This window comes from Galeopterus variegatus, unplaced genomic scaffold, assembly GCF_000696425.1.
Source record: "Galeopterus variegatus unplaced genomic scaffold, G_variegatus-3.0.2 Scaffold665, whole genome shotgun sequence".
In the NCBI taxonomy this organism is placed as follows: domain Eukaryota; kingdom Metazoa; phylum Chordata; class Mammalia; order Dermoptera; family Cynocephalidae; genus Galeopterus; species Galeopterus variegatus.
This window is the reverse complement of record NW_007726776.1, coordinates 381,039-453,127: the sequence shown is the minus strand read 5'-3', so window position 1 is coordinate 453,127 and position 72,089 is coordinate 381,039. Positions and strand designations below refer to the sequence as shown.

At 38.1% G+C, this 72,089-nt stretch overlaps 2 protein-coding genes across 2 annotated transcripts in view; one reads left to right on the top strand and one right to left on the bottom strand.

Annotated features, from left to right (window-relative positions):
• The first annotated feature begins 28,481 nt into the window (after positions 1-28,481).
• CCDC104 (coiled-coil domain containing 104) lies at positions 28,482-67,778 on the top strand. The gene is made up of 10 exons (XM_008571196.1): positions 28,482-28,792; positions 32,962-33,026; positions 33,912-34,013; positions 47,393-47,507; positions 57,992-58,079; positions 60,001-60,052; positions 61,765-61,867; positions 66,664-66,803; positions 66,988-67,137; positions 67,606-67,778. The coding sequence occupies exons 1-10, from the start codon at positions 28,678-28,680 to the stop codon at positions 67,705-67,707; spliced, it is 1,032 nt and encodes a 343-aa protein (XP_008569418.1). The 5' UTR covers positions 28,482-28,677; the 3' UTR covers positions 67,708-67,778.
• Positions 67,779-69,902: 2,124 nt separating this feature from the next.
• Positions 69,903-72,089, bottom strand: part of SMEK2 (SMEK homolog 2, suppressor of mek1 (Dictyostelium)) — a 59,399-nt gene continuing 57,212 nt past the window's right edge. The window contains exon 16 of the mRNA XM_008571195.1: positions 69,903-71,553. Coding sequence (XP_008569417.1) covers positions 71,458-71,553 — 96 coding nt within the window. The 3' untranslated portion in view covers positions 69,903-71,457. The remainder of the gene's footprint in view (positions 71,554-72,089) is intronic.

Genomic DNA, 72,089 nt, shown 5'->3' with positions numbered 1-72,089 from the left:
TTCTGGCCATTGTCCCACTGGTTAGCTTCCCTTATGGCAAAACTTCTCATCTCTGGCCTCTGAATTTTGGAGTGCATTAGGAGGCTTACTTCTCAGACCTCTTCTTTTTTTTTTTTTTATATCTACTACTTTTATTTTCTAAATGTTCTCATCCTGTCTCATGGCTTTAAATGTCACGTATACCTTGATGGCTCACAGATGTTTATCTCTTCCTGCACTCCAGACTGGTATATCCAAATGCTTACTCAACGTCTCTACTTGCATATCTACACATATCTAAAACTTAACATGTTCGAACCGAACCCATTATTTTCTCCCACTCCCATCCCCTGCAAAACTGCCTGCTCCTGCAGTCTTCAAAAATCTCTGCAAATAACAGCCCTACTCACCCAATTGCTCAAGCCAAAAATATTGGACTCAATCTTGAATAATTTAAAGAAAACTTCAGATAATATGTTAATTCATTCAGAGATACTTCATTATTCAGCTCTAACTGATAAGGACTTTAACTTTTTTCATATAAACACCATGTCTAACAAAATTAACATAATTCTTTAATATCATCTAATACCTGGTCTTTATTAAATATCCCTAATTATCCCAAAGAAGCCATAGGTAGAGCTAAGGCTAGGGTCTGGAGCTCACAGACCCCTCCAGCACATACACAAACCCTTCACATGCAGGTCTATGAGCTAGGTAACCGGCAAAAAGCATAGACACGTCTGAGAGCTAGGCAGTACAAAGAGAAACTCAGAAACTCAACTGCCACTGGCAAAGTCCCCTGAAAAACCGAGCAGCTGCCAGCAGAGTAAACATGCTCTATTTTTAGACTCAAGTTCTGCGGGCTAGCACGGCTTCACAAACTGCAGAACACACAAAGGCAATTACTAGAAAGATATATGGGTGCACCTGTGCACTAACTCCACCCACACAACTTGTTTACAAGAAATGTCCAGGGAGCCTGACTAAATTATCCTATTTTCTCCACACCATATTACAGTTGTTTTTTTTCAAGTTAAGATTGAAATAAAGGAGAAAGTCAGTAAACAAATAAATATAAAATTCATCAAGTGGTAATCAATACCGTAGAGTAGGAGGGTAGACAGTGCAAAGTAGAAGGGACTACTAGGTTGTCTATCCAACCCAGAATATTTAGGAAAGCCCTATCTGATAACGACACATTTGAGCAGAGATTGTAATAAAGTGTTTTAAGAAGAACATGTACAACTATGTCAAATGCTGCAAATGGGTTACATGTAACGTGAGGACTAAGAATTGATCTTTGGATATGGCAACATGGAGGTCACTGGGTACCATAATGAAAGCTGCTTTTGTGGAGTGGTGGAGGTAAATCCCAATTTGGAATGGGTTGAGGAGTGAATAGGAGGAAATGAAATGCAAACAGTAAATGGGAATGAATACTAATAGGAATGATTCAGTAGGGAGAAAACACTGATGATGAGAGAGAGAGAGAGAACAAGCTCTGGAGAGAGAGCCTTGAGTATGTAAGTGGGGATGGAATCCAGTGCACAACTGAAGGGAATGGCTTTAGACAGGAGGATGGACAGTGTATCCATAGTAACAGGAGAGAAGGCAGATTATGTGGGCACTGACACTTGTAGGACAGTGAATGTGGTGGTAGCTGTGGAAGTTCTCCTCTCAGTGAAGTAGGAGGCAAAGCCATCAGCAGAGAGATCAGAAGATACTGGAGAGCTGAAGAGAAGAAAAGGATGAAAGTAGCCTTCTAGGAAAGTCAGAGAGTAAATGGGCTAGGGAATGTACTGGGACTCTGTTAAAGGCCCATCTGAGGTTGGGGCCATGAATGTAGAATGAGTATCCTCTGCATGATCGTTTGTTTCTCTCCAGTCCTGTTTAACTGCTGAGTGTGACACAGGAAGAGAGTTAGATTTAACTGGGCCTGAAGTTTGGCCATAAAGTACAGTGAAGAGCGAGAGAGGTAAGGGATTTGAGAGTATATGCAACAGAGTAAGTGTAATGATGGGCCATGGAATATAAGCTGGAGAAGTAGAAAAGAAAGACCATGAGGGGGAGTGATGAACAGTGAAAAGATGATAATGGCCTGTAGATTTCAGAGGGAGTGGAAGAATTGTGGGAGTTAAAGAATAGTAAGAATGAGCTGGAAAAACAGAAGGTGGTGGTAGATTTAAAGCAAATACATAGTCTAAAAATAAAGGAATTGGGAAAATATGCAGTCTAATGCACTGACAGCAGGAATCTAAATCATTATCACCTGGTGGGGGGTGGAGAGCAAAATGGAAATATCAATCAAAACGTTAAATGCCTTTGACCTAGCAATTCTTTTTCCTGGGATTCGTCTGATAGTTATAATTGCACATTTTCATAAAAGATACCAGGGTGTTCTTTGCAGCATTCTTGTAACAGCAATGACTATAAACAACCTAAATATTCATTAGTAGAAGATTTTATTTATTTATTAATAAGTTATGATACAACTCTACACTAGTATACTATGCAGCCATTACAAAAGAATGATTTAGAAAATCACCATTGTAAAAATCCATTGTAATTAATTCAGGCAAAGGTCATCAATGAATGCTAAAACCATTGAGTGAAGGGGTTGGGGGAACAGGATATTCACACTGTCTCAGTCACTCCACAGAGTATTAATTACAAAGAAGGTACCTTTGCAGTGGAGAAATCTAGCAGACATCATCTGAATCAAATGATCATTTGCATCATCAGCAATGGAACAAACTGGCATTGTGCATCTTCTGATGTGATGCACTGGGAAGCACACACTTCTCCTATGATATTCTTGCAGAAAATGTTTAACCTGGATCTAACCATGATGAGACAATTAGATAAATCCAGAATATGGGATGTTCTACAAGACAATTGCCTGGACTCTTAAAAAATGTCAGTGTCATGAAAGACAAAAAAAAAAGCAAAGACAATAAAAGAGACTAAAGAGACATTTCTAATATATGTAATGAGTGAGACTTGATTGAATTCTGGATAGAAAAAAAGCTATAAAGGACATTTGGGGGGATAATTGGGGAAATTTGGATATGGATTATGTAATCAATATTATAGAATCAATATTAAATTTCTTGGGTCTGATAATGGGACTGTGGTTTTGTAAGAAAATGTCCTTGTTCTAGGAGAAACATACAAGTGGTAAATTATTATGTTCTCTGCAATGTGTTTTCAAATGACTCAGCAAAAACAAAAGAGAAATAAAACAAATATGGAAAAAATTTTAACCATTTGTGAATCGAGATAAAAGATATACAGGTGTTTATTATACTATCCTTTAAACTTTTTCTGCAGGTTTGACATTTTAAAAAATAAAACTTCAGGATGAAAAATTAGTAACCTAGACCTATGAGCACTGATCATTATGTTAATGTTACTGGAACCAAGATCTTCAGCAAAATGAAAAGAGATAGAAATATAAAATCGAACCAGCCAAATAAAACTCTGTTATCTTAAATTTGACAGTCTTTTATAGGCCCTGTAGAGTCCCTGTGGAGAGGAAAATAAAATCCTAGTACCTAATTTTCCTGTCAACAATATTTACATAATTATACTATATCAATGATTGTTATTGGTTTTCAATTTTTAGCAGCAGCCTATGAACAAAACAGGGAAAAACTTAAATATGGTTACTACAGAAAATATAAATGCCGACATTTATAGTATAAAAGTATAAGCACAAAAAGCAGGAGGAAGAGGGTGGAGAAGGGAGGGAAGAAGAGGGGAACTAATCTCATCTAATACAGTGATTTGTCAGTAAATCAACAGATAGTAGTCAAGGTCCACTGTTTAGAATTAGGGAAGTAACCATCAAAAAGCCTTGAAACAGAAACAGTTAAAAGTGGTTTTCTCTGGGAAGTCCAATTAAATGTGGGAGAGGGTGGAACAGTAGGCTATGTTTTTTCATTATAAGCTCATATTATTGTTTTTTTCCAATGTGTGTAATTACTTTGATAAAATGTTCTAAAATAAGGATACTGTAATAAAGAAAAGGGAATGACTTACAATTCATAATGCCTGCACAAGCACAATAAAACCCTGGTGTTTACATTATAGCAGTTTTCACAGAGTTTCCAGGGTGGGATTGGTTATTAGAGGATCTATCAGCATGAACAACAGAAGAGAGGGAGAGGGAGAGGGAGAGGGAGAGGAAGAGGGAGAGAGACAGTGAGAGAGAGAGAGAGAGAGAGAGAGAGAGAGAGAGAGAGAGAGAGAGAGAGAGAGATAGATACAAACGTATTCAAATACAAGGTTTGGCTGTCAGGTAATTTTGAGTATGGCACAGTGTATTAATTATATTATTCTCTATCCAACTGTGTTTCAGCAACTAGGGATTTGTGCCAAAGCTGTGAGGAAAGATGGCTATCAATTTAGAAAAGGCTGAAATCCCTGAGTCTCTGAAGGTATGAGATGCACAAAGCAACACTACCTGTAGACGTCTGGAGGTGACAGAGATCATTGCTATCCTCTCAGCAGACTAGTGACCCAGGCTGGATATGTACCAAGAAGAATCCTCCTGGGCTCCAGGGCACTCCTTGAAGAAGTGCATGCAGCACTGGAGAATTTCGAGGAAGAGATGAAGCTTTGAATTGCTGTGGGAGTAGGAAAAACTAGAAAATACTGTTTTCTTAATGTTATAGTCCATAGTAGCTACAGCCTGGTGTGGTCTATAAAAACAGGATCAGCACAGCTGATTTTATAGCAAAAAGCATTAAGAGAGACAAACAGCATTATACCATAATTAAAGATACATTTAAAAATGAAAACATAAATGCTGTAATGGTAAATCTCAAATATAATCCAACAATAAAATAGAATTTTGAATTGACAGATATGCAAGGAAAAACCTTTCTGGTTGCAGTATTATGGGGGATAACGTGGGGTTCAGACCCAAGGCTGGTGTGTCCTACATAGAGGTTGATCCTTCAGCCTATATCCTGGAACAGTGCTGTAACCAACATGTAGGGAATGAGTAATAAACTTTTGTTGTTGTCAAGCCACTGTATTTTAGGTTTTGTTTTTTGTTTTTTTTCACAGCATAACCTAGTAAAAGCCAACTATCAAATAGCATAATCTTAAAAGTTTTGCTACCAACATCTAGAAAAGCTACTTAAATTATAACAAACATAATTTTAAATGCATAAACTACTGTGAAAGTAAGGGAAATCACTCAGGCCTCTAAACAAAGGGGATACTGTGGTGTAATCCTACCGACGACACCAATTGTAGACCTAGAGCTAGGGTCTGGAGTTCACAGACCCCTGGAGCCCGTTCACAAACCCTTCGCATGCAGGTCCATGAGCTAGGTAACCAGCAAAAAGGTCCTTGGAGCCTTGGTTGAAGTAGGAACAGTCTTTACTCAGCACACACAACACTAGGAGCTAAGCAGCCCTCAGAGAAACTCAGAAACTCCAAAACTCAACTGCTACCGGCAAAGTCCAAAGAAAAACTGAAAACTGAGCAGCTGCCAGCAGAGTAAACATGTTCTATTTTTAGACTTGAGCTCTGCTGGCCAGCTTCTGCTTCACAAACTGAAGAACACACAAAAGGAATTAAGTAAAAAGACACATTGGTGCACAAGTACACTAACTCCACCTACACACAACTCGTTTACAAGAAATGTGAGGGAGCCTCACTAAATTATCCTATTTTCCCCACAATCCACCCCTTCAGGGTTCCCTGCCGTACAATCTACACATTAAAAAATCCTCCACGATGTTCCCTTAGCAAAGATAAATGACCCTTTTATTAATACAACCTCTTGTCTGTTCGAGATGGCTTAAGGCTTGTTCTTTTGTGTGTGTGTGTGTGTGTGTGTGTGTGTGTGACCAGTAAGGGGATTGCAACCCTTGGTGTGGTGTCCTCTGCACCGCGCTCAGCCAGTGAGCGCACCGGCCATCCCTATATAGGATCCGAACCTGCGGCCTCGGGGCTCCCCGCTGCGCTCCCAGTGCTGCACTCTCCGGAGTGAGCCACAGGGTCAGCCCTTAAGGCTTGTTCTTAAGGCTTGTCCTATAGTTCTGTCTTTTAGTCACACATGTCCGGTTAGTAGTCATCATTGGTGTGATCCTCCATGCACATCCTGCAGTCACACTGATGGGAAGTTCAGTGCATATTCAGCAGGTTGACACATTGATCGCGTGACTCTGGTGCAGTGCCTGCAGCCAGCACACTATGGGTGAAAAGACAGAAGAGTTATTGGTATCAATAGGGGAAGTTCTCACTCCTCTGGTAAGATACATGCCAGTTTGCCATCCTGAGAAAGGATGGTTGCAGGGGTGGGTATTTTACCCGGTTTGGGGCCCCACAAGTCCATACAAACAAAAGACCAGTAACTCTCTGACTTTGGCAGTGGTCCCACAAGAACCACCTGCCACCATGTTAGGAGCGTGCTCACATGAGTTATCTGCCCATCAGGGGCATCCATCTGCTCATCAGGAGCACATCTGCCCATTAGGGGCATTTTTTTCTCTTGGGTTTATATGGCACCCAGCAAGCCACTGGCCACCTGGCCTTGCAGCCAGCATGCTGCATTCTCCAGTGTAGCCACCCAGCTACATCAGCTGCTGGAGCTGTCTCCAGCCATCTTACTTTAGCCAGTGCATCATCTTCATCATTGCCAATTCAACATGAGGCTTCTGGTCCTCACCTGCCCCCCAAAGATGAGTACCTTGGCCTGCTCCCTATGTGAAATTGAACATTTCATCTGCCTCCTCAGGATCAATCAAAAAATCCTTTAAGTCCACCAAGGGTGCTTTGCTACCTGTTTCCAGACATTTAGTGAAATGCTGTTCAGGGTGCAATTGCTGCCACAAGGCAAATGGAATTGCATTTGGCTGCCGGTCAATTTTCTTCCTATCAATCCTTGCTGCAAGCAAGTCAAGCCACATCTTCTTACGGCTAGTCTTGCTTGGTCTCCTCAGGATAAGATCCTCATCATTTCTTAAGGGTTGGGTCTTAGCCACCTTTAGGACCCCTTTTGCTTTTCTGCTATCCTCTCCTTCACCCAAGCTGGCTATCATGGTCATTACTTCATGTATAGGATGACCAATGTATGGGGCCAGTATGGCCATCAGTGACCCAAAGGACGTTGACAGGGCATTTTGCACCACTTTGTCTCTCATGCTGCCTGTAAAATTTTCATCCTCTGGGCTACAAGTGTTCACATTAAACATGGACTGCTGCATCCCCAGCTCTCGAATTATTTGAACTAACGCAGCATACATTTGCCATTTACTAACAATCTTGGGGAGTTCTTCAGCATTTGCCCACACNGGCCAGCTTCTGCTTCACAAACTGAAGAACACACAAAAGGAATTAACTAAAAAGACACATTGGTGCACAAGTACACTAACTCCACCTACACACAACTCGTTTACAAGAAATGTGAGGGAGCCTCACTAAATTATCCTATTTTCCCCACAATCCACCCCTTCAGGGTTCCCTGCCGTACAATCTACACATTAAAAAATCCTCCACGATGTTCCCTTAGCAAAGATAAATGACCCTTTTATTAATACAACCTCTTGTCTGTTCGAGATGGCTTAAGGCTTGTTCTTTTGTGTGTGTGTGTGTGTGTGTGTGTGTGTGTGACCAGTAAGGGGATTGCAACCCTTGGTGTGGTGTCCTCTGCACCGCGCTCAGCCAGTGAGCGCACCGGCCATCCCTATATAGGATCCGAACCTGCGGCCTCGGGGCTCCCCGCTGCGCTCCCAGTGCTGCACTCTCCGGAGTGAGCCACAGGGTCAGCCCTTAAGGCTTGTTCTTAAGGCTTGTCCTATAGTTCTGTCTTTTAGTCACACATGTCCGGTTAGTAGTCATCATTGGTGTGATCCTCCATGCACATCCTGCAGTCATACTGATGGGAAGTTCAGTGCATATTCAGCAGGTTGACACATTGATCGCGTGACTCTGGTGCAGTGCCTGCAGCCAGCACACTATGGGTGAAAAGACAGAAGAGTTATTGGTATCAATAGGGGAAGTTCTCACTCCTCTGGTAAGATACATGCCAGTTTGCCATCCTGAGAAAGGATGGTTGCAGGGGTGGGTATTTTACCCGGTTTGGGGCCCCACAAGTCCATACAAACAAAAGACCAGTAACTCTCTGACTTTGGCAGTGGTCCCACAAGAACCACCTGCCACCATGTTAGGAGCGTGCTCACATGAGTTATCTGCCCATCAGGGGCATCCATCTGCTCATCAGGAGCACATCTGCCCATTAGGGGCATTTTTTTCTCTTGGGTTTATATGGCACCCAGCAAGCCACTGGCCACCTGGCCTTGCAGCCAGCATGCTGCATTCTCCAGTGTAGCCACCCAGCTACATCAGCTGCTGGAGCTGTCTCCAGCCATCTTACTTTAGCCAGTGCATCATCTTCATCATTGCCAATTCAACATGAGGCTTCTGGTCCTCACCTGCCCCCCAAAGATGAGTACCTTGGCCTGCTCCCTATGTGAAATTGAACATTTCATCTGCCTCCTCAGGATCAATCAAAAAATCCTTTAAGTCCACCAAGGGTGCTTTGCTACCTGTTTCCAGACATTTAGTGAAATGCTGTTCAGGGTGCAATTGCTGCCACAAGGCAAATGGAATTGCATTTGGCTGCCGGTCAATTTTCTTCCTATCAATCCTTGCTGCAAGCAAGTCAAGCCACATCTTCTTACGGCTAGTCTTGCTTGGTCTCCTCAGGATAAGATCCTCATCATTTCTTAAGGGTTGGGTCTTAGCCACCTTTAGGACCCCTTTTGCTTTTCTGCTATCCTCTCCTTCACCCAAGCTGGCTATCATGGTCATTACTTCATGTATAGGATGACCAATGTAAACCTTTTGGACCCCTTTTGCTTGTCTTCTCTCCTCTCCTTCACCCAAGCTGGCTATCATGGTCATTACTTCATGTATAGGATGACCAATGTATGGGGCCAGTATGGCCATCAGTGACCCAAAGGACGTTGACAGGGCATTTTGCACCACTTTGTCTCTCATGCTGCCTGTAAAATTTTCATCCTCTGGGCTACAAGTGTTCACATTAAACATGGACTGCTGCATCCCCAGCTCTCGAATTATTTGAACTAACGCAGCATACATTTGCCATTTACTAACAATCTTGGGGAGTTCTTCAGCATTTGCCCACACGGTTTGGGTAGCTGCATTCACCCATTCCATTTAGGAGTGATTACTTGGCCCTTGTGTATATCTACAGCTATTCTGCAGCTGCTGCCTCAGGGACGGGTGCATGGTGATGGAGGCCAATTTTTCCATCTCCTCCCCAGAGCATATCACACTATCCATCCCTAGTCCCATAACCACAACAGCCAAGCAGCCAGGGGCTCCCCCTGTTTCTGCTGAAACTGTCTCCCCAAGTCAACTAACTCAACCTGGGTATATGGGACATAGGTGGTAAATTGGGTCACCTGTGGATTGCCCACTGGTTGTCCGCCTGGTCCCATAGGCTGCTCATGCTTCACTTTCTGGTACACTACAGGTCATGCCTGGGGATGCACGGTCTCCCCCAACTCACCACTAGGTTCGTTGTCCTCCCTGGTGTGAGAAGCTGGAGTGGCCAGTTACTGCATGTCATCCTCCAGGACATCTATCCATGCTTCCAACAACTCCGCTTTCTGCTTCAAATCTTGATCAGTTTGCAACACAGTGAGCAAAAGCCAGGTTCCAGTCAGCAGAAAAGTGGCCACTGGGCACCACCTGCTCAAGGATAGCCACATTTCCTCCCCTTCCCAAGGGGTTTTGTGTTGTAGTACCTGGTCTATGTTGCCTTGCAGTACAGTGTGCTGCAATCAGATCCTGGTCAACAGGAAGGTGGCCATAGGGCACACCATATTCACAAGTAGCCACATTTCCTCCTTCTTCCAAGGGCTTTTGGCTCCTGTGCCTGCTCAGAATCCTGCACCGACTACACCAATTGTGGTGTAATCTTGCCAATGATGCCAACTGTAGAGCTAGGGCTGGGTCTGGAGCTCACAGACCCCTCAAGCCCATTCACAAACCCTTCATATGCAGGTCCATGAGCTAGGTAAACAGCAAAAAGGTCCTTGGAGCCTTGGTTGAAGTAGGAACAGTCTTTACTCAGCACACACAACACTAGGAGCTAAGCAGTCCACAGAGAAACTCAGAAACTCCAAAACTCAACTGCTACCGGCAAAGTTCAAAGAAAAACTGAAAACTGAGCAGCTGCCAGCAGAGTAAACATGTTCTATTTTTAGACTTGAGCTCTGCTGGCCAGCTTCTGCTTCACAAACTGAAGAACACACAAAAGGAATTAAGTAAAAAGACACATTTGTGCACAAGTACACTAACTCCACCCACACACAACTTGTTTACAAGAAATGTGAGGGAGCCTCACTAAATTATCCTATTTTCCCGACAGATACTGAAACAAAGTGTAAGTTCTTGAAATGATGCTGCAGCTATAAATAGTAAGAACAACAAAAAAGAAATGCAATAAATGAACCTAAAAATCTAGAAAAGAAAATGGGTAATCTCTTAGAGGCAAGTGAGAAAAGGGGAAATATTAAAAATAAAAGCAGAAATGAACAAATTGAGTAATAAAAAAGCAGAACATGAAACACATGTAGCCAATGCCTGTATCTAGTTGTTTAAAATTTGTTTCTAGAGTGTACACTCTCCCTGCTGTGGCTTCTCTTTCTTACTATTAGGTGTAATTTCCAATCTGTCATGGGTTTTATGTTCACTTTGAAAAAATGAGTACATTTTTAGTGCATTAATAAAAAATATTTAAAACCAATGAATTAAGGTTACATATAGAAATTACTTAAATTCTGAACAAATGTTTATGCTTCCTTAAAAAATGAAACAGAAAATATTCTCTATCAGACACTTTACATCTTGACCATATAGGGGGTCATGGTCTAGGTCAGTGTTTTTCAATTGAGTGTTATAACCTACCAGTAATTTACAAAATTAGTTTAGTGGGTTACAACTACGTTAAAAAATAGAAGAGAATAGAATGGAAAATATCAGAGTGCAATGCATGTAGTAAAGATAAGTACTGTTTCATGAAACGTTAGTTTTAGTTCTATAATGTATGTATGTATCCTAGGTTGAGATTAAAATGTATATTTTACTGTAGGTGGGTTGGAGTCAAGAAAGTTTCAAAGTTACTGATTTAGGGCCCTTGAAGAGAAGGTAATTTCAAAATATTTCACAACTTGTAAAGCTTGGGCATGGCTCAGTCAGAACTTAAGCTGGCTGCAGTGTCAGAACCCTTCCATGCCAGTGGTTACCCCTTTTGTTCTGGATTGAGAGTCATAAGGGAAGGGTCAGGAGTGGGCTTGGGGAAGTGGCTTTATGGGTGTATTTCTATTGTTGCAGTATCAAATTACCAAAAACTTAGTGGCTTAAAATAACACAAATTTATTATCATACAGTTCTTTAAGTCACAAGTCAGACATAGATAAGAGGTGTTCAGTGTCCCTGGGTTGAGGTTTCAGGACACACCTCTGGGTTTCAAGCCACTCTCCAAGGTCTCAGGGCCCTCCTCTAGATCCTCCCCTAGAGCAGAGTTACTGTTACTGATTAAACCTATTTTGGGCACCAACACAGGGAAATTGAGACCCCAGGGGACAGACTTATGTAAATCCAGTGGCTGGGCATGCTCAGTAGAAAATGATAATATAACCCTAATAGCTAAGCATGATCAGTAAAGTGGAACTTATATTCATTAGATAGCATCAATATGTATTAGATAGTGAAACTACAGAAGCTGAATCCCTGAGAAGGAGGGTTGTTGCTCACTTTCCTGGGGCCAACCTGCACTTTGCTGGCTGAGGTGTGTATGCTTTCTTTTGTATCGAACTTACTTTCGGCAAGTGGCAGCTGACTCTCTTGAGCCTGCCTGTGTTCTATACTAAACTGTTACACTTCTCTCTGTGTAACCAACACACCATGCGAAAAAGGATTACTGAAAGCAACATGAATGCAATGAGAAGCCCAAAGGGACTGCACCTCAGCAACTCTCCTGTTAGAAGGAGAAAACTAGGAACAGCCCTGCTTCAAAGTTAGCTTCTGGTTTTTTTTTTTGTCCTTTTTGTGACCGGTAAGGGGATTGCAACCCTTGGCTTGGTGTCGCCCGCACCGCGCTCAGCCAGTGAGCGCACCGGCCATCCCCATATAGGATCCGAACCCACGGCAGGAGCGCCGCTGTGCTCCCAGCACCGCACTCTCCCAAGTGCGCGACAAGGTCAGCCCTTAGCTTCTGTTTTTTATTGTAAAGACAAGAAAGTTTCACAAGAAAAATCAGTTGATTCAATCATTTCAAATGGACACAAAGACATGGGCAGTGTGACAAAAGTTATCTATGGCGAAGTACAGCTTAAACAATGGAAACTAGTAACATCATTAAAATTAACAATGTGGCATTCCGAAGTACAATTTGTGAAAAGCTAAGTTGGTCATACTGCGATCATTACCTAAAATATAAGCTCTCCTTAAATGATTTAAGTAAAAGTGATATTCTTAGATTAAATCTAAATAAAATTGTCTCTAAAGTTTCCACCAACAAACAGCTTGCCCCAAGCAAACATTTTTTCACATTTTTCCATATAGGAATTTTTTTGAAATCGCTTAGCAGGATCAGTATATCAACAACTTGTTAGCTCTAAAATCATAAAATATACAATCCTATACCTAAACAGTGATTAGAATTGATTAGATGGGCTTTTTCCAGCTGACTGTAGACTATTGTCTCTTAATCAAGCGCTTTTGTTCCATACATGCATTACCTAAAAACCCTATTCTAAAAATCAAATGAGAATCAAGATTTCTAACCCTCTACACTAAACTTTAAGTGTGTATTTCTTACTTTTACATCAAACCTGGTGCGGGCTGTAGGGAAAATATGGGAAAATGGTCAGGGCCCCTCAGATGTTCAGAATCTTGCCAAGCATTTGATATAAATATGCATGTGTGCCCAGGTGCTCCTTGGCTATTGACTAATGTAATTGCATATGTGTGCCCAGGTGTCCTGGGTTATGGACTTGAGTATAAAGGAGGAGTGGCTCTGATCCATGGTTCCCCCAACCCCCAGGATGCCCCTGGGGGGGGGCATGGGGAGGTCACTCCTGCTGCTGGAGGCTGTTGCTGTAAGCTGTTGCTGCCAGTGCTCCTGGGATGCCCCGAGAGGGCACTGCCACTGCTGCTTCTGCTGCTACTGCTGCTTCTGCTGCTACTGCTGCTTCTGCTGAGGGCTGAGCTCATGTCATCTGACAATGGCTGCCAGGATTTTTCCCTATTACCTAGCTCGTGGGCCTGCATGTGAGGGGTTTGTGGTCCAGTCAGTACAACGGGCTTGAAGAGTTTGTGAACCCTAAGCCCTAGCTTGACACCATCTCTCGCAGCTATTGCCCTAATTCGGCAATTGGCGTAGTCTGTAGCTTTACATGGGCCCTGCTCGGTCTCTAGAACTAGGCTGCACTCTGTGAAATCTGTATTTCTTATTTGTTACATTAAACCTGTTCTCACTTTCTACTGTGACTCTGCCCTTGAATTCTTTCCTGTGGCAGAGTCAAGAACCTGGTAAGAGGGTGGGGCGGGTTGACGCCGGGCTCTCGGGCCTCCCAGACCCCTTCTTTTCCAGCATCAATAGGTCTCACTGAGCTAACATCAAAGTGTTGACACCTTGTATTTCTTTCTTGAGTCTCTGAGGAAGAATCTGTTTCCCTGCCTGTTCAGGTTCTAGAGGCTACCCATATCCTTAACTCACAGCCTACGTTCTTTGTCATGACCCCTATTCTCTATCTCCTTCTGGCCCTTCTTCCCATTTTTAAGGAGCCATGTAATTAGATTGAGCTCACCAAAATAATGTGGAGTAATCTCCCCATTTCAAGATCCTTAACCTTAATCACATCTGCAAAGTCCCTTTTGCCACAGGTTCCATAATGTTAGGGAATGGACATCTTTGGAGGCCATTACTCTGTGTACCACAATGAGTATGGAAATACTTCACGATTTGAACAACCAGCACAGCCACACCTGTGCATACTGCCTGAATGGAACTGAAGACAGGTCATCTTTGAAATGACCCCTTTGGAATCTCTATACAGTATTCCATGAATGTGTCTTGAATGTTCACCCTATCACCTTCAAGAGGCGAGAGGGAAAGTTTAAGCTACACAAGCTAATGTAACTCAACCTATTGCTTTCACCTCTCCAGTATTCTCTTAGGAGGCTGAACTATGAAATGAGTTGACTACCTTAGACCCAAGAAAATGGAAAGAATTGTGCACAAACTTAACAAAAGTATCCAACAGAAAATCTTTCTTTTATCACAGGTGAAAATTTAAAATGGATATATATGAGCTTATTTTATTATCTTTATTAATTTTCATTGATTATATAGTTTACATTTCATTATGACAGCAAGTGGCAGCTTCTAAAAAGTAAAGTTCCAGAAAGCCATTTCAACTTTTATAATTCTAAACCATTTCATAAATTCTGGAAAAAAGTCTCTGAAACAGCATTTCAGAGTGGTCTCCCACAAAATAGAATCATAAATGTAAGGTGTTTATGTACATATACTTGTACATATACACTGGCAAGAAGCAAAGTTCATTTTAAAAATTAATGTTCTAAGGACATAAGATCTTTTTAAATTTAATGTGCTTTACTATACAGTAGAATATTCAGAATGATCTTCAAAATAATCTATGCATGTTTATCATTAGAGCATTCACCCTGCTCAACATTGCTCATTGAATATTTTTATGCCAACTAACAAAATAGGAATTAACTCATTTTTTGAGTCATATAATTCCAGCCACGAAATCCCAGTGAACACTAACAAAGCACTTTATGAATCAGAGTGAGGGTGGAGGAAAGAGACAGAAGTTAAAAAAAATTCCAAACCAGATATCAAATGATGGTAATGTGAGCCTTTTACAAATGCCTGTGGATATGCCTGGGTGGTATATGAAAGGAAGTAAATTTTGGGACATAACTCTTTCATGCTGTTTCACTCAGTTGCGTAAAGACACTGAAGGATGCTAATTTATGTGGCTTTTGTATCTTTGGTGACTCATTCTTTCATTATAAAGGAGATTTTACATACAATTAGGAAGCTAGATTTTTTTTTCTTATGAATTTCATTGGCTCTTGCTACTTAGACAAAAGGAAAGGTTTTTACTGTTGTTCTCCAACCCTCCACCCCAATTTGGAAGACAAAATGTTTTGTAATTGGACAGATAGAGTCTTTTTCAAAATCCTTGCTGGCCTTTAATCAAGTTAATTTCCTGCACTGTTCATTCTTGCCTTTCTCAACCATCCTTGACTCCTTATCTTGGTTTTGTGCTACTGCCATCTTAAAAAACCTCAACAGCAAGATTTCCAAAAAAATGACTGGAAAGAAAGTTCCTTGAAAATTCATTGTGAATATTTAGTAATTTGCAAGTGAAGAAGAAAGTTGGTCGGGCAATAGAAGGTTTCGGCACTTAACTGAAGGAGGAATGGTGGTTTAGGTGCTGTTCTATCTAGGTCTTCATCTGTTTGACCAACATGCCCAGTAGGACTATTTCTAGCTTTTGTTTCACAGGCCAGGGACTTGTATGGGAAACCCCAAAGGAAATGGTGTTAATTAGGGTTTGATTTTCTGTGAGCAGTTAGGGCCACTTTGGAGAGGTGCCTGTGGCTGTCACAATTTCTGGCCTCCTCAAATCCTCCACTGTAGGTCTGGCTGGTTAGCTCAGTTGGTTAGAGTGAGGCCTGTAACCCTGAGGTCAAGGGTTTGGTTCCCTGTACTGGCCAGCTGCCAAAAAAAAAAAATCTCCATTCTAGCATCACATAATGCGTTTATCTGGGTGAGTCTTAACGTCTGTCTCCCCCTTGAGGTCTGTTTTAGCTCATCATCATACCCTCAGGGCATAGCAAAGTTCATTCAGTTCTTGAGCCATTTAATTAATTTTAAATACCTATTTTATTTCCACAGCATCAACACAACAACAACTTCTTCAAAAATTTCATTTAGAATGACTTCCACCAGCAGACTCAGCATCTTCATAGGCAATTTTCTCCATGATAGAAAAACATATATTTAAAAATTTGAGTTTAAAAGTATCTGGACAATTATTTGAAACACTGAAATATTTCAATGTTTTCAATATCTGGATTTTAGCACAGATAATTTCATTTAAAACTTGTTATATATATATGTGTGTGTGTGTGTGTGTGTGTGTGTGTATACATACATACATATATATATAGCAGCTACCATTATTCTTAACTACTGAAAATTATTACTGAAATGTTGAATTAATTTATTAAATGATGAAGCTTTAGCTTCAAATGAATTGTTGCTCCAAGCTCTCTAAAAATAGTACTTTGAGATCTGTTAGTCAAAAGATAATTTATTGAAATAATTCCTTGATCCTATTAGGTCATTTGAAACCATAATGCTTTTTATTTTTTTTATTTTTATTTTTATTTATTTTTGTCTTTTTCCGTGTCCAGCAACGGATCGCAACCCTCAGTGTCGCCCCCGTACCGGACCGGGACCGGCAACGGGATCGCAACCCTCAGTGTTGCCCCCGCGCCTCGCTCAGCCAATGAGCGGGAACCGGTCTGTACGTGGGATCCGAACCCTCGGCGCCCTCGGCGGGAGCGCTGCCGCGCTTCCCAAGCGGCGCACTAGCGCAGTGCGCCACCGGACCGGCCCCATAATGCTTTTTAAATACACACTCAAACTGCTTCTACAGAAATACAAGAAGCAACATAGGCAGGATTATTACAACAGTATAACAACAAAATATTAATGTTTTAATAATAATGAAGCTGGATGTGTAGGCTATGTGTAAAACTGGTGTATACTGAAGTGCATATTTTTAACAAGCACATATTTTTAGCACATTTAAAGTGTAATTACAGTAATGGATTCACCTTTGAAAAGCAGTCCAGTGATATAGCTGCAATTTCCATACTAAAGTGCTGATTCTATTCTTATCGTTTTCATTAAAATTTTTTTTTGCAAACTCTTCCTAATCACTTTTTATCCATGACAATTTTACTGATATAATTATCTACAATTTATACACAGCAAAATGTTTGTGTTCAATATTTAAACCAAATCACCTTCTTTTTTTAAAAACGAACTAGCAAAAATTTGGTACTGTTGGATACAAAATTACAAAGAGAACTAAAAGCATGTAGACAAAGGGGAATAGCAGCAACAAAATGCCAATGATAGGAAAAACAGATACTTCTCAGAATGGCAACAAAGTGTGGCTCAGACAGCAGACAGGAGGTAAGTATTAAACCAGGTTATTAAAATGCAAGTATGAGTAATTTTGGAGAAGTGAGCAGAGACTGATACTGATTCTCGTTGTCAAAATACTGGCAAGTGAAATTTATTTCCACATAATAGGAAATGTTTAGTGGTGAAACATTCTGAGTTTTTAATGTACCATAATGATTAAATTTCATACTTTGAAGCTGCACTATTTAATATGGTAGCTACTAGTTCCATGTAACTACATAAATTATAAAAATAAAATCTAGTTCCTCAGTTGTATTAGCCACATTTCAAGTCTTCAGGAACCAAATGGACACAGAGAAGCATTGGACATACAGAAATAGAATATTATTTCTATCATGACAGAAAGTTCTGTTGAACAATGCTGCTTCTTGTATGACCAGTCATGAGTAGAAGGGTCATAATTAAGCTCTATCAATATTATTCATTTGGAAGTTTACCACAACTACTTTTTTATTATTCAAACCGTGTATTACTTCTAGCAATATATACAACTAGATAAAGCAAGGCTCAAATTCCTTATTGCTTTTTTTTTCCCAAGAAAGACTTCCCTGGAATATTATCTACCAGAGAGTAAGCAATGTAATGGTGTGTTGTGAATATTATCTACCAGCACCCAAGAAATGCAATAGCTTATTGGAAAAAATAAATATACAGCAACTTCTTACTTGGTATAACAAGATGCTGAATCACTAGGCATCATTTCATTCTTTCCACGATTGAGCAGAACAGCTGAGAAGAATAAAGAACTTTGCTTTATGTAAAGTATAACCCATAGGACACCCAGACAGAGATAATCTTTTGTAATGGGTTTGGCAGGTATTTCTTTAACATGTTGGGATGAAAAAATAATGTTTATTAACAGTTCTTCAGGGTTTTGAATTATAAAAATCTCTACTGTAATATAAGCACTTCTTTACTTTTACTTTTAAATTTTAAAATAGCATTCTTTTTGGAACTGCCTTAGGAATATAATAACTATAATATTGAAATAGATAAAAATCATTATATATGTATTCTGGAACATAAAACACAGAAAATGATTGGGTGTTATCCAGTTCTTTTATGAGCTAAACATAGTTCTGGTACTATAATCCAATAAAGATGTGATGCACTCCCCCCCCCCCAAAAAAAAAAGTAAGACAAATCTTACTAAAACAAACCTTACTATGAATATTTGACAGAAGTCCAATACAATGCTAGAAAACCTAGTTCAAAAATATGTTAAAACTTTAACCTATTGAGGTCAGGAAGAATTTACCCCAGAATGGGAAACTGACAATGTAAGGAAAATTTTAATAAAATAATCACATCAATTGACAAGAAAGATTATACGATCCTCTAAGTAAATGCTTAAAAGCCACCTAACAAAATTTAACACCCATTTATATTCCTAATGAAAACATATTACTATATACAATTAAAAGAAATGTAATGAAGAGTATTTCAAATGAAGTCAATTCTACCTAGTAAAGATACAATCTTTATCGTCACTAAATATTTCATGTTGCTATGTCACTTTTAGCCAATGTAATAAGATCTGAAGCAGAAAAAAGAGAAACAGTGAAAAGGCAAAACCAAAAATTTTATAATATTTTTCAGAGGGTACTTCAAAAAGTTTGGAAAAATACAACTAAAAGGTGAACTTTTTGAAGTAACCTCGTATATGACTGCATAACAAGAAAATGAAAAAGAATCAACTCATGGCTATTAAAATAAAAGAATACAAAGATTAATGCTAACTGTGAAAAAGTTAACATATTTCTGTAAGATCATAAAAATCTAATTAGAGTTTATGTAAGATTTTACCATTCCCAGGTAAAATTCTTAATGCGTGATACACATGATTTTATAAGGAAAACTGCAATACCGATTGAGAGATACAAATGCAGACGGGGAAAACATGTTCTTCAATAGGAAAAATAAATATCGTAAGGATCTTGATTTTTTTCAAATTATCTTATTTGATGCAATTCTAATGAAAACAATTTGTGGAGGCCTTAAGTATGATAATAGATTCATAAGAAAAAACAAAGAAAACAGATATCTTATCTGATAATAAAATAAAGTACATTACTATCAGATAATAAAATATATTACTATGTTTTAAAACAATACCTCTGAGCGCCTGGTGGTTAGCCTGGTTGGTTTGAGTGTGGTGTTGATAACACGAAGGTTCAGAGTTTGATTTCTGTTACCAGCCAGCCGCCAAAAAAAATAGGTAAATAAAATAAAACAATGCATCTGACTGACCTCCCCTCCAACACTAATGGGGAAGCAAGTTCCCTAACATATCTGGGCCATGCTGAAGAATCTTGGTAGATGATTTCTTCTATTTCTCCTTTATTCCCCCCCGTGGTCTGCCATCTGGTGGCCTGAATAAGCAAGTACATTTACATTGCTGCAAGACACGCAGAGGTGGCTGCCGTTGCTGTTTCTCTAGTTTAAAACTCTTCCTGGAAAGCCAAAAAATTACAGGTAAGCACCTAGGTCAAAGGGAATTAAATGACATCTTCCAATCTTATTGCCTGTGTAAAATGACATGATGACTATGGCAAAAATGTTGATGACTATTGAAGCATGGTGCTTCTTTTGGGTGTTTGCAAGTTTCCATAATAAAAAGTTTAAAATAGAATCAAAACAAAAAAATCATTCCTTCCACAAATATAAATGGCCAATTAATATGTGAAAAAATCCTCAATCTCATTAACAATTAAACAAAGGCAAATTAAAACAAGTAAATATTTTTAACCTTTCAGACTAAAAAGAGCATTAAAACACTACTAATAGTTTTTAGTGAAGTGGCTATGAGAAAATAAGCCCTCAATCTTTTGGAGAGAGTGTCCTCCTAAAGAAGACAATTTAGTAATACTAATGGAAAATTTTGTTCCAGAAATGTTTCATATCCTTACACCCAGAACTCCACTTCTCCTTTATAAAACTACTCACACAAGGATGCAAAGATACATGTACATGGATGTTTACTGTAGTATTGTTTATAAAAGCAAAACATTGGAAATAAGTATGAATAAGATATTAAATAAGTTAAGATACATCATATAATGGAATATCGTGTTCTTTTTTAAAAAATAATCTCTTTGTCTTATCATACAAGGATATCTTTGGAAAATTAAGAAAACAATTTATATAAATAGGAATGGCCTCATTTTGGTTTAAAGAAGATAATAATATGTGCTAATACGTGCATTTAAAAAAAATCTGGGCTGGCTGGTTAGCCTACTTGGTTAGAGCTTGGTGTTATAACACCAAGGTCAAGGGTTTGGATCCCTGTACTGGCCAGCCACCTATATATATGACATCTTCCAATCTTCAGATATATTATGTATCTGACGGCCTATAACCAAACAGTTACAGTGGTTTTCTTTAGGTAGTAAAAAAAATGGGAGACTTTCACATTCTTCATTGTATCATTCTGTAATGTTTAATTTTTTCAATGCATATATATTATTATTCCAAAAGAAGAAGCAATAAAGATAAAATAAAAAATAAATGAAAGTGTGCTTCTCTGCCAACCCTGAAAAATTTCCATTATTAAGCCCAACCCCCTACTGTCTCCCGTATCAGGATTGGTTCCCAGCCCCATTCTGAAGGTGGAAGAGGCTTTTTGTTAGAGCATCTTGAGCTCAATGTACTGGGTTCCCAATATGAATCTTGAAATTCTCCTCATTTTTCCCTGACTTTTTTTTTTGTGGCTGGCCAGTAAGGGGGAACTGAATTTTCCCAGAATATTTTAAAAGGGACTAGAGGAGATAGGACACTTGGTGGCTTCCTTAATACTACAGAAGGGAGGGCTGGCCAGTAGGCTCAGTTGGTTAGAGCACAGCCTTGTAACACCAAGGTCATGGGTTTGAATCCCCATACAGGCCAGCCACCAAAAAAAGATACAACTATCCCAGAAGGACAAAGTCCAAACTGGTAGCCTCCACAGTAGGTACACAAGATGATGATCCATTGGTGCTCAGAGAAAAAGTATTAGAACTTCAACTTATATTTTTATCTCACCCTTTGTTAATTTCAACTGTAAAATATTTTTTTAAAGTTATATATTATCTATTTATACCCATTTATGTATATGTACATGTACATAGTTCATAAATACATATTCACATAAGGGAAGTGATCAAAATTATTTTTTTACCAATTAAGTATCTGATCAGAAAATCTAGGGGCCATACACTACAGCTGCTTTCAAGAGAACTAAAATCAGATTCAGGTACATATAAACATGTTACATAACTTGGTTTTCCTCTCCAAAGTCATTAATACAGTAGTTTTTTAAAAATCAGGAAAATAGGTGAGAAATTACAATGGAAGACAAATGGAAGAATCAAATCAGTAAGTTATAAAAGGTAAGGGGAAGAGAAGAAAGTAAAACAGATGGGAAAATTATTTACACACACACAAATCAAACAATAAAACAATGAAAAGAACCTTAATGAATAAAGAGAGGTAAAATAAAAAGAAGGAATAATCCATGAAAAGATCCCGAAATAAACCACATTTAAAGTGAAATAAACCACATCCTATCCTGAAAATAAGCAAACCATCATACACTTGGAATTTAGAATTTACCATATCTGGAACTCTGTGTTCTCAATATGTAGCATAGTGCTTCACAAGTAGGATGCACTCAATAAGTAAAGAAAGAAAGAGTTTTAGCTTATAGCATTTTACACCAAATGAATGGTTAGCCACAGTTTGAAAAGTCAATGTATTTTTGTTATTTTTTTCCTCTATTTTAAATTGAGCTGCTGAATATTTTACATATTATAAGGAATAGAAAACAAAAGAAATTGAAAAGAGAATGGAAATTCTGTGATGCCACATATGCAAATGCAATTAAAAAAACTAAGGATTCATTGGGAGAACTTAAAGATATGGCAGGTAATTATTTATTTGCCAACCCATGGAAACCTCCTCCATTCCTTTGCTGTTATATAAGCCAAATAATCAAGTAAGAATATTTCCAAAGAACCTATAATTTAGAACTTCTTTTAAAAAGTCTCTCCATAGCCAGAATAAAGGCAATTTACAGGATTAAAGCAGTGACCTTTTTCCCTCTCTTAACTTGAAAGCTGAATTCATACCATTTGGTGGTTCATTAGTGATATTCTATATGGTCTATAAGTTATAGTTGAAAATAACACTTCTTTTACATTGGTATTTTTAAGTGTGTTGCTAATAGTAACTTTAAGCCATCTGATCTAGAATGTAAGCATATTTCATTGGAATTAAAAACAAAACAAAAACCCTTCTCTGGCAATAGTCACACTGATACCGGAGGAGAGGGTCTGGGGAGGCCAATGGCTGACCATCCTGTCCTCTAGCAGATTCTTGACTCTGCTACAGGAAAGAATTAAAGAGCAGAGTCACAGTAGAAAGTAAAAGCAGGTTTAATGTAGCAAAGTAAGGAACACAGACTTAACAGAGAAAAGTGCAGCCTAGTTCTGGAGACTGAGCAGGGCCCGCACTAAATTTAATACAAAAGTAAAAAATACACACTCAGAGTTTAGTACAAAGTGTAGGCAGACTCAGGAGAGTAAACAGCTACCTGCTAAAAGTAGGTTTAATACAAAAGTAAAGCATACAAACCTCACCAGTAAGGTGCAGGTTGGCCCCAGGAAAAATCTGCCTTCTGCTGGATTCAACTTTTATAGTTTCACATCTAATACATATTCATATTATCTAATGAATATTCAGCTATGGGGGTGGTTCCCAGTTTTGTAACATAGTCTTGCACATGCTCAGTTGGTATCCTTCTAGGGCATTGTAAAGCTAGGGCTAGGGCTCACAGACTCCTCCAACCCGTTGTCCAGACTGGGTCACAAACCCTTCACATGCAGGTCTACCAGCTAAGTAATAGCAAAAGGTCCTGGGAGCCATGGGTGAAGAAATAATGGGCTTTACTCAGAGCTAGGAGCAGCCACCCTAGCGGCTTCCCAGAGCATCCACAAGAAGCTTCCTGCATCTGAGCTGTTAGTCTTTACTCAAGTCCATAATCCAAAACACCTGGCCATGGCAGCCCAGAGTAGAAGGCCAGAAGGGAAAGGCGTAGCCTCAACATGGCCCTGCCCACACCAGACACTGGGCAAGATTCTAAACATCTGAGGGGCTCTGACCAATTTTTTATATTTTCCCAACAGGCATGTTCATTGGTCAAATTCTGTCACATGCCCTGAACATATTCAAGAATATTCTGTGCTCTTTAGCACCTCTAGTGGAAGGTCATTCGAAAGATACATTCCACTTTATTGAGCATGCTCAGCTACTAGGGTTATACTTTCTACTTCTACTGAGTATGTCTAGCCACTGGGTTTGCATAAGCCTGCTCCCTGAGGTCTCAACTTTCCCATGGTGGTGACAAAAATAGGTGCAATAAGCAACAGTAACTCTCTTCTAGGGGAGGGCCTAGATGAGTGGCTTGAAACCCAGAAGTGTGTCTTACAACCTGAACCAATGGAAACTAAGCACCTTCTATCTCAACACCTTTACCACCTTTCCCTGGGACAGAAAAGAGAAACAGATTATTTTAGGCAAATGTGAGGCACTATATACTCAGATCATCGTTGAAATATTCATCAAATATTCATTGAGGGTCTCTTAGTCTAAGCATTGTGTTGGAATTGGAGATACATTTGTGAAATTAAAGAGTTTGCCGCTTCCAGAATTTACAGTAATTTCTCTAGTCCTCCCCTGATTAATTTAGCACTCTCCAAAGTATCTGAGATATATTTGTGCATGTGTATGGATGTGTAGATTCATGGGTATAAAACACTGCTATAAAAAAGACAGCGTTTAAGCATGATTATCACAGGATGTACAATGCTTACTCTTAAAAAACCCATAGGTACAAACGTCTTTAAAACCTGCATAATATGTGATTCAGCAATCCCACTTTTAAGAATTCATCTTCACAAAATGATAAAGATTAGCTGCAAAGATTTAGTTACAAGGATGCTCGCTGTAGAATTATTTTTTAATTAGTACAAGAAACAGCCTAGATCAATACAGGATTGTTTAAATAAATTGTTATGTTCACACAATGAAAAACTAGGTAACATTAAGAATTATGTAGAAGTGTTTTCACTGACCTGGAAAAATTTCCATTTTATTATAAAGTAAATATTGGAGGTTACCTTGTTGCTTAAGTGTCAAGTATAGAAAAGTGCAAGCCCTGACTTTGCTCTGACCTTGAGCAAGAGACTTGACCTCACAGAGTCTTAGTTCTCCCAGCTGGTACGGGCTGAATTGCGTTCCCCCCCTCCCAATTCATTTGTTTGTTGAAGTCCTAACTCTCAGTACCTCAAAATGTGACTATATTTGGAGATAGGTCTTCAAAGAGGTAAGTTAAAATATGGTTATTGGGGGCCCTAATCCAGTGTAACTGATGTTCTTATAAGAAGAGGTTAGAACATACATATAGACAGTACAACAGGAAGACCATGTGAAGACACAAGGAGAAGATCGCCATCTACAAACCAAGGAGAGAGACCACAGAAGAAACCAACCCTGCTAACATCTTGATCTCTCAGACTTGTAACCTCTGGAACTTTGAGAAAATAAATTTCTATTGTTGAAACCACCCAGTCTGTAGTACTTTAAGGCAGTCATAGCAAAGTAATACACCATCTATAAAATGGGGAAAATCTTAATACTATTTTTAATTCACAAGATTGCACTAAGTCAAATAGATGTAATCCCTTTGTAAACTGTAAAGCACAACATAAATGTGAGTAGTTGTTATTCACATGGTCCCTGAAAAACCTGGAAGAATGCAGTCATCCTGTTAATACTGAATTTTATAAGCCTTTTAGAAGGGGAGAAGCTCAGTAGCAGTAGGGAGGATGAGAAGAAGCAGGAGATTTCAGTAGGGGTGCAGTAAAAAACACAAATGACTTGTCAGTGAAAGAATAAGCAAAATAAAGAGAATGGTTTCTTATACCCATGCTGCAAATTGCTAAAAAACCAAATCCTAAACTACATATAATAACAATAGCTAATAAGTACTGAGCATTTATTAAGTATCAAGCATGGTCCCAAGTCTCTTAGGATCATTTTTCAAACAGTGAAAATACTTCCTGACTGAATGAAGTGACCTATGGCAAAGTACACAACACTCACCCGTTCCATCTTTTTACTCTTATCCCAGTGCATCCACGTGCACTTCCCTAAGAGTGTGTGCACTGTTCTTCTGTGTTCACGTTTATTTCATTATAAGCATATTGAATACATGATCTCAAATCTGTGTAAACATCCTGGTTATAAGAATCTTAAGTAGTGAATAAAAAGAATAGCCTTAAGTTTTTAGGAGGAAATTGAAATAATAAAATATTTTGAAATAAAAGAGAAAACTTGCAGATCTGAAAGAATCCATATTGCCCACATGTAGGAACAAGGCTAAGAAAATAAAACAAAGGAAAGCTTGTGCATCACAGTTATCTGTTTCCATTGGAATTGAAAACACTTGGAAGAGACTGAAGATAAAGACTAATGTAGAGTGCAGTTGGATAGCTTTTTGTGGTCTCCAGGCTCACTGGAAACCATGCAGCAGCTTTTTTGTGGAAGGAGGAAACTGGGAGAACACGGTGGGATTTCTGTTTTAAGCCAGTTTTGAAGACAGGAAAATCAAAAATAAACTACAGTAATCCACCTTGGGTGTCACAATATTTTTGCTTAAGAATGATGATGTCCTTCTTTCCTTTTACATCTTTGATTCGAAACCCCACACTTCATCACATCCTCTTCCAGCAAGTCATGTTTGGAGCACAGTTATCCACCACGGAAAAATAATAAACTTATTGCCTTCCATTTAAAGTCTATATGGAAAATACAAAACTTATATAAGCAAAAGACACAATGAACTAAATTAAAAGACAAATGAAATCTCACCACAAAATAAGTATGTGAAGTAAATACGTTAATGTAAAGCTACACAACTACACCAGATGTCAGGTTGAGGCAATAGCTACGCTAATTGAATGCCTAGGAATTTCATAACTAAAGCCAAAATGTTTCATTTCTTTAGTTATACTAAGTTTTCCATTAGTATTGTCAGTGCTAGGGCTCAGACACTTCAAACCCATTGCATAGACTGGTTGGGTCACTAGACCCCTCCTACGCAGGTCCACACTAGGTAATTGGGAAAGATGCTGGGAGCCATTGGTAGATGACATGAGCTCAGTCCTCAGCAGTAGCAGCTTACAGCAGCAGTAGCAGCAGCGGTGGTGGCCTCTTGTGGCATCCCCGGGGCAGTGACAGCAACAGCCTCCAGCAGCAGTAGTGGCCTCCCTGTGGCCCCCTCCAGGGGGACGGACTCAGTCCTCAGCAGTAGCAGCTTACAGCAGCAGTAGCAGCAGCGGTGGTGGCCTCTTGTGGTATCCCCGGGGCAGTGACAGCAACAGCCTCCAGCAGCAGTAGTGGCCTCCCTGTGGCCCCCTCCAGGGGGACGGGGCACTGTGGATCAGAGCCACTTGTCCTTCATGCTTAAGTCCATAACCCAGGACACCTGGGTGCACATGTGCAACTACATCAGACAATAACCAAGGAACACCTGGGCACACATGCATTTTCCATCAAATGCTGGGCAAGATTCTGAACATCTGAGGGGCCCTGACCATTTTCCTTCACTTTCCCTACAGTTAATTAGCTTGATTTAGCCATTCCACAATGTATACATACTTCAAAACAATGTTTTACACAAAATATATATACAATCATTTAGCAGTTCTGCTAGAATTTATCCCTTGAAATCGTAAATAAAACCAACAGTTCTTAGAGACACAAAAATGCTTATTTCAGCAGTTTGTAGAAGCAAAAAATGGATGAATAATTGATGGCACACCCACACCTTGGAGGGAGAAAAAGATAAAAAAAACCCCAAAAACCTATACACTAATGATCGCATTTATGCATCCAAGTAAGATATTGTGTGTATATATACACACAAAAAATAAGAATAGACCAAAGGGTGGTTTACAGTGATAACCACTAGAATCTGCTCTGACCAGGTCAGCTAAATTATAGTGCCTGGGGAGATCTGGATAAGTCAGTAATCACCTCCATCTGTCCTGGAAAACGTTTTAAGACCACTTTTAGTTAGAAGCAGACTTAATGGCACCAAAAAGCCATAAAACAACCTAGAATGCTTCTTATTAGCTTTACCCTAGATCCCTACATGTAGGATGTAACCTAGTAACAATCCTGAATCTATATGTCATGTACAACCAATAGGAAACCTGATGAAGTAATTAGGTTGTGCTGTCTTTCACAACTTCTTTCACCATTCTCCCTTCTTATGATTATAAAATGCTAAGCTCTGCTTCAGAACACATTTCTCAGGATGACCTGACTATGTGTCTCCGGTCGCAATCATCACATTGGCTCAATAAATCCTTGCTATATGTATTTGGTCTTTTTCTTTTTAGGTCAATAAACTACTATGAAGCTGTAAAGAAATCAGTTTCATATTCTTATATAAAAGATGACGACAAACTTATTAAGTGAAAAAAGTCTCATTAACTGTACATATGACCCCATTTATATAAATATATATAATACTGTTTGAAAATATTTTGGGACTCCAAGCACCTTGACAGTGACCTTGGAAGAAAGACCCCATCCCACAATGGACCCCAATCTAAAAGTTGAGCTGGAGTTATTTGACATAACATTTGATTACGAATTTATTTAAATGAACATAACTTTGATTTTGCCCTTGAAAAGTCCCTAGTTCTAGTTATCTCTACCTACCCTTGAGAGATTAGACCCAACCTACACGATGCAAACCCACTGCCGAGCCTATATAGCAGTATTACAAAGCTACTTTGCTCGGCTCTAAATTACAAACGCTTGTGGGCCAGAGAGTCTGAACGTGGTTGGTGCTGAGGATAGAACGGTGAACTGAAGACTTCGAAGCCCTGTCAGTCAGAGGCCGGGGCACTGGAGGACCACACTGCGCCACTCCGAAACCGAGGCTTCCACGCACTTCTCGCAAGAGGGCAGTCCCAGATGCCTTCTAGCATCTCTAGCCAATACCTACACTTGTACTCTCAGCCTTAGCAACTCCGGGCCAATGGGCGGAGGGCTATTTTTTGATCCGCTACTGTTCTTTTCCAGCCAATCGGAAACGTTCTTCAAAGTCCCCTCCCCCTTCTGCGCTGCGCAGGCTCCAGGGGAGCTGGCTTCACTTCCGGGCCGCAGTCTGGGGCGGCTAAGCATGTTGCCATAGCGACCATTTTGCGTTAACTGGTTCGTAGCTTTCTTCCAAGTGGCAGGGCGAGTGCGGGGACAATTCCTCCTTCACTCCCTCTTGGCTCCCTGTGGCCGAAAGGCCTTAGCAGGTTCCCGAGGTCTGGCCTAGGAGCGGGATGGCTGCGGAAGAAGAGGACGAGGTGGAGTGGGTGGTGGAGACCATCGCGGGGTTTCTGCGAGGCCCGGACTGGACCACCCCTATCTTGGACTTTGTGGAGCACAAATGTGAAGGTAAAAAACGGCGTCCGAACTGACAGTTATCTCTCGCCGCTCTCATGCCAGTAGTCTGCAGGGAGCTGGTCGCCACAAACCGTCTCTCGTCTCCCTCCTCCTCCACCTCTGTCGGCCGGGTGTAGAGCTAGTTACTTAGGAGGAGTTGCTTTCACTCCGCCGGTGATTTCCTTCGCAGACTTGAAAATGGGGACCGAGACTCCCGTTCCCTCGGGCCCACGGGCAAGTCCGAGAAACGTTAGACCTCAGTTTTGTTTTCGGTCTTTAACCCTATCATGCACGTTTCTGCCCTGGGCAGGTGGATTGTTTGGTGGGCTTCTTCATCTTTCCCAGTGACTTGGGAGGAGAAGCGGCAGTTTGCCTCTGGGTTCCTTCTCATCCCTAGCATTTCGCTCCATGTAGTCATTTTAGGAATTGAGAAATGATTCACCCCAGACCAACAGTAGACTGCAAAGGAGAGCATGTGATGACTCCAGCATGCCCAGAGCCGGTGATTTCGGTGGCCTGTGTTCCCCTGCCGAGTTCTGTGGCTCTCAGAAATGGGGGCGGTGGGTACCTTCTATCAAATGAGGCATACATACGTGGCATAATATTGCTTGTGAAGGACAGCACCTTCGGGTTCTGATTACTTCACGCTTGGAGTTCTGTATTTAATTCTTGGGGACAGATTGGAGCCCATTCACGGAAAAAGAACTAGAAATCATGTCACACGAATGAGTGTACAACCGTTATTGTGGTTGTTTAGCCGGTCAAGACTTTGAGGGTAGTAATATCCATCAGTCATTTGAAAGTCTGTTTTATGTTGGAGGGCTTTAGACTTGTTTTGTGATGTTTAGTGGGATGGAGCTAGGGTCAGTGGGTACAGGGTTCAGGGAAACAAATTTCAGTGAAGGAAGTGCTTCATGCAGAATGTATCCAAGATGAGTTAGCTTGTGTCAAAAAGGTAATGAGTTCTCCAGGCACTAGAAGTGTTTGAATGGATCTGATAGTGACTTAATGGAGATGTTAAAGGGGATTCAAGTATCACATGGTTGGTTATCCTTGATAAGCTTTTGAGATTTCTTTCAATCCTAAGGTCCTATGAATCTGGTAAAGATGAAATTTAGTTTGACCACTGCATCTTTTCATTACGTTCTCATTGCCACAATGAAAATTCAAGTGGTAGTTACTAAGTGTTATTTTTACAGTTATTTTTTTAGAAAGTTCAAAAACAAAGTAACTTATGTGTACTCCTTTTAAGAATTTATAATGCTATTATGAGACTGATAAGGCATGTGGAATTCTGACCTCTTTAAGAAGAAAGAAGAAATTATGTCATTTTTTGATATTATTTACCTCACTGAGACTAAATACTGAAATGGAAAAAATTTAAAGCATTGTTCATCTTTTTATTCCCAAATGTCAAAAGTGGCAGCATCTCAGTAATGACATCCCTGATTGTGTAATTTTACAGAGAAGCAGTAATCCTCAGGCTTATAATCATGTACTATAGTGATTTGTTTTCAGAATTCACTGAAAACAGCTTCAATACCTGCTACGCTGCATGTATGTGCGGTGTTAGGTAGAGCAGATGCCAGGAGAAATATAAATAACGTGCTGGTGACACTTTAAGTAACTGTTTATATTGCATCTATCTCAGGTAATATATTATTTTTTAATTTCTTATTTCTTTTTAGGATAGCAGATTTTATTTTTATCTATCTATCTATCTATCTATTTATTTATTTATTTGTATTTTAATAGAATTTATTCTATTTAATTTTTTCTTTTTAATTTTTAATTTTCATTGTTAGTCATATTTATTCTTTATGCCCCTTATCCAATCTTTCCCCTTTCCTCCTCCCCCTCCCTTCTTCCACTTTTCCCTGCCTCCCTTTCCTCTCCACTTCCCCCCTCTAGTAACCATAGATTTGTTCTCTCTATCTGATAGATTAACTGTTCCTCTGTTGCTTTGTTGCCTAGATGATCTGTGCAGTACTGAGACAGGTGTGATTAAGGCCTCTCCTATTATCATAAATCAGATGCTGCTTCTATTACTCCGGAGTGTGCTTTGTGGAGAGAGATGACCTCATTTTTTTTTTTTTGGTCTCTGCTATGCCTCTCCTTATGTCAATGAAGTTGAGAACCTGGTGTGCCATCTGCACAGTGGAGGTGACTGCTGCTATAGAGACTAGCCGCTTTTGTGGTAGCCATGGCAGTTGTAGTGACTATGGAGGGCTACTCTTTTGAAAATGGTATTTTTGGTGTGCTCTTTACCTAGTTGCAGCTGGGTTTGGCTTCCCCCAGCTCAACATTTCAGGGTCCTGGCGGGGTCTTGGGGTGGTGATGGCAGCTTGCCTAGTCATGGCTGGGTTTGACTTCCCCCTGGCTCCACATTTGGTGGGGGAGATGGGCCCACTGGGGGAACATTGGAGTATAGCATGGATCTGCCCTCCAGTCAACAAAGGACCACTCAGTAGAGGCTGGTCAGGAATATAGAACTGCAGGGGGTGCAGTTTGCTGAAAAGATACAGGCCCAGACCAGAATTTCCACACAACCCAGGTGTACCAGAACTTACAAGACCCTGAAGTACATACAAGGTCAACAGTTAAAACCTGAGCTGCACAAGAAGCCTCCCCCAGAGAATCAGCAGCAAAACAGCAATTTAGCTCAACTACAGGGCTCAAGTGCTGATTTTCCCTTAGGAAGTTCTGCCATTTATTGTCCCAAAGGACAACAGATTAATTTCAGTGCAGAGTTTAAGTGCCTGGAACAGTGAATAAACCAACAGAGAACTGAAAGAAAAAACAAAATACCCACAGATCAAAGTTTTGATATTAAACAGTAAAGGCCTAACACCACCAAAGAACACTTATAAAACTTAGAAGGACTGGAAGCCCCATGTAGGGGAGAGGGCTGTGGGCCTCAGCCACACACCCCCAACGACCACAACCAGCCCAGTGACAACCACCAAGCTGCTGCTGGAAGCACCTCAGGCTCCCGAGCTGGGGCAGTGGGAGTCTGAAGGCCTCAGTTACGCTCCCCTGCTGTCTGCACCCAGCCCAGGGATGACCACTGAGCTGCCACAGGAAGCACCCCAGGCTCCTGAGCGGAGGCAGTGGGGGGCTGAGGGCCTTAGCCACACACCCCTGACATCCCCACCCAGCCCAGCAACAACCACCAAACCACTGTTGGAAACACCTCAGGCTCTCTAACTGAGGCAGTGGGGGACTGAGGATCTCAGCCATGACACCTTGATGTCCACACCCAGCCCAGTGACGACCCCTGAGCTGCCACTGGAAGTGCCTCAGGCTCCCAAGCTGGGACATTGAGGGGTTGATGGCTTCAGCCATATGCCCCTGATGTCCGCATCCAGCCCAGTGACGACCAAGCTGCCACCAGAAGCCCCCTGGTCTCCCCTGTTGGAATGAGGGGGGTGCCATGGGCCTCGACTATGCCCCCTACTTCCCCCACCTTCTCCCACCCTATCCGTCCCCCCTTTCACCTCTCCACCTCTCAACTGCTTTGCAAGAATATCTTAGAATGTAAAAAAATAATAATAAATAAATTTTTTTAAAAAAGATCATTCTGGAAAAATAAAAAAACTATTGTTTACAATTCATGAGTTTGTCCTGTTTCCCTAATTAGATTGCAGTTTATTGAGGGATTATATGTCTTTCTAATCTACATTGTTTCACATGTTTGATCATTTCAGTAGATGTTTATTTGGGTTTTATTTATTTTAAGTTCATTGATGCTCCATAATAACAAAAATGGCCTAGTCACTTTCAATAAAATTTGCAACAGCAAAGTTCCAGGACATTAAAATAATCTGGAGTCTTCTGTAAAACAATTTAATGTTTAAAAACTATTAACAATAATATTCAAAGTTTACAAAGAAATTGTTGCCTTATATTAATGATTTAAAAGTGGCAAATTAGTGTTTGTCTTAAACATGAGATAGTATTTGTCTTAAATATTTTCTTAAGTAGGAGAAAAAACTTGTTTATGATTAACACTATATATATTTATTTATATATATATTTTAAGGAAAAAACCCCAAGAATTCAAAGCTGAAGAGTTAGGTTATAATAATGATAGTTCTGTTTGTAAGGAGTAGATTTTTATATTTGCATTAATGAAATGATTTGTTTTTTCATGCTGTGCAGTATTTTTCTTTTAAATCTAGTTTTTGATGATGAAGAAGAAAGCAAATTGACCTATACAGAGATTCATCAGGAATACAAAGAACTAGTGAGTATTATTTTTTCCACTGATTTTTAAAGGTAATTTAAAGGTAATTAGGAATATTACTTGTAGCTTTTCTAAATTTGAAAAATGGACTTTTTTATTAAAATTCTATAATTTTACAAAAATCCAGTCTGCCCTAATAATACTACCAGTTACGTCAGGCACTGTGGGTTCTGTGAGCTTCTCATTCTTATGACTTCTTATCTCTTCTACTTTAGATCTATGGACTGGTTTTATGACAGCTGTTTATGGGATCTTGCAAGTAGTCTTTAAATTTTATTGTTACTCTGCTAATGCATTCAGGGAAGTGTTATTTATTTAATCATGGTTGTCTCGTGATTTTTTATTATTTATTTATTTATTTATTTTTTCCTTTTTGTCTTTTTTCGTGTCCGGCAACGGATCGCAACCCTCAGTATCGCGCCCGTACCAGACCGGGACCGGCAACGGGATCGCAACCCTCAGTGCTGCGCCCGCAACTTGCTCAGCCAGTGAGCGGGAACCGGTCTGTATGTGGGATCCGAACCCTTGGCGGGAGCGCCACCGCGCTCCCAAGCGGCGCACTGTAGCAGTGCGCCACCGGGCCGGCCCTGTCTCGTGATTTTTTAAAATGCTCCTGGGAAGCAGAAGAATTGTGCCACATTGAACTTCATAATCCTGAGTTCAATTATTTCTAGTAGAGGAAATAAAATTTCATGTGATTCTCTGCAAAAAAATTAACTTTTTGTCATTTGTTTTTGGTAAAACACAATATCGTTGCCATGTAACATAATATTACATAGATTAATATTTGAAAAAAGCACTTGATTATACTTTTCTACTCAATATACAAACTTCAATTAGAATTTTTTCTATGTAAATTTTAAAAGTTAAACTTTCTCTCTTTAGGTTGAAAAGCTGTTAGAAAGTTACCTCAAAGAAATTGGAATTAGTGAAGATCAATTTCAAGAAGCATGCACTTCTCCTCTTGCAAAGACCCATACATCACAGGTGTTTGCTTTTGTGTTATTTTGCTGGCATACAGTTTAACAAAAATGCCTAGGGTTTCACTTAAATTTGGTATGTGTGATTGTCAAATTATAATATTTTAGACATTGTGAGAGGTGAAAAGGTAATTTATCCCATATGAGTTCTTTTTTAGAACGGCCTTGAGAAATGATCATTTGAGACATTAATGAACTGATGCAATTAAAAATGAACTTTCTAAACTCAGAACTATAAGAAGATTATAGGGTTTATCCAAACTACTGTTTTATGTATATAGATCTCTGATAATTTTGCAGTTGCCCCTTTTTTAATCTTAGCAGATCCACAGTCTGTAGTTCCTGGGACTTCTTTCTCTTGGAACTACTTTTATTGTCTCAGTTCTGCAGTGCTCGGCTCAGGTAGGTAATATGGGTATTTATAACTGATGTTTATTGAAAGCTTGTGCTAGTTGGTGTTTTAGGCACTTGGTATATATTATCTCACTTATTTCTTCAGACACTTCTTAAGAAATTTGTACTATTAAACTTCCATTAAGAAACTAGGAGACTAAAGTAAAGAGATATTAAGCAACTAGTCCAAAGTCCACAGCTATATAAGTAGTAGAGCCAGTATACCAGTCCAGGCAATTCAACTGAGAGCCCTTGCTCAGAGGTCGAGGATAGGGATATGTTGCTACTACCCAAGTAACCTTTTTTTCAAAAACTTGGCTTTGGCTTTCCGTCTTCTACCAAGTAAACTGTAATTCCTTGATTTCCTGCTGTAGTTCTCTAACACATTAAGTACTACTATTATTCCTGGCCACTTTGCTTATGCCGTCCCTTAATCTGGAATGTATGGCCCCCTCCCCAGCCCACTCCACCATTCCTTCCTTAGCCCAGAGAAATCCTTCTCATTATCAGGGCCTGGCTGAACTGCTACTTCTTATGGCAGCTTTTCTGCTCCCTCTAGTTGGACCAGAACTTGTCCTACTTCACTAGGCACTTTTACATTGGTAGTTTTTGGTTGTCTGCCTTGAATTATAGCTTCCTACAAATCTGTTTATCCTACTGTATTGTAAGTTTTCTGAGCTGATTTTAGTATCTTTGCATTCCCAGCAACTAGCACAGAGATGAGAACTTAATTCCTAGTAGGTGGTTCTCAATAAATGTTTAACTTAAGTGATCTTTTCTTGTGGTCTAGAAGAGGTTGCTTTGCCTCATATTTAATCCAGCACTTCCTGATACAGTTCTCTTTTGCACATCTTCACATTTAATGATCATGTCTAATTCTAGACATAGAAAATGTTTAATATAACATGACATTTAAAAAAAAATCTAAATGTTATTGGCATGCCCACACTAATTTTAAAAACATATTATTTTATTATTTAATAATTCTATAAATCACAAGTTGTTTTCCAGTTCACCAATAGTTTTTATTTTATATGTACCATAGTTTTAGTCTAACAGATAACAGCAGGCATTATTTTCTTTTTTTTAGTTGAATAGGAAGAATTTGATTGATAATTATTAACTACAATGTAGTATTTAAATTTCTTTTAAGACATTAGTATGTGTTCTTATTTTCCTTCTTTTTCAGGAATACTTTTCTGCTTTAGTAAAAATTGGTCAACTTCTTAAGTTGTGAATGGGTCTGAAGTACTTTGTGAATAAAGATGTTCACAGTAATGGTAGACACAACTGTCTTTTGTTTGTATTATCAGGATAACTTTAAATTATTTGTAAAGTAGATTTTCAGAGTTTTAAAATACTGTTTTCAGATCAAAATCAACACATCTTTCTCTTTTATTCTACCGTACACTTTTTTATTTATTTAGAGTTGATTGGTAGTAGAGTCTTATATACAAGGAAGCAAGCCTTTCGAGACAGACAAATTGGCATTTGAGCCCTGGATCTTTCATTCACCAGCTGTAAGCCCTCAGACCAGAGCTGTTTTTACAGTTTTACTTTCTTAACCATTCTGATTTGTAGTTTCCACATCCTAAAATAGGTATAGTATCTACTTTGAGAGCTTTTTGTGAAGTTTAAGAGATACTGTACAAGAAACATTTAGCCCAATGCCTGGCATATATCAGGTGGTCTATAAATAAATGGAATGGTAGCTATTTTGGTGGTTGATTAGCAGTGTGCTAATTAGGCCAGGGTCATGTGTTCAATCCCCATGTGGACTAGTTAGCATTATTCTCTGCTGGAGTAAACTCCTTAGTCACCAGATACTGAATAGCAGCAACGTTGAATCAGCACAAGACCGTCACCTTATCAGAAAATCAGCTTGAATCACTCTATTGCTTTGCAGCAGTCTGCTCTTTATAGGTGAAGATCAGAATGTTGATTCCAGTGTGCCAATATGGGGTGCTTAAGAATGAACTCAAGAAACCAACTGCTTGCCCTGGATTTTTGTTTTGTTTTGTTTGCTTTTGATTTTCTAAACCACCTGCAAGCTCCCATTAAATTGTACTCTTTTTTTTTTTCCTTTTTGTCTTTTTTCGTGTCTGGCAATGGATCGCAACCCTCAGTGTCGCGCCCATACCGGACCAGAACTGGCAACGGGATCGCAACCCTCGGTGTTGCTCCCACACCTCGCTCAGCCAGTGAGCGGGAACCGGTCTGTATGTGGGATCCGAACCCTCGGCGGGAGCGCCACTGCGCTCCCAAGCGGCGCACTGTAGCAGTGTGCCACCGGGCCGGCCCTAAATTGTACTCTTAAGGCAGACTTGCAAAATTCTTTTCACCTGGTTTGGTTCATCATTAGCCCCTAGGTCCTGGCATACTCTTTGTGTATTAAAGCCAGCAAGAGTGGCAAGGAATGTATCCAGTGAAGAGCTCTAGTAAAAAAAAAAAAAATCTTTTTAAGAGTATGTTTTTCTGTTAAATATGTGTGGTTTCTAAAAAAAATACCCATGAATTAGGATATCCTTCCAAACTGTTCAGAAAAATATGATAATATAATAAATATTGAGATATTAATTATTTCAATTGCCTTCAGTTGAACTTTGGAATTTTGTGGTATTTTCCATTTGAAATAGACAAAAGTGACTTCCTTCATTGCCTGTGATTTATTAGTGAAGATAAAACTTATCATTAATTTCATGATATGGCAAAAGCCAAGGACTTCCATATGGGAAGAGAGAAAAGGCATTTTTTGTTTTTGTTTTTTACTTGATTTGCTTTAACTTTTATGAGATAGGAATGAACACTGTTAGAAACATTGTTTTATAATAATAGAAATATGGGGAAGTTGTGTTTTTCTCAGTAACTTGCACTGTTGAAAAGATTACATATGTGGAGTTATCATTCAGTTTCTAAAAATACACTCAGGATAGTTAACAATATTTTGTTTGGGCCGAGCCCGTGGTGCACTCGGGAGAGTGTGGTGCTGGGAGCACAGCAGCGCTCCTGCCGCGGGTTCGGAACCTATATAGGGATGACCGGTGCGCTCACAGCGCTCACTGGCTGAGCGCGGTGCGGCTGGTCTCAAAAAGGACAAAAAACAAAACAAAACAAAACAAGAAAACAATATTTTGTTTGGATGTTAGCAAGATTTTTAAAAGTTAATGGACTTTACATTTTAGAGCAGTTTTAGGTTTACAGAAAATCGAGCAGATAGTACAGTTTCACTTATTAACATCTCGCATTTATGTGGTATGTTTATTACAACTGATGAACTAGTATTATTATTAACCAAATTCCATAGCATACATTAGGATTCACTCTTTGTGTTGTACAGTCCTATGGGTTTTGCCAAATACATAATGTCCTGTATCCACCATGACAGTATAATAGAAAATAGTTTCACTGGCCACAAAATCCCCTTTCCTCCACATATTTATCCCTCCTGGTCTTGCCGCAAACCCCTGGCAACTGTTGGTCTTTTTACTCTCTCCATAATTTTGCCTTCTCCAGAATGTCATATAAGTGGAAGCATACAGTACACAGCCTTTTTGGACTGGCTTCTTTCACTAATCAACATACATTTAAGGTTCCGTGTTTTTTGTGGCTTGATAGCTCATTTCTTTTTGTCATTGAATAATAGACCATTGTATGGATGTGTCACAATTTGTTTATCTGTTCACCTTTTGAAGGACATTTTGGTTGTTTCCAGTCTTTGGCAGTTGTGAGTAAAGCTGCTATAAATATTCATGTGCAGGCTTTTTGTGTGGACATAAAGTTTTCAATTTATTTGGGTAAATACCAAGGAGTGGGATGGCTGTATTTAAGGTTAGTTTTTTTTCCAGAAACTGTCAAACTGTGTTCTAAAATGTCAGAACCATTTTGCATTCCTATCAGCAATGACTGGGAGTTCCTGTTCTCCACATCCTCGTCAACTCTGAGTATTGTTGCTTTTTTGGATTTTAGCCATTCTAGTAAGGTGTGTTGTGGTTTCTTGATGTTACTTTTTTAAACTGAGTTGTTTGTTTTCTAATTGTTGAGTTTTAAGGATACAAGTCCTTCATCAGATAAGTGTTTTGCAAATATTCTGCAAAATTTTTCTTCTGTGGCTTGTCTTTTCACTCTCTTAACAGTGTCTTTCACAGAACAGAGTTTTTTTATTGATAAAGTCTGATTTATCAATTTTTTCTGTCATGTATTATGCTTTTGGTGTTTTACCTAAGGAGTCATTGTTAAACCCAAGTTTATCTAGATTTTCTCCTGTTACCTACTAGAAGTTTTATAATTTTGTGTTTTACATTTAAGTTTGTAATCTATTTTGAGATAATTTTTGGGAGAGGTGTAAGGTTAGTGTTTAGATTCATTCATTTATTATTTTTTTCGCTATCATCTACCTGAAATAGATTTTTTAAGTATGTGGATGCCCTGTTGTTCCAGCACCATTTGCTGAAAAGACTGTTCTTTTTGAATTACCTTTGTTCCTTTGTCAAAGATCAGTTTATTATGATTGTGTGGGTCTATTTTGGGGCTCCATTCTGTTCCATTGATCTATTTGTCTACTATATCACCAATATCACACTGTCCTGATTATTGTAACTTTATAGTAAGTTTTAAAGTCAGATAGTGTCAGTTCTTTGACCTCGTTCTTCTCCAATATTATGTTTTCAATTTCAAATTCCGATTGTTCATTGCTGGTATTTGGAAAGTGCTATGGGTCAAATGTGTCCCCCAAAAGTTCATGTATTGGAAACTTAATCCACCCTGTAACAATGTTAAGAGAGTGGGAGATATTATTATGGTAATTGAAAGGTGGGGCCTTTAGGAGGTGATTAGATTGTGAGGACTGTATCCTCCTTTTTTTTTTGTCTTTTTTTGTGACCGGCAACGGATCGCAACCCTCAGTGTCGCGCCCGTACTGGACCGGGACCGGCAACGGGATCGCAACCCTCAGTGTTGCGCCCACACCACGCTCAGCCAGTGAGCCACCGGTCTGTATGTGGGATCCGAACCCTCGGCGGGAGCGCCGCTGTGCTCCCAAGCGGCGCACTGTAGCAGTGCGCTACCGGGCCGGCCCGGACTGTATCCTCCTGAATGGATTAATCCATTGATGGTTTAAAGGGTGTTAATGGGTGTGGTTCTGATGGCTTTAAAAGGAGAGCAAGTGAGGAGGTTAGCTCTCTCTTGTTCAGTGCATTCTCGCCATGTGATACCCTGGTCATCAGGGGACCCTGTAGAGAGTTCCCACTAAGAAGGTCCTCACCAGATGTGTTGCCTGGACTTTGGACTTTCCAGCCTCCAAACTGTAAGAAATATGTATAAATTACCCAGTTTCAGATATTCTGTTATAAGCCATGGAAACGGACTAATACAGAAAGCAATTAACTTTCATATAGTAACCTTGTATTGTGTATCCTTGCTATAACTGCTTGTTAGTTCCAGAAGTTTTTAATTGATTTTTTCCTTGATTATCTACAGACAGACATGTCATCTGTGAACAAAACCAGTTTTATTTATTCCTTCCCAGTCTGTATATATACCTTTTATTTCCTCCTCTTGTCTAATAACATTAGCTGCAACTTCCAGTATGTTGAATGGGTGTATCCTTTCCTTGCTCCTAATCTTAGTAGGAATGCATCTAGTTTCTTACTGTTAAGTATGATGTTAGATGTAAGTTTTTTAAATAGATGTTCTTTATCAGGTTGAGGGAATTCTTCTCTATTCCTAGTTTGTTGAGAGTTTTTTTTTTTTTTTTTAATCATGAATGAGTGTTGGATTTTGTCAAATGCTTTTTCTGCATCTATTGATATGATCATGTGATATTTCTTCTCTGGTCTGTTGGTGTTTATTACATTGATTGATTTTCAAATGTTGAGCCAGCCTTGCATACATGGGATAAATCCCACTTGGTTGTAGTGTGTAATTCTTTTTATACATTGTTTGATTCAATATGCTAATACTTTGTTGAGGATTTTTGCATATTTGTTCATGAGAGATATTGGTCTGTAATTTTCTTGTCTTGTAATGTCTTTGTCAGGTTTTGGTATTAGGGTAATGCTGGCCTCATAGAGTAAGTTAAGAAGTATTCCCTCTGCTTCTCTTTTCTGGAAGAGATTGTAGAGAGTTGGTATAATTTATTCTTTAAGTATTTGGTCAAATTTACCAGTGAACCCATCTGGACTGGGTTCTTTCTGTTTTAGAAAGTTATTAGTTATTCAACTTCTTTAATAGATATAATTCAGATTATCTGTTTCTTGTGTGAGATTTGGCAGATTGTGTCTTTCAAGAACTGGTCCATTTCATCTTGGTTATCAAATTTGTGGGCATACAGTTGTTCATAGTATTTCTTTATTCTTATTGTGTTCACGGGATCAGTAGTAAGAGCTCCTCTTTCATTTCTGTTATGAGTAATATGTGCCTTCAATCTTTTTTTCTTAGTTAACGTGATTAGAGATGTATCAATTTTATTCATCTTTTTAAACAATCAGCTTTTGTTTTCATTGATTTTTCTCTATTAATTTCCTGTTTTCAATTTCATTGATTTCTTGTCTAATTTTTATTATTTCATTTCCTCTGCTTACTTTGGATTTAATTTCCTCTTCTTTTTCCTAGTTTCCTAAGGTGGAAGCTTAGATTATTGATTTTCAATCTTCTTTTTTAATATATACATTTAATGTTATAAATTTCCCTCTAAGCACTGCTTTTGCTGCACCCCACATATTTTGAAAACTGAAATTTTCATTTAGTTAGAAATATTTTTAAAAATTTTCTAATTTGTGTTTTTTAGAATGTGTTATTTAATCTCCAAGTCTTTTTTTTCTCCCCCAACTATCTTTCTGTTATTGACTTCTAGTTTAATACTGTTGTGGTCTGAGAGCAGGCATTGATTGTATGATTTCTTTTCTTTTAAATTTGTTAAGGTGAGTTTTATGGCTCAGAATGTAGTCTGTCTTGGTGAATGCTCTGTGTGAGCTTGAGAAGAATGTGTATTTTCCTGTTGTTGAGTGAAGTAGTGTATGACAGAAGGTGCTTTTTAGTTCAACTGTGTTCTTACTGATTTTCTGCCTGCTGAATCTGTCCTTTACTGGTAGAGGGTGTTGAAGTCTCCAACTATAATTGTAGATTCATCCTTTTCTCCTTGTAGTGCTATCTATTTTGGCCTCACGTATTTTGATGCTCTGTTGTTGGGTGGGTACACATTAAGGATTGTTATGTTTTCTGGGAAATTAACTCCTTTTTCATTATAATGCCTCTTCTTATCCCTGATAATTTTTCTTGTTCCGATGTCTGCTCCATCTGAAATTAATATAGCTACTTCAGCTTTTTAAAAGCAGCTTTAATGAGTGATGGAGTTCAGATGTGTTGTCCCCTCCAAAACTCATGTGGAAATTTGATCTCCAATGTGGCAGTGTTGGAAACTGATTGAGTTATGGGGGTGGATCCCTCATGAATGGATTGATGCTCTCCCTGGGGGAGGAGGGTAGTGATTGAGTTCTCGCTCTATTAGTTCCCATGAGACCTGACTGTTTAAAGAATCCTGGCACCTCCTCTCTCTCCCCCTCTCTCTCCCTCTCTCTTTGTCTCCTTCTCTCTCCCCCTCTCTCCCTGTCTCCCTCTCTCTCTCTTTCTCCCTCTCTCTCTCTCTCTCTCTCTCCCTCTCTCTCTCTCTTTCTTCCTCTCTCTCTCTTTCTCTCTCCCTCTCTCTCCCTCTTTCTCTCTCCCTCTCCCTCGCTCCTTATTCCTCTCTCTCTCTCCCTCTCTCCCTCTCTCTCTCTCCCCCTCTCCTGCCCCCCCTCTCGCTTCCTCTCCATGTGATCTGCTTGTACCTGCCAGCTGCCTGTCACTTTTCCACCATGAGTAGAAACAGCCTGAGGCCCATGGCAGATGTGGCTGTCCCAGAATCGTAAGCCAAATAAACCTCTCTTCTTTATAAATTACCCAGTTTCAGGTATTCTGTTATAGCAACATAAAATGGACTGAGATATAGTTTGTTTTGTTTTGTTTTTTGGTGGCTTGCCAGTATGGGTATCCAAAGAGATACAATTTGCATGCCATGGAATTCACCCTTTTGAAAAATTTTTAATTGTGGTAAAATACACATAAAATTTACTATCTTAATCATTTTTAAGTGTGCAGTTTAGTAGTTTTATATATTAAAATCTTGTCATGCATGCAACTAATCTCTAGAACTCAATTTTTGTCTTGCAAAACTGTGACACAGGTTTACTGTGCATTGGTTGAATCTGGTGAGGCAGAATATACTCTTACACAACAAGTTATATGGAGTGGAATTGTTATTTACATATAGGTAGTATGAGACAATAGAAGCCTATAATTCATTTTGAGCCAGTCCCTTAATACTTAGAAAGCTATCTGGGGTGGATGGAGTCTCAACTACATGTTTTTGACTTGTACTGCAGATGAAGGACCCTGAAAGACAGCTTCCCTGGATTTTATACCTTGGTGTTACATGACTGACTGGGCTAAAGTGTTGAAGGATATCCTGGGTGGGGATGGGGATGGGGGACTGGAACAGGGCCCCGGCTGTTCTAGCCAGCTCCCTGTTTATCTCAGGATGTTGAATTCATAGCACACTATACAGTTACTCTTGAGAACTACAAACAGGAAAGGAGGGGGAACTGGCCCAGTACAAGGCCACCCATAGAATTGTCCTGCAAAACTGATACTCTATACCCATTAAACAATAACTCCCCATTTTCCGCTGCCCAAGTCCCTAGCTGTCTCTATGAGTTTGACTAAGTTAAGTACCTCATATAAGTGGAATAATACAGTATTTGTCTTCTTGTGACTGGCTTTTTTTTTTTTACTTAGCATAATGTCCCCAAGATTCATTTATATTTTAGCAAGTGCCAGAATTTCTTTCCTTTTTAATGCTGAATAATAATCCATTTTGTATACATACCTCATTTTGTTTATCCATTCATCTGTCAATGGACACTTGGGTTGTTCCACTTTTTAGCTATTGTATATAAAGCTGCTATTGAACATGGGTGTACAAATATCACTTTGGGACACTGCTTCAGTTCTTTTGGGTATTTACCCAGAATTAGAATTGGTGAATCATGTGGTAATTATATTTAAAATTTTTTGATGAATTGCCACACTGTTTTCCATAGTAGCTGCACCATTTTACATTTCCACCAACAGTGTACAAGGGTTCCAGTTTCTCCACATCTTGCCAGCACCTGTTATTTTCTGTCCTTTTAGCAATAGCCATCCTAATGGGTGTGAAGTGGTATCATATTTTGGTTTTTGATTTGCATTTCTGTAATGACTGGAGCATCTTTTATGTGTTCATTGGCTATTTGTATATTTTCTTCAGAGAAAGGTCTATTCAAATCCTTTGCCCATTTTTTCATTGGATTGTTTGCTTTTTTTGTTGCTGAGTTGTAAGAGTTCTTTATATATTCTGGAGATCAATCCCTTAACAGACATATGATTTGAAAATATTTTCTTTCATTCTGTGGGCTGCCTTTTTATTGTGTGATAATGTCTTTTGATGCACAGAGTTTTTAGTTTTAATGAAGTCTAAGTTATATATTTTTCTCAGGGTTCTTGATCATTACTATACTGAGAAGGCTGTAAAGATAGAGTTGGATCCCATTTAAACATTTATCTGTGCTACTTGATTAAATAGTGTGTTGCTGAACAGTACAGAGAACTCTTAAATCTGCTGTTACATGTGCTCCTAAAGGATGCTGAAGAGTAAGAGTAAAAGAAAGCCTGAGTAAAAGAAAGCAAGCTAGCATATGTAGTTCTTTTGTAATAGCAAGTATTTAGTGAGTATTTACTGGGTGCAGTGTACTATTCAAGGCTGTGGTCTAGAAAATGTACTTGCCAAGATATGGGTTCTCAGAAAGAGCCAATGTGCAAATTTTCTCAGTGGAACAGCACAAATATATGAAATTGCTTGTACCTTTCAAAACTATGTTATGATTAACTCTAAGCAAAGATAATAATACAGGAATCCTAGGCTAAAATATGAACATGTTTGAATGTCTTTTTAACTCGAAGTGAGATTTGCAAAGACTGAATATTCATTTTTTTTCAGTATTCTTTCACCAAAAATTCATAATATTACCTTTATTTTGCCTCATAGTCTTCTTTCAAAGTAGTTTGACATTTCAGTTAATTTGAAGGATTCTTAAGATTGTTGTTGTTTTTTAAACTTGTTGCTAGTTTTTTGGACTAACTCTTGCACCCCTCTTAGAAGCTCTTAGGAGAAGGGTGATTCATTTTCTTGGCCCAGAAGAACCCAATTGCTCTAAAGTTGTTAGGTTCAGCACACGATTTTGATACTTAACAGCATCAAAAGAGCCAGAACAATTACCATTATAGGTACTTTTCAGTTTACAAAGTGCCTTCTCATCTTATTTAATCCCAACATCTAGTCAGAAAGTTGTTACTGTATTTCTTTCATTCTAAGATGCAAATTTTTCATATTATAATATATCTGATATAAGAATGTATTTAATTTAATTTAATTAATTTATTTATTTTTTGTCTTTTTCCTAACCGGTAAGGGGATCGCAACCCTTGGTATGGTGTCACCCACACCGCACTCAGCCAGCGAGCGCACCAGCCATGCCTATATAGGATCCGAACCCGCGGCGGGAGTGTTGCTGCGCTCCCAGCGCCGCACTCACCCGAGTGTGCCACGGGCTTGGCCCTAAGAATGTATTTTATAATTGATGGTGTTAAACACCAAGGTCAAGGGTTTGGATCTGTGTACTGGCCAACTGCCAAAAAATACAATAAAATAAATAAAATATAATTGATGGTGTTATAGTTTTTTTTTTTTTTTAAAGAATTTAATCATTTCTCTTTTTATTTCATCACCCAGATTTCATCAAAAGTTAACTTTTTCCCCTGATTTTTAAAAATTTATATTTATTTTTGTGGGGTACAGTGTATTGCAATACATGCATATGATGGCATTACATTTTAATTGGTAGGTTTTTTTTTCCTAGAGGCACATAAAATAATGGCTTATTTTACTAATCTATAGAGTCTTAGATTCAAAGAAATACTGTATAAATACTATTACTGTTGTTGGTATTATTATTATGCTGATTTTACAGATGAAGAAACTGAAGCTCTGAGGACTAAATATTACATCCAGAGTTGGAAGCAGGCTTTTGATATCAAGGGCTTATTTTCTTCCCCAGTGTACCAATGGTACTCAAACTTTAATGTTGTAAGAATTATCTGGGGAGATACATGGGCATCCATCCTCCAGAGATTTAGATTATGTCTAAGGCAGGGCTCAGGAATATGCATTTTTTTTTTCCTTTTTTGTCTTTTTTCGTGACCGGTAACAGGATCGCAACCCTCAGTGTCGCGCCCATACCGCGACCGGCAACGGGATTGCAACCCTCAGTGTCGCGCCAGTACCGCGCTCAACCAGTGAGCGGACCGGTCTCTATATGGGACCCGAACCCTCGGCGGGAGCGCTGCCGTGCTCCCAAGCGCCGCACTACCGAGTGCGCCACCGGGCCGGCCCAGGAATATGCATTTTAACAGTCCCTCTTCCCTGCATTTATTAAGAGGGGTCAAGGATGACACTTTGAGAGGCCAGGAGTTATAGCTTTAAGTATAAATTCAGTCTCTGACTTGCTGATAGAAGCTCTGCCATCAACATAAATGCCCCTCAAGTGTTTGTTAGTGATGAGGATAAAGTACCTGGTACTGCTAATAAGAAGTCTAGGAAGCCCTAAACAAAGTTCTCTGGTGGCATAATCCCATAAAGGAGCTCTGACAGACATCACTAATCAATCACAGAGGCTGCCCACAATTGCTTTCAGTACTGAGCTCTGGGCTGTAACTTTCAGTCAAACACAGATGAAGCCTTTTCTGCCCCGGGCCTTGTGGACTGACACTATTTGTGAGTTTAAGGGAAAAGAAACATTTCATCTTTTTTTCCTACAGTTGATTCCTTGTAGATGTCACATAGAGATGCTTTTGCACTTTACTTTTGTTTTGTTATGCTACAGGTGTCTAGGATGTGACCTGGTTGCTGGGGGAAAGGCCCCTTCCTCTTTCTAATAGAGCTCTTTATTGGAGTTTTTGTCAATGTGTTCTTTATGACATTATAGCTGCTGCCTACCTAGTAAACAGCAGCACACTGCTGATTGCCTCAGCATGATTTTGTGTAGTCAGCTTTTCCATTAGTATCGTGTAAAGCTGGAAATAAGATTCTAGTAAGATGGATAAGGTCTGGGTGTTTTCTTTTGGATTTTCGCACATTTCAAATCTTATTTTACTTCTTATTGCTTAGCTTGGGAATTGGTTTGCTCTTGACTATATAATTTCAATAGTTAAGGAAGTATTAATTTGGGTACTTTATGGTAGACACCTTTATTTTTTTCTTAATTTATTACACTTCTCAGTTATGATTTTACATCATAATTTCTAACTTTACCTCTTCCATGAAACTTTTGACACATACAACAACTACAATTGAGTTCTCACATTACTAATAGTTCATTACACTTATTTTCCAGACTCAATTTTTTGGCATTTAATTTAATTTGGTACTTTTATTAGTTAAGGGATAATTTTGTAGTTATTGAATAATCATTAAACAAACAGTAAATTTCAAGTGACAGAATACAAACCAAGTAGATATTTTTTTGGCTAAAAAAGAATCCAGATACTTTAAAAAAGTTACCACCTAAGTAAGCCAGATTCCTGTGTTGTTTTTCAGAGTCATTCAGCACTGCCTCATTTGGAAAATGTGTCACTGTCAACTGTAGCTTCCTGGAGGCATGGGAATTTGGAGTCAACCTCATAAGAACCCTATTTTAAAAAGGCTTTTAAAATAAAATCTTAGAACTGTCCCTTTGAGTCACCTAATTGTAAATAATAGTGTAGCATTCTTGAATCAGTGCACCATTTTGCTGTGGAAATGATTTGAATGTGTGGGAATGTTTTAAAACTTGAATCTTCATTTAACCTCCAGACTTTTTTCCACAGGCCATTTTGCAACCCGTGTTGGCAGCAGCAGATTTTACTATCTTTAAAGCAATGATGGTCCAGAAAAACATTGAAATGCAGCTTCAAGCCATTCGAATAATTCAAGAGAGAAATGGTAAAATGTTGAAGTTAGAAATCTAAGTGCTAAATGCATTTTTTTTTTTTTTTGCAGTTTTGACTATTCTGATTTTAATATGGTCTTAAATGTAGCTGACTTGTATACATTTATCTCAAGTTTAAAAGTCTTTGGCTGACTTAAGAGATTTAAGAGTGTAAACTTCCTGATCAGTGCATATTTGACATCTCAAAGAAGGCAGACCAGAATTTGATTTAATGATGTTTTAGATTTCAGAAAGCTCAATTTTCTGTCCAGCCATTGTGTTTATGGAATTCAGTATTTTCGAGTGGTCACAGCAGTTACTGTTGAGAGAAGGTGACTCCTGGCTTATAATTGTTAGGATCCTTGCAGAAGACAGTAGTTCTCAAGCTTTAATGAGCATTAAAAACAGTTGGAGGGCTTGTTGAAACACATATGGCTGTCTTTTTTTTTTTTTTTTCCTTTTTGTCTTTTTTACTGACCGGCAACGGGATCGCAACCCTCGGTGTTGAGCCTGCACCTCGCTCAGCCAGTGAGTGGGAACCAGTCTCCACATGGGATCCGAACCCTCGGCGGGAGCGCCACCGCGCTCCCAAGCAGCGCACTCTCCAGTGCGCCACCGGGCCGGCCCCACATATGGCTGTCTTACCTTTCTGATTAAGTAGGCCTGGGGTGGGACCTGATAATTTGAATTTTTAACAAGTTTCCAGGTGATGCTGAAGCTGCTGGTCCTGAGACCACACTGAGAGCTGTGTTCTAGGGTAAGAGGCAGAAAGGATTGCAGTAGCACCAGGTAGAAGAGAAAACAGAACCCAAACTCTAGTAACCCTTTTTGGCTTTATCTTTTCCCTTACTCTGTGCTCAAACTCACTTTCTCTCTAGCTCTTGTTGGTTTTGTTTCCTTCTTTTGACATCCTGACTACATTTGATATCCTGACTCAGAACAGCAGAATTTCTAACCATGCTTCTTTTTATTGTACCACCTCCATTTCAACCCAGTTTCTCATCTCTATTTCAGATTTCTGGCACTGGTAACCTCATCTTAATTCCTATGTGTTCCTGTGGTTCTTTAAACCTCTTTAATGATTTGGCAGCAGAATAGTTCCTTTTCTCCATTTCAACCCAGTTTCTCATCTCTATTTCAGATTTCTGGCACTGGTAACCTCATCTTAATTCCTATGTGTTCCTGTGCTTCTTTAAACCTCTAATGATTTGGCAGCAGAATAGTTCCTTTGATTGTTTCTTGAAGATATGAGTGTTGTATTTGTTCTTAAGGGTCTGGAACATGTTACAATGTAGCTTCTGTTGTTGCAGGACAAGTATCAGAATGTTGTAGGGCCGTTGTTGGGGATTCTCCTTCTCACTTGTCTGATGTGAGTAGAGACTCTATCCCTTAGAGACAGCCACCATCGTAACTACCCTGAAAATCCTAAGATGCTTTCCACAGCAGAGACCTAGTCTGTAGGTAGGAGATGATTCTGCCTTAATCCTGAAGAATTCATGACACAGTGTTCTTACTTTTGTGTAAATAAAGTTTGGGAAATAGTCTTTCTTTCTCTCTGTCTTTCTACCATGATTTGCTCTATAAAATCCTTTCTCTGAATTTTCCTTGAAACTATGCTTTATTCTGACCTTTGGGATAGAGAATTTTAATACTTATTTTTTTGTTAGTAAGATTTGTTTTGGGGAGGTCATTTTTGATAAAAGAAATAGTGAACTTGACATTGGCACTTTATAGTTTTCAGTTTGAAATTTAACTGGAAACTCATTTAGACTTTAATAAGGAGGGAACAGATACATAGCTTGTAACATCTGGATGCTTCATGCTGCCAATAACAAAACACTCCAATAATAATGGCCTAAGCATTTAGAGGTTATCATCTCACAGAACACAAAGTCCAGAGGAAGGGAGGTAAAGAAGACAGGTCCAGGGTTTGTTAATTTAGTGGCTCAGTGATATTTATTGAGAAACCCTGTCACTTTCCATCTTCATACTCTGCCATTCTCAGGATCTTCTCTCGTGATTGTACTCTGGCTGCGCTGAATGCAGACTCAACAATGTCTCATGAAGAAAAGGGATGTTTCTTCCTGTATATCTCTTTCTGTTAGCAAGACACAGTCATGAAAGACCTCCAGTTTTCCCCGCAGGTCCTATTGATCAAGATTGCAGTCACTTGGCTTTTTTAAACCGTGTGGCAGGGGGAATGAGACTGTTAGATAGGCTTAAACCAATGATGAGTCACTCCCCTAGGGTGGGGGAGGCCCCCCTCCTCTAAGTAGTTGGATGCCTGATAACTGCACAAAACTAGTTTTATATTAGCAAGGGAGGAGGGGAGTGATATGGAGTAATGGCTGTTGTCAGACTGCAGCATGAGATAGTTTGCTTACATTTAAACATAAACTAGTACTTAGTTTCTGCTACAGAATTTTTAATGCTTGTGTTGAAGAATGTTGCTTTACATAGATCCAGGGGCAAGTACCTTAGATCAGTGTCAACTGTACTTAAAACTGTAGACTGTTTGAAAACTGCCTTTGTGGAAAAAAAAATTTGAAGGCTGTCTGGATTCTTGGTTGTATCTTATCATCGAATTTGGGGAAGATGCAAATCAGAGCATTATTTTTATGGTTTTGAAGTACTTCATTCTGTTGTGTTATTCTTTCCTTAGTACTTTTAATTTCCCTTAGAAAGATTATTAGGAGAATAATAACTTTTTGATTATACATTTTTAGGGGGTATGGTTGTTGTTTCAATACATGTGTGTATTGTATTTTGATCCAATTAGAATAGTTAGCATATTTGTCACCTAAACATTTTTTCATTACTTTGTGGTTATAACATTCAAGATCCTCTTTTCTGGCTATCTTGAAATATACAATGCACTATTATTAGCTATAGTTACCCTAGAGCACCAGAATTTATTCTTCCTATCTAAATTTAACTTCGTAACTTTGTACCCATTTACCAACTTCTCCTTTCCTCCTCCCTCCTCTTCCCTGCCTTTGGTAACCACTATTATATTCTCTATTTCTTCTCTTTTTTTCCTTTTAACTTATTTTATCTTAATTGACCCATGATAATTGTATATATTTATGGAGTACAGTTTGATATTTGGGTACATTCATACATTGCACAATGATCATATCAGGGTATTTAGCAAATCCATCACCTCAGGCATTTGTCAGCTCTTTGTGTTGGAAACATTCAGAGTCCTCTCAATTAGCTGCTTGAATTTATACAGTAATTTATTGTTGATTATAGTCACCCTATATTGCCATAGAACACTAGATCCCATATCCTATCTCTCTACAATTTTGTATTCATTGACCACCCTCTTCTCATCCCTTCTCCCCACTTACCAGTCTGTAATAACTATTCTACTGTTTACTTTTATGAGATCAACTTTTTTTAGCTTCCACATATGAGTGAGAACATGCAGTATCTCTCTTTCTGTGCCTGACTGACTTTACTTAACATAATTTTCACCAAGCTTATCCAGGTTGTTGCAAATGGCAGAATTTCATTCTTTTTTTATGGCTGAGTAGTGTTCCATCGTGTGTATGTTACACTACATTTTCTTTATCCAGTCATCCACTGATAGACATTTAGGTTTGTTCCAACTCTTGGCTATTGTGCATAGTGCTACAATAAACATGGGAGCGCAGGTATCCCTTCGACAGGTAGATTTCCTTCCCTTTGGATAAATACCCAGTAGTGAGATTGCTAGATCACATGGTAGTTCTATTTATAGTTCTTTGAGAAACCTCTATACTGTTTTCCATAATGGCTCCACTAATTTACAGTCCCACCCACAACATATAAGAGTACCCCTTTCCCCACATTCTTGCCAGCATTTGTTTTCTTTTTGATAGTAGCCATTCTAACTGGGGTGAGATAATATCTCATTGTGGTTTGGATTTACATTTCTCTGATGATTAGTGATGTTGAACATTTTTTCATAAACCTTTTGGCCATTTGTACATCCTCTTTTGAGAAATATTTATTCAGATCCTTTGCTCATTTTTTAATTGTATTTTTTGTTTTTTTTTACTATTGAGTTATTTGAGTTCCTTGTATATTCTGGATATTAATCACTTGTCAGGTGCATAGTTTGCAAATATTTTCTCCCATTCTGCTGGTTGTCTCTTTGCTGTGCTCATTGTTTTCTTTGCTGTGCAGAAGCTTTTTAGTTTGATATAATCCCATTTATTTATTTTTGCTTTTGTTACCTGTGCTTTTGAGATCTTATTCATAAAATATTTGCCCAGTCTTGTGTCCTGAAGCATTTCTTCTCCATTTTCTTCTAGAAGTTTTATAGTTTCAGGTCTTATATTCAAGATTTTAGTCTATTTTGAGTTGATTTTTATATATGGTGAGAGATAGAGGTCTAGCTAGTTTCATTCTTCTGCATATGGATCTCCAATTTTCCTAGCACCATTTATTGAGGATACTGTTCTTTCCCCAATGTATGTTTTTAGCTCCTTTGTTGAAAATAAGTTGGCTGTATGTACGTGGAATTGTTTCTGGGTTCTCTATTCTGTTCCATTGTCTATGTGTCTGTTTTTGCACCAGTACCATGCTGTTTTGATTACTATAGCTTTGTAGTACAATTTGAAGTAAGAGAGTGTGATGCCTCCCAGTTTGTTCTTTTTGCTCAGGATTGCTTTGGCTATTCAGGGTCTCTTGTCATTCCATATAAATTTTTGAATTATTTTTCTATTTCTGTGAAGTATGTCATTGTTAGTTTTGTTCTTTTTGCTCAGGATTGCTTTGGCTATTCAGGGTCTCTTGTCATTCCATATAAATTTTTGAATTATTTTTCTATTTCTGTGAAGTATGTCATTGTTAGTTTGATGGGGATTGCATTGCATCTGTATATTGCTTTGAATAGTATGGTCAGTTTGACAATATTGATTCTTCCTATCCATGAACATGGGATGTCTTTCCATTTTGTGGTGTCTTCTTTAATTTCTTTTTATTAATCATTGTTTTATAGTTTTCCTTGTAGAGATCTTTCACGTCGTTGGTTAAATTTATTCCTAGATATTTTTTGTTGTTTCTACTGTAAATAGGATTGCTTTCCAGATTTCTTTTTCTGCTAGTTTGTTGTTTATATATAGAAATGCTACTGATTTTTATATTTTGATTTTATAACGTGCTACATTACTGGATTTGTTTATCAGGTCTAGGAGGTTTTTTTTAGTAGAATTTTAAAGTTTCTTTCTGTATAAAATCATATCATCTGCAAACAGGGACAATTTCATTTCCTCTTTTCCAATTTATGGAGACCCTTTATTTCTTTCTCTTGCCTAATTGCTCTGGTGAGGACTTCTGGTATTCTGTTGAATAAAATTGGTTCGAGTGGGCATCACTGTCTTGTTCCAGTTCATAGGGGGAAGCTTTCAGCTTTTTCCCATTAAGGATGGTGTTAGCTTTGGGTTTGTCATATGTAGCCTTTGTTGTATTAAGATAGTTTCCTTCTATACTAATTTTTTGAGACTTTTTATCATAAAGTGATGTTGAATTTTATCATATGCTTTTTCTGCATCTATCGAGATGATCATATGGTTTTTGTCTTTCATTCTGGGGGGTATGATGTGATGTATCAGGTTTATTGATTTGTGTATTCAAACTGTCCTTGTATCCCTGGGATAATTTCTCTTTGGTCATGTTGTATAATCGTCTTGAAGTGTTGTTGTTTAGTTTGCTAGAATTTTGTTGAGGATCCTTGTATGTTTGTTCATCAAGGATATTGGCCTTTAAGGTTTTTTTTTTGCTGTGTCCTTGCCTGGTTTTAGTTATCAGGGTCATGCTGGCCTCATAGTATGAGTATGGAACAATTCCATCTGCTTCAATTTTTTTGAAATAGTTTAAGAAGTATTGGTATTATTTCTTTAAAACTTTGGTAGAATTCAGCAGTAAAGCCATCTGGTCCTGGGCTTTTCTTTGTTGGGAGACTTTTTATTACTAATTCAATTTCCTTACTTGTTATTGGTCTATTCAGGTTTTCTGTTTCTTCTTGGTTCAGTCTTGGCAGGTCCTATGTGTCCAGGAATTTTTTCATTTCCTCTAGGTTTTCAAATTTATTGGTGTATTGTTGTTCGTAATAGTCTCTAATGCTCCTTTGAATTTTGGTGGTATCAGTTGTAATGTATCCTTTTACATTTCTGATTTTATTTATTTGGGTCTTTTTTTTCCCTCAGTCTAGCTAATGTTTGTTTGTCTTTTAAAAAAAACATTTTCATTTGATTAATCTTTTATATTGTATTTTTAGTCTCAATTTCATTTATTTCTGCTCTGATTTTTATTGTTTCTTTTCTTCTACTTATTTTGTGTTTGGTTTGTTCTTGCTTTTCTGGTTCCTTGAGATGCATTGTTAGGTTGTTTATTCGAAATCTTTTATTTTTTGATGTAGGCATTTATTGCTATAAACTTTCCTCTTAATACTGCCTTGTAAATCAGTAAAACTATTCATTTCTAGTTTTATTCTGTTATGGTCAGAAAAAATACTTGACATGATTTTGATTTTTTTGAACTTGTTGAGACTTGTTTTCTGTTCAATCCTGGAGAATGTTCCATATACCAATGAAAAGAATGTGTGTTCTGTAGTTGTTGGATGAAATGCTCTGTAAATGTCTGTTAGATCCGTCTGGTCTGTGGTGCCATTTAAATCTGATGTTTCCTTGCTGATTTTCTGTCTTGGTGATCTGTCTAATACTGAGAGTGGGATGGTAAAGTCCAACTATTATTGTGTTGGTGTCTGTCTCTCCCTTTAGATATGATAATATTTACTTTATATATCTGGGTGCTACAGTGTTGGGTACATATCTATTTATAATTGTTATATCCTCTTGCTGTATTGATCCCTTTGTCATTATATAATGCCCTTCCTCATATCTTAGTACAGATTTTGATTTGAAGTTTGTTTTATCTGAATTAAGTATAGCTACTCCTGCTTGCTAATGTTTTACATTTGCATGGAGTATCTTATTCCATCCTTTTACTTTCAGTTACATGTGTCTTTGTAGGTGAAGTGTGTTTCTTTTAAGCACCATACGTATGGGTCATGTTTTTGTTTGTTTGTTTTTTTAATCCATTTACCCAGTCTGTGTTTTTTAATTGAGGCATTTAATTAATTTACATTCAAGGTTATTATTGATGTATGAGGCCTTCCTCCTATCATTTTATTTGTTGTTTTCTGATTATTTTGTGTATTCTTTGTTCCTTTCTTCCTCTCATTGTTTATCCTTGCAGTTTGGTAGTTTTCTGTATTGATAAGGTTTGATTCCTTTTTCTTTCTAATTCGTATATCTACTTTACCAATAAGTTATATATATATATATATATATATATATTTTTTTTTTTTGTCCTTTTTGAGACCGGCCACACTGTGCTCAGCCAGTGAGTGCACCGGCCATCCCTATATAGGATCCGAACCCGCGGCGGGAGCGCTGCTGTGCTCCCAGTGCCACACTCTCCCGAGTGCGCCACGGGCCTGGCCCATAAGTTTTATATTTTAAAGGTGTCTTCATGATGGTTGTTCTTGTTCTTTTCCAGATGTAGGACTCACCAAGCATTTCTTGTAAGGTCTGGTTGTGATGAATTCTCTTAATTTTTGCTTATCTGAGAAAGACTTTGATTCTCCTTCATAATTAGAATATTTGCTCACCTAATAGTGTCCCATAGATCTGTAGGCTTTGTTCATTCTTTTTTCTTCTTTTTTTTTTTTTGTCTTCTATGTTATTCCAAAACTGTTATCTTCAAGATCAGAAATTCTTTCTTCTGCTTGATGTAATCTGTTGTTGAGACTTTCAAGTGTATTTTTGATTTCATTCAATGAAATCTTTAATTCTAAGATTTTTTTTTTTTTAATGATGTTTATCTCTTTGTTGAATTTCTCATTTGGATCATGAATTGTTTTTCTGATTTCATTGTGCTATTTGTCTTTATTCTCTTGTATTTCATTTAGTTTCCTAAAGATAATTAATTTGAATTCCTTTTCCGGCAAGCCAGCAATTTTTGATTCTTTGGGATCAGTTACTAAGAGCATTATTGTGTTTCTTTGTTGGTATCACATTACCTTGTTTGTTCATGTTTTTTGTTTCCCTGCATTAATATCTATGAATCTGGTGGAATAGTCACCTCTTTGAGATTTGTATAGTGGTTTGTGTGGGTAAACACTTTCACCTGCAGATGTGTCCTAGGGTGTCAATCAGGAGCTGGTCTGCCAAGGGTGGGGCTGTTGAACAGATTTTCAGGCAGTGGATGAGGCTGTTAGGCAGGCCTGCTGAGAGGGAGCCTGGCCAACTGTTTCTCGGGTGGTGGGTGATGCTGCTGGGCAGGCCTACAATGAGGGGAGCTGTTGAGGGCGAAACTGCCTGGCCACTTCTCTGGGAGGTTGCAAATGTACTTTATATCCACTGGCTTGAGGACCTATTCGTTAGGGTAGACACCTGTGAGCTGTTTTTCTGAGTGGGTGGCTCCAGCGCACAGTACTTAGTCAGTTGAGGGGGGTGGTAATGGCAGGAAAGGGACAGTCTACCAGGTGCAAATCTGCCTGTCTGATCTACGGCCTGGGATGTGCGGGTTCAGCAGGCCTGCAGTTGGCTTCTCAGACTGTACGACTAGAGTCATAGCCACTGTGGGCCCAGGCTTTATGCTGATGGGATCAGGGCATTATAGTCTCATGTGTGTATGTCAGAATGACTGCAGGGGCCTTAAGTCTGAGGAATCACAATGGTGACTAGCCCCAGATATGGTTGCTCTTCTGTGGTGACTCTGGTTACAAAATGGCACCATACCGCATTTGCTTGGGTCACAAGGGTTGGGGGTGGGAAGTGCACAGTATGTGCTCCTGTTCTAGACCAATGCAGTGTGTATATTCTAGGCTGCTCCCTACACTTGGCTCCAGGCTTGTCCTGTAAAAGGAACTGCAGGCATCTGTGGTGATGTTGGGGTTGGTGTCTGCCTTTTCACTGCAAGCGGAAATTCATCTTGTGCTGGTCCTTGTGATGAAAACATGGCAGCTGAGACTGTGTGCCTTTCTCACTTCTCTATGCTGCCATTCTGGGCTTTTGAGCTCCACAGGGGTCTCACTGGTCTCCTGCTGCTGTCCTACACTCTTCCACAGATGCTTCCATTAATATTTAGTTGTCTCTTAGTTGTTCTGGTCCATTTTTGTGAGAGAAACAAGCCCCAGGCACCGCTAGTCCATCATCTTCAAATTTCTCAGAGAGTAATAATTTTATATCTTTTGACTGAGCAAAAATGCACTTAAGATTGATGGGTTACATGGTGCTGATAACATCAAGGTCATGGGTTAGGATCCTTGTACTGCCCAGCTACCAAAAAAAAAAAAAAAAAAGATCCATTTGTTGTTTAGATGTCACTTTTCTGATTGTGATATTGTACTGTAGTTTTGCAAGGTGTTACCAGTGGAGAAAACTGGGTAAATGGTACATGACATCTTTCTGTATTATGCACGTGACTCTGCAATGATGTCAAAATAAAATGTTTAATTATTTAAAATGCATTTAAATATCAAGGGGGTTAGAATAATAAAGCTACTATATTTTAGAGCAGATCCAAAATTCCATAGTCATATGCAGATAAAGAAATAGAAGGTAAAAATTTTTTAATTTGCTGATGTGGAATGCAACAATTATAGATATGAACAAGACACTTATACCTGCTTATAAAGGAGATAGAAGTAATAAAGTAAATTAAACCAGCATTTAAAATTACTTGCCATGGGGGCTGGCTGGTTAGCTCATTCAATTAGAGCACAGCCTTGTAACACCAAGGTCATGGGTTTGGAGCCCAGTTCTTGCCAGCCACCAAAAAAAAAAGTTATTTGCCATGAATTTTTATATTTGCCTTGGGCTGAAGTTGGTACTGCCCTAGTTTATAGTTATTAGACCAATATCTGAACACAAGCTCCAAGGGCAGAGATTGTTTTATTTATCTTTATATACCCCCCAAAGTGCTTAGCACCATGATTTCTTTCCACATAGTAAGCTGGGGCCTTTTTCAATAGCATTTGTTGTAGTTTGAATGAACAGTATTAAATCCTGTTTCATTTAAGAGTATTATATTAAGAGTATATTTTGTAAACTCTTTTTTTTTCATTTAAAGGACACTTTTGAAAGCATAGTTTTCCTGTTAACCTTAGTTCAATGATTTCAGTGGCATATTCTCAGACATTGTATGATTATGGAAGACAGTAACATATTAGTTTTTATTGCCATACATTGCTGTTATTTTTAATAGCCAATATAAATACTTACTAAGAGATAATTCTAGATAAAATTGTGGGGTTTTTGGTGGGGCATATTCCCTAATACGAGAAAGAGTTATAAAGATGATAGTTTAAAAGATTATAGCTTGGAATGTTTTTTTAAATGATAGATCTTAAACTAATTTGTACTTGATAAACTAGAATGCTGTGAAATAAATGTTTTCAGTTGACTTGATATTTTTCCACGTTGTCTTTGCTTTTGTACAGGTGTATTACCTGACTGCTTAACAGACGGTTCTGATGTGGTCAGTGACCTTGAACAGGAAGAGATGAAAATCCTGAGGGAGGTTCTTAGGTGACCTTCTTTAATTATTTTTTGAATGAATCATTAGTACTAATAGTAATTTTATAATATGATCTGTATTTATGCTTTTTACCCAGAAAATATTTATGAACTAGTAAAATATCTATCTAATTTCTCTACTGATGACCATCAAAATGATTATTTTATAACTATATATTACACTTCTTATTGGACATAAAAAAATTATTTTCAGATGACTCATTCCGGATCAGCCCCCATAAGAAAGTCTTTTTCTACCCGCTTCATAGGAATAGCCATCAATGGGAGACAGTTGCAGTAGACCTAGCCTGATGCCTAGAGGGGTGTAGTGACCTGAGTGAAGGAGGATACTCCATGGCTTCTGGATCTCAGTATTAAAAGTGGCTCATTCTAGGTGTCTCACAGTAGGGGGCTGGGCATTTCGACTCCACAGATTGAAAGCTGAATGGGTGACAGGACACCTTCAAGCGAGGGAGGACTGTGAGAGGCATCTATCCCAAATGAGTATCTTCTCAATCTCTTCCTCTCCCCAGTTACATGATTCTCAGCTAAATGCCTGGAAGGGAGTGTGCAGCCCACTAAAGGGGCCCACACAGAACTAGGAAAGGTTAGTTGGGCATTCTGTTTTCCTTGGGCCTGTTGTCCTCTGACCCCTGTGGGAGTTCTGGAAGGGAGGGGCAATTGCATCACCTAGTTTTTAAATCTCCTGTGAGAATGTAATAGGTTTAGGGCAAGAGGATATCTGCAGTCACTGTATCACCTGCGGAATAGGGCCTTGGCCTTTGGAGGCACTTCTGCTGTACCATCACACATACCCACCTTCTTTTTTTTTTTTTTTTTTGTCCTTTTTGAGACCGGCTGCACCGCGCTCAGCCAGTGAGCGCTGTGAGCGCACCAGTCATCCCTATATAGGATCTGAACCCGCGGCGGGAGCGCTGCCAGCACCGCACCCTCCTGAGTGCGCCACGGGCTCGGCCCACATACCCACCTTCTAACATCTTGTAGTCCCTCCACCTGTCCACCTCATCCTATCTCTAAAGCAAAAGAGAGGATAGGCAGGATGGCGCTTAGAAGGATGGGTCTAGTGGGAACGGCAGGAGTTCCAGGACATAATGCCTAATTTCAGGGGGTTTGAGTGGTTGTGAGGAGGGAGGCAGAGGGGAAGGTGAACTTAGCCCTTTCCTGCCACATTCTACTTTCCACGGCAGGGGCAATGGGAGCCCGAGACAACACAATGCTTTGAGTTTACAGGTTTGAAGAGGTAGCGTATTTGGTTCAGATGACTGGTAAAGGTTTGAGTTGGGCTGATGGCGTTGGTTGATTGGTGGTCTGGAAACTGATCAGCACTGTACTTTTAGATTTTATTTTCAAATAGCTTTTGAGGGGGGTATACTACTGTGTAAGTAGGAGAACTTAGTTATGAATATGTACAACAGTTGACCTTGGCTATTTACCTAAATCACACTAAGTGAGCAATTTATAAAAGTTAATAGGCTCTGGCACAGTGGCATTAGGAATGCCACTGGATGCCACTGGAAAAACTAGAATGAGGGGGAAATGGCTTTTATCAGGACAGGTGTGAACTGATCTCTCTCTAGAGGGAGATCCAAGATTTTATTAATGGGATTTGTCATTCAAGTTTGGGTTTAGGATTCCGAATCTGTTGGTCTTTGTTCAGCTAGGGTTCTTTCGCATTTCTAGAAATGAGTAACCTGTATTTTATGTTACTAACTTTATTATGCAGTGTATGTCTATGTATGTCTTTCCCAGTTCATTGTAAGCTGCTTTAAAACATGGCCTGATTATTTTCCATCTTTGTGTCCAAAATGCCTTGCTTGTGTTGTAAGCTTAGGTTGCATGTTGTTTGATTGAATATTTGTTCTTTGACCATAAAAGAAATTTTACCTTTCTACCTTATTATTGTATATTTCAGAAAATCTAAAGAGGAATATGACCAGGAGGAAGAAAGGAAGAGAAAAAATCAGGTGCCTACAGAACATATAAATATAATAAAAATATTTCATTGTTATATCTCTTATTAAGTTTATATACCTAGTTTTTGCTGTTAAAGTTTAAGCTTATGTGAACTAAACAGTTCCTCACAGTATTCATTTTTTCTTGGTAAATCTAAGCATTTATATTTAATTTTTTATACTTTTTTATATAGAAAGTTTATACTTTCTTATAAGAATGTCTACTTTGTATTTTCTTTTATAGGATTAATTACTTTCATTATAACTTTATTCACTTTATAATTCACCCAGAAACCTACCTTTTAAATTTCATGATAAAGGACAAGATTATTAATTCCAAAAACTGTAATACATTCATATGGGGGATTTCTTATAAAAATTTCCTTTAATTTTATGAATTAAAAATGATTAAGAAAAACCTTTTACTTTCCCGTTCTCTTTGACTCCTTTACTGTGTTGAAACAGTAACTACAGCTACTGTACAGCTACTATCCCCTGCAGGCTTTAATGTTATCAGCTTGAAGCAGAATGATACAGTATCACATTTCTTGGCATATTATTCTTCCATTAAGAACTATTTACATAAAGTGCCTAATTTTTCATAAGGATAAATTAAATATATAATCTGGATGAGGCGAGGGAAGCTAATATCTATTCTTTCCTCTCTCCTTTTCTAGCTGCCTCTCTTTCTATGTTTTCCCAGTTTCCCTCAAGGGAAAGGGAAACCTAACATAAACCTCTCTCTCAATCATTTGAAAGTTATTTTCCCTTTTTTCCCTCTCAGTCACTATGATATATGCTTGTATCATTTCACTGACTTGGAAAAACCTATTTTACCCCAATGAAATGCAGAAGAAAAAGGATGTTTTAGGATTAAGAGGTGATTTAGTATCTTTGAGTAAATATTTTTTAATAAATGGAGGCAAAGTTCTTAGATATTAAATTATAAGGGTATATAACATAAACCAGTTCAAAACTACTATCAGAAGACATTAGTATTAATTCTCTGATTTTTATGTAATCTATATTAGGTTTCTCGAATAATACTATGTTTTAGGGGTGTGTGGTTGGTTTTTTTCTTGTGAGACTTTTTACTAAGGAAATTTTGAAACACAAAAATAGAGGTGATAATAATAATGAACCCTCATGTATCCATTACCCTACATATAGAGGCTTATGATTTAGATATCCATGAATTGCTGAATATGCTACATGTGATTGGATTTTCTTCTTTTTGTAAGGAAAAATGAATTAATGCCAGCTTGCTTCTTTTGAAGAATTAAATTATTTCTTTGGTTTAAATATACTATTCCATTTCAGAAATGGAAATAAAGCAATTTGTGGCTATTTCAGGCATTTCATAGTAGTTGTATATACATTATTTTAAGTGGAAAAACGCTTTATAATTCAGTGGTTTTATCTCTTAGAATATTTCTTGGTGTCTTGCTCAAGGTCACATGGTTTGAACCCAGTTCTTGCTAAGTCCGAAGTCCTAACCATACTAGTTACCTTTAGCACTACGTAATTCAAAATGAAATATTTACCTACCTCAGACAGTAGGAGATATAAAATTGCTAGCAACATCTTAAAAACCTTGGAAAATAGAATCTCTGGTTCATTAATCAGTAGATAGTAATTTTTTTTAATAACGTCTTTGGATCCCTTAGGTAGTGAATTAGTCAAAATTAATCTAATTTTTAAAATTTTATTATGGAATCCTGAAGTTATCAGAGGCTAAAACAGAAGAGCGCCCACTGAATACTAGTGAAGCTGCAAAAATGAGTAATTCCCAAGGGGATGGTGAACATTTTGCACACCCACCCTCAGGTAAGGTTGATGTATACTTAACTTTCCCTAATGGATACAAACCATTGTATAGAGTGTGTTAATTTCTCGTACATATTTAATTTTCAAAAACCCTGAGAGGGAGAGTGTTGAACAGCTTTGGTATTTAAAGTTCTTTGTGAATTTAGGTTGCAGGTAGGAAATACCCGGCCGAAAGGGAGGTATAGTCCACAAATTTCCAAGTGAAGTCTAGAACTCAGAGTAGTGAGCAAAACTCCTTGGGAGAGACACCAGCCTTTGTGCCATGGCTGCAGCATACAAGATATGTTCATGTAACATTTGGTATTCTCTTCCTTGCTTACAATTATATGGTGTTTGTGAGTCAGAAGCTGAACTTGGAAAGATTATATTAAATTACTTTCCTAATGAATTAAAGCACAGCTAGAAAATAAGAGGTAATCAGTTTGTACAGATATTTAGTAAAAATTTGTGTCTTTGAAACCAAAGTTGATGAGAATCCTTGTAAAAAATGTTAGTGGGTGAACTTGTTCAATATGTAGCAAATCCACATTCAGTATGCTATGTAAGAAACAAGTACAAGCTGTTTGGTTAGCTCAGTTGGTTAGAGCATGGTCCTGAGAACACCAAGGTCCAGGACCAGGCTGCCAAAAAAAAGAAAAAGAAAACAAGTACAGTAATTCTGAAACAGAAATTGAATTGTGATCATGAATTCAGTTCATTTTATGGAATTTCTATGGTTTAAAATTCCTTTTCTCAATTAAAAAAATTGTATCTCTGTGATGTAGATGTTATGATATTTATTTTTCTTTTACATTTTTTTTCTTTTTACAAGATATTCAAGGATATTGAGTGGCTTATCCAAGATCACTGAGCTTTTAAATTGTGAAACCTAGGTCTTGGGACTGTAAATATTACGTTCTTCTACATTTTTCTTTGGAAAAACTTCTATAATTGAGATAAGTTTGATGTTTACCCATTGATTTTTTAATGTAAGTTGGATACAACTTAATTTTTTAAATACACTTTATTTTTTAAAGCAGTTTTAGGTTCAGAGTAAAATTGAGCAGAAGATAAGAATTTCCCATATAGCCCCTGCCCCCACACATGCAGTCTCTCCCATTATCAACATCCCTTACCAAAGTGATACATTTGTTACATTGGTAAACTTACACTGACAAAGCATAATCACCCAAAGACCATAGTTTACATTAAGAGATTTTTATATATTTTGGATAACAATCCTTTATCAGATATCTTCTGAAAATATTTTCTCACAGTCTGTGACTTCTCATTCTCTGATATTGTCTTCTACAAAGCAGAAGTTTTAAATTTTAATGAAGTCCAGCTTATTAATTTTCTTTCATGGGTTGTGCCTTTGGTGTTTTATCTAAAAAGTCAACACCATACCCAAGGTCATCTAGGTTTTCTCCTATGTTACCAAGAGTTTTATAATTTTGCATTTTACATTTAGGTCTGTGATACATTTTGGGTTTATTTTTGTGAAAGGTATAAGGTCTGTATCTAGAGTCATTTTTTTTTTTTGCCCATGGATGACCAGTTGTTCTAGCACCATTTGTTGAAAAGACTGTTTTCTCCATTGTATTTGCCTTTGCTCCTTTGTCAAAGACCAATTGGCTATATTAATGTGGGTTTGTTTCTGGGATCTCTATTCTGTTCCACTGATCTATTTGTCCGTTCTTTTGCTAGTACCACATGGTCTTATTGCTGTAGCTTTATAGTAAGTCTTGCAGTTGCATAATGTCAGTCCTCCAACTTTGTTCTTCTCCTTCAATACTGTGTTGACTATTCTGGGTATTTTGCTTCTTCATGTAAACTTTAGAATTAGTTTGTCAATATCCTCAAAATAACTTGATGGACTTTTGATTAGTATTGCATTAAATCTATAGATCAGGTTGGGGAGAACTGACAACTTGACACTATTGAGTCTTCCTATCCATGAACATGGAAATATATCTATTTATTTAGTTCTTTGATTTCTTTCATCAGAATTTTGTAGTTTTCCTCATGTAGATCTTGTGCATATCTTACTAGATTTTATACCTAAGTATTTTACTATTTGGGGTGCTAAGATAAATGGTATTGTTTTTAATTTCAAATTCCATTTGTTCATTACTGGTAAAAGGAAAGTGATTGGCTTTTGTTTATTAACCTTGTATTCCGGTCTTAATGTTGATTCTATTGGATTTCTACATAGATGATCATGTCATCCACAAATAAAGATTTTTATTTCTTTCTTCCCAATCAGTGGATCTTTTATGTTCTTGTATTGTTTTACTGTATTATGTAGAAGTTCTAATATGATGTTGAATTGTAGTAGTCAGATGGGACATTCCTGCCTTGTTTCTGATCTTAATGGGGAAGCATCTAGTTTCTCATCTTTAAGTATGGTATTAGTTTGTAGGTTTTTTTGTAGACATTCTTTATCACATTGAGGAAGTTCCCCTCAATTCCTAGTTTACAGAGAGTACCTACTGATGTTTATTTTTCTTCTTTTTAATCATAAGTGGTCAAGCCAGAACAGGGCCCACTGACTTTAAGGTACTATATTATTAGGTGATAAAACAATGGTGAGCTATGAAACCAGAAGCAGGTTTATGAAGTTACCTTGCTTTTATCTTCCTAGCAAGTCTCACCATTTCTTTCTTTTCTTTTTCATATTCTGCAGATTGTAAATAGAAATGACCTCATTTGAATTATATCTATGAAAGCTCCTGCTTTAGATTTGTCTGTGCTGTATTTTAATTTGCTGGCCCAAATATAACTTTCTGTTTTATATAGACCTAAGTACATATACTGTTTAAATCTTGTGTCTAACATAATTTGAATAAATTTGTTTTCTCTTTTCCTTATCTATTAAACGAAGCTGTAGAAAACTTGATCTCAAACCACATTTAACTCAATTGTGCACATTTATGGCACAGAACAAATGGTAGATTAATTTAAAAAGTACTGATTTTAATTTTCAATACTATTTTTTAAAAAACAGGCATTCCAAGGAATCACTTATTACAGAGTGATGGAAGCCCATTGTGCAGATCTCATTTTGGAAGAGTCATGAAGGTGCTTGACCTTCTGTCTTGTCTGTTTGCTCATCTTTCCCTGGTTGCTGCTAGAAATGGATAGCATCTGTTCTCAGATTGATGCATAGTTGCCAGAAATGAGATGATCTTTCTTTAGCCTTTTTTGCTTTCTGATCCTTTCCTAGAATTTAGAGATGCTAAATATTTTGGCTTCAAGTACTTTCCTCTCTCTGTCTGAGAGTACACAATATGTTCATAACTAGCAAACTCAAGGCAAGAACTGTCCAGACTAAGTACATGAGTTGAATATAAATGCTTGTATGTATAGGTTTCCCCTCCTCAGGAATGAATTGAACTTCCCCCTCTGTGGTTCTGTATTTGGGTGCTAAGCCTACCTGTGCTAAAGTCACCATCAGTAAGAATGGCCATGTTTTAACTCTGTCTGCATATCATGACCAACTTGTTTAAGCTCATCTTTTGATTACTTTAATTCCACAGCTCCCTGTCTGAGTTGATTTGGAGTGCTAACTCCAGCTCATTTCTTCCATGAAAACCTCCTTTACCATCAAGGGCCTGTGGAGCTTTTCTTCTTCCAACCTCCCTGGCACTGCAATCAGTCCACTCACCCCATGCTAGAACAGTGGACCTTTGTCAAGTTTCTTGCATGGGAAAAATTCTATTTCCAGTTTTAATATGCTGGCAAGATTCTTAATCATTTAAAGACATGTGTACTGTGTTCTCTCATCATGGTTTTACTTCTTGGCATCATTTTTATGTCAGTCTTTGCTCACTCTACTTTCATAGCCCATGTACATACACTGAAAATGTTTTATCTTCTTTTAAAAAATCACCTTGTAGTAAAAAATGGCTTAGAGGAGCGATTAGAATGTTAACCCTGTCCCTTGGCACAACCACTAAATAGCTGGAAGTATTGAGTGCTCATGGTGTATGTGCCTCTATGTTCTGCTTGCTTTAGAAATCATTTCTTTTTTTTTTTTTCCCTTTTTGTCTCTTTTTTTGTGACCGGCAACGGATCGCAACCCTCAGTGTCGCGCCCGTACCGGACCGGGACCGGCAACGGGATCGCAACCCTCGGTGTTGCCCCCGCACCTCGCTCAGCCAGTGAGCGGCTGGTCTGTATGTGGGATCCGAACCCTCGGCGGGAGCGCCGCTGCGCTTCCTAAGCGGCGCACTGTAGTAGTGCGTCACCGGGCCGGCCCTAGAAATCATTTCTTAATGCATTGGAAGGTTTATAGTTATCTTCAATACATAATTACAAACAAAAATTATTGATGTACTGGCACTTATTCTTGCAATACAAAAAATTATAGCTTTACATGAATCGTTCTGAAAATATAAGGTCATTTAGAGTTTTTACCTGCATGCAAAAGTTTGGAAACCAATTACATTATTAGTGAGAGATTAGTATACTGTTTATTTGGTTTATGGGGCAACCTTGTATTACATTATAGTGTAGTTCTAATCTTTAGACAAGGATGATATCTTTGTAGCTTTTCCTAGTACTGTACAAACAGCAGAAGCTTGGTCTTTCTTGAAATGTCGTTATTCATAAGAAACTAGTTCAAACTCGTTAAGGACAGAGACCATGTTTATTGTTCTCACCCAGTGCCTGGTACAGTGTAGGCAAGGAACATGTTGATTGAATGAATATGAGAAAAAAACAAGTATTATTGTTAGCTCATTTTGGTGAACCTAGCCTAATACTTAATATTTCTTGTAATATTTTAATTAGTCTTATTGTTTAATTACTGCCAGAAATTAAAGTGCATTTTGGTAATCAGTCAGTACAACCGTTGGCAAGAAATGTGGAAATGCTGCCTGAAACTTCCTCCCTCCCACAAAAAGGCCTGAAGATTCCTGGCTTAGAACGTGCAAGCAGTGAAGGACCGATAGCGGTAAGTAAAAGACCTCACTTTCTAAGAACTGTGAGCAAAGTCACAAGGTACTGGGAACAATAAACCATATACTTGGCTTTTGTTGTGATCTTGAAGTCAGACTTCTAAAATCGGTCAGTGGGTATCTGTGCCACTTATGTGGACTCGAATTTAGATAGTTTTATTTTACTTTTATTTGACCCAGAATTTATCAGCACTTGGAAAAGAAGAACTCCGGCAACGAGAACACTATCTGAAGCAGAAGAGAGATAAGTTGATGTCCATGAGAAAGGATTTAAGGACTAAGCAGATACAAAGTATGGAGGAAAAAGGAAAACCTACTGAGGAGGTAGAGGTATGGCTAACCTTAGTATGTCAAAATTTGCAAATCTAGAGGTGGAATTCTTAAAATCAGAGTATGTGCAAGAAAGCCTCTAATGAATTCTGCTGGTAGATCCATTCATATTAACCTCCTGAAAAGCGACGATGAGGATTTTGTGAGGCAGAAATAATAGCAGTTTGAGTATACAATTTTTTCTTGTTTCTTTACTTGCCCTGGACTGAGTTCACAGGGTCAGTGGTCTATTTTACATGAAGCTTCTGAAATGTTTGAAATGTTTTATCATAGAGCAGCATCAGTATCCCAGGCACCACCTCCAAGAGGCTTCCTCAAGAAGAGATTTTGGGAAATTCTTTGTCTGGCTTCCCTCCCCTCCCCCCAGATGCACTTTATCTTTGTTCATTTGAGGCAGTGCTGGGAATTTTAGACAAATGAACCCATTTTATACTATAGCCAATTTTTTTTTCTTTTTTTTTTTTTAAGGAAATGAGAGAGAAACCAGAAATGACAGCAGAGGAGAAGCAAACATTACTGAAGAGGAAATTGCTTGCTGAGAAACTTAAAGAAGAAGTTATTAATAAGTAATAATTTTAAAGACCAATTTAGCAAAACAGAAGTTCAAATTTTCTTAAAAATAAATTATTTAATCCTTAAACCGAGCCTGTTAGTTTCAAACAAATACTTTTGAAAATGAAAATATAAACTTACTGTTATTTTAAACATGTGAGGTAAAGGGTGGTAGGGAGATCAGCTACTTATACTGAGCAGCTTAATACAGATTTCTGGATGATGTTTTTCTTGGAGAGAGGGTATAGAAAGAAACTAGTTGGTAGTGCATTCATTTGTTCAAACTTGGTTATCCTGCTGTTTGCGCCAGGCATTGTGCTAAGGATACAGTAGTCACCTTGGTTGACAGGGTTGCTGTCTTCATAGGGCTAGTGAAGAAGGCCCAAAGAGCAATGTGTTAGAAAGGAAAAGTGCAGAGTGCCTATAGCTGCCTGAGCCTCCTTGATAAAGTGATGTTTAAGCTGATTGGAGGGGTAACTGCACAGAGAAGTGTCAGCATATGACACTGAGATAAGTGGAATACTGATTGATTGTGCAGGGCCTTATAGGGAATGTGAGAATTTTAAATTTTAAAATACAGGCAGTAGGAAGTCATTGAAAAGTTCTAAAGCTTTTTATGATTGAAATTTTAATTTTTATTGCTGTAGAGAGACTAGTGGTGGGCTAGATTAGTTGTGAGAGTACTAGGTATGAGGCAGTCCAATTAAAAGTAGTTTTCTTGTGCAATGGTAAGATGGATTTTACATTTAACACTTACATTTACATTTGAGGCAGGAGCAAACAGGATTTGGAAGATAAATGTGGGGGATGTTAAAAATAATTACCCACTCTTTGTAGAAAAGCTATTATTAAAACAGATGAAGGAAACAAATGACTGAGCCCGTTGAAGTAAGTGCTACCACTGGGTGTAGGTCTTTTTTTTATGAGAAGTGACCCTGGAATAGTTTTCTATACTCTGTCTGCTTAAAGATAGATAACTAGAATGGTAGGAGAGAGCTTTCTTTCAGAGACTTCCAGTATTATGACCTCCCACATCCACCCTTTTCTAGTTATAACACGCTCCTGAGGTGAACTTTTATCTCCTTAAATCTACAATTATAAACTTTATAAAAGGGATACCAAAATTAGTTTAACAAAATTTGCTCATTTACTTATATTTCCAACCTACTACCTGCAGAAAAACGAGTATTCTACATTTGTTAGGTTTTCATCACTAGATGTACAAGAGGAAAAGGCCAGTGATTAAAACACAGAATGTTTCATATCACTTTTTATTAAAAATAGCTTCTATAGTGGATACATGTTTACAGATATCATTTTTAGAGGACCCAAGGCACAGAGACTTGGGCTCTGGCTTGCTTCACTGAGTGAAGATGATAAAGATATAAAAACCCAGATCTGCCTGTGGGTAGTCATTTAAGGTAGCTGCTAACATAGGATCTTCATAGTTCTTTCAAGGGATACTTTAAGTCTTGTGAGCAAGCATATGTACCATGAGAACTGTTATCCTGTATTTCAAGAAAACATTCACATTTCTGCTATAAGAAAAGGTTCCTGTGATGATGATATAAATGTTTAAGACTCGTGGCAGCTCTTCAGAAAATTAAAGGAAGTCTTCATAAGATACAAGGATAATAGTTCCTACTGGAAGTTAAAGTTAATCAATAAGAGTCACGAGTAGATAGGGAAATGTTTTAGGCCTGGGCTTCTTCGATAATAAGGAGAAATTTAATAAGAGCTAAGAAGAGAGGAGGGGACTGGCTGGTTAGCTTCGCTGGTTAGAGCATGGTGTTGGTAACACCAAGGGCAAGGGTTCAGATCAGATCCCTATCCCAGCCAGCTTCCAAAGAAAAAAAAAAAAAAGAAAGAAAAAGGGCTTCATAAAACTTGCTTAAAAGAGTGTTTATATGGTAACTTTACTGATTTTGGTTTAAATATCCCAAGTCACTTGCCTTATGAGGTGGAAGGTCTTTTTTTATTATATGTACACTTTTAATCAAAGAGGGGAGAATAGCTTCATGCTATGATGCTTTGGTACTAAGATCTTATTTGCCCAAAGCTCACCTTCTATAAGTACTTAGTCAAATTTAAAGTGCAGCTGACCCTCATTTGTTCAGAATTCTTTCATTTAGATTTATGTATGACCTAGTGGCTTATAATAAACATCTATGGATAATTTTATATTTACAACAAATCAAACACAAGCATCAATCATGGAATTACAGGGTCACATTTTAATTCCTGAATTTTACAGTTCAGCATTAATATCACCACATGTATACAAATGGTGTAAAACAAGTACAGTGGTATTTTTAATACAAAATAAACATCTGTTTTATGGAAAAACTATACTTCATATCTACACAGACAGCCCATTTTTTCCAAACAATAGCCCAAATTAAAATTAACTACAAAATCCTCCAAAACAGGGGAAACTGCTTCAGTTTAAGCTATTCCAGGAAAAATGGACCCATAACACATTACAAGGGTGATCTAAAGATTGTAGTTCGAATTTTTTTTTTTTAGCTTTTTTTCCCAATGCATTAAATTGTACTTTGGGGACATTTTTCTCACTTCAGCATGATCTCAGATCATAGACAAGCAAACTAACATTAAAATATTTACAGTTAACTTGCTGTTCTAAAAATAAAACCTCTTAACTGTTTGCCTGAATTTAAATTCATTTACGTACATGGAATGTGCTTTTACTCTTTTAAAAAAAGCAGCTTTCATGTTACACCCTTGTTTATGGAAAAGCTTTATGTGCTGCATACTGACTTTGATACTTAAGTGACTTTTTGGATCAAAATGGCTTCTAGGTATTAAATGCCACTTAACTCAGCACTATTATTTGTTAGTCTTTATAAATTACACTTTAAAACTTAACTGTAGCTCTGGAGAGAGACAACTGTACTAACAAAGCAGAAAGTGACTTCAAAGTATCTTCCACAAAAGATTGTACTAGTAGGTGGTTGAAACATTCTGTACTATCCACTCTAGAGTTTCCAGAGAAAAGCATTTTGGAATACTACTGTACTGATTCTTGGCCTCTAATATCTCTAAAAGTGCTGATTTTAACATCACATTAACAAAACTGTCCATTCTGAATCCAGCTTGCTTCATCAAAATACATATTGAAAATTCCTGGTGTAGAAAACTCAACATGTGCTGTAACAGGGTGTACTTTCCTCCAACTATCTAAAAGGCTGAATTTCTGTTAAATGTTCAAGAAATGGTCCCAACAGCTTAACTTCATTTTTTATGACAGCTGAATCTGTTTTTCATAGAAATTTTTTTTAAAAAGAGGCAACGGATTAAAACAACAACATGGCCAGCACCATTATACAAGTAATGTTATTGGGTTTGCAACTGAAGTTTTATAATTGTTTCTAGATTGGATACCCCCCTGGAGCAACCCTGCATTATTATTATTTTATCAATCTTTCCCTCCCCCAAAACCATCCCAAAACCTGAGATTTTCCTTGCTGAGAAACTATCTCCCAGGCTCTGGTTACTAACCTCTTTTTTTTTTTTCCCCCCCGACAGCTTGAAAGGCAAACCCCTTAGTTACTAGCAAGCAATCAAGTTCCTGGGAAGCCTGATGTTTTACAGAACTAAACTCTCTTAGCCGATATACTGAATGTCTTTTGCTACCCCTTGTATATTTATAAGTTCAAGTGAGAAAGCTTTCTGATTCAGATTTTCAGCTCATTGAACAGTTGCAGCATTTTAGTAAGACCACATGTTGAGGGTACCCCAGTAATAATTTTATGAGCCAAGACGAGGTCTTTTCCTGGGGGCTGTTTCTTCTTCCTCATCTTCCTCTTCATCATCTGGATAATCCACTAAGCCAACCAAACTTCCCTATTGAAGAATTAAAAATTAAAAAAAAAATTTAAAAAATATATGTAACCAAAAAAACCTTATTAGTACAAATACAGTCACTTTTAAAGATACTAGAAATCATTTTTCTAAATCGCAGATATGTGAAATTAACGCATGCTTGAATTTGATAAAGGAAATTCATGAAATTATGAACATTTACTGAGTTCTAATTGATGGCACTCTCAGTAACCCTCAACTTTTCTATTTGGTTCTTGGACTTTTAATGATTTCTCAGAACTCAATTCAATCAGCAAAATTTTGGTGGGAAAATGTTTTTCCAAATAGCAGGACTAACAAACAATCATAAAATTTGGAAGCTGGAAAAGACCTTAGGGATGAACTAGTTTACTTCTCTAATTTTACGCTAGAGAGGATAGTAGCCAGTCAGGGATAAGAAGTCTCCTTGCAGTTTCTCTGTTCATCACGTGTATTTTTCATTACTAAGTACACATCACTGTCTTCATTCTGCTTTTGAAGAATACTTTAAAAGGGTGAAGATAATAAACACATGAAAT

What these genes read in the sequence shown, in the direction of transcription:
- CCDC104 (XM_008571196.1), top strand. Translation starts at nt 28,678, where the DNA reads ATGGCTGCGGAAGAAGAGGACGAGGTGGAGTGGGTGGTGGAGACCATC. An exon ending in AATAATTCAAGAGAGAAATG is followed by an intron (nt 47,508 to 57,991) that starts GTAAAATGTTGA and finishes GCTTTTGTACAG; the next exon opens with GTGTATTACCTGACTGCTTA. An exon ending in AAAGGAAGAGAAAAAATCAG is followed by an intron (nt 60,053 to 61,764) that starts GTGCCTACAGAA and finishes GGAATCCTGAAG; the next exon opens with TTATCAGAGGCTAAAACAGA.